The sequence below is a fragment of the Pipistrellus hanaki genome (genome assembly GCF_964339955.1).
Source record: "Pipistrellus hanaki genome assembly, chromosome: 3".
Lineage (NCBI taxonomy): Eukaryota > Metazoa > Chordata > Mammalia > Chiroptera > Vespertilionidae > Pipistrellus > Pipistrellus hanaki.
Genome location: NC_140505.1, coordinates 112,062,618 through 112,134,706, shown reverse-complemented (window position 1 = coordinate 112,134,706; position 72,089 = coordinate 112,062,618). Strand labels below are relative to the sequence as shown.

General features: G+C 36.6%; 1 protein-coding gene across 2 annotated transcripts; it reads right to left on the bottom strand.

Annotated features, from left to right (window-relative positions):
- Nucleotides 1-24,471: 24,471 nt before the first annotated feature.
- DCN (decorin) lies at nt 24,472-64,219 on the bottom strand. Of its 2 annotated transcripts, none has more exons than XM_084878840.1 (8): nt 63,875-64,219; nt 59,621-59,876; nt 48,101-48,213; nt 40,142-40,355; nt 39,222-39,335; nt 34,455-34,548; nt 31,811-31,949; nt 24,472-24,869 (listed from the first exon to the last, which is right to left on the bottom strand). In XM_084878840.1, the coding sequence occupies exons 2-8, from the start codon at nt 59,841-59,843 to the stop codon at nt 24,675-24,677; spliced, it is 1,092 nt and encodes a 363-aa protein (XP_084734966.1). In that variant the 5' UTR covers nt 59,844-59,876; nt 63,875-64,219; the 3' UTR covers nt 24,472-24,674. The 2 variants fall into 2 exon arrangements, with proteins under 2 accessions (XP_084734966.1, XP_084734965.1); XM_084878839.1 differs by lacking the exon at nt 63,875-64,219 and adding an exon at nt 60,642-60,825.
- Between the last annotated feature and the right edge of the window lie 7,870 nt (nt 64,220-72,089).

The window sequence follows — 72,089 nt, the reverse complement described above, 5'->3', positions numbered from 1 at the left end:
GCATGAAAATTCATGCACTGGAGAGGGGTCCCTCAGCCCAGCCTGCCCCCTCTCACAGTCAGGGAACCCTTTAGGGTAGGAGATGATCTGGCAATCAGGTGCAGGCAATGCCCTCATCACACCTTTGCTGCTGCCACTGCTGGCAGTGCAAGCCTTGACTGGCCCGGGTTATCTGAGCTTTGAACAGCCCTGGGCAGCTAGGCAGCTGTCATCTGAGGCTTGCCTGCACCTTGGGCTATCCCTAAGCAGTTGGGTGGCTGAGGGGACCAGGGGACTCCAGAGGCAGGTACCTGGGTAGGTGGTCCTTGCTGCAAGCCTGCTGCCTAGGCAGGGCTGAGGGGACTGGGCGTCGCCATATTGTGGCTGTGGGTGCTGCCATCTTTGAGGACAGGGCAGTCAATTAGCATATTCCATCCTTATTGGCTGTGGACACCACCATCTTTGTGAGGGTGTGATGGTCAATTATCATATTCACTCTTTTTTTAGATAGGATCAAGAATATATTGACTTGAAACTTTTATAGTTTTATTAACCAATATTACCCCAATAAATTTAATTTAAAAATTTTAAAGTAGCTTTTTGAACATTTTTCTTCAGGTCTAGTTTTCTCTAGATTATTTTGTCTCAGTCAATGAAAGCTAGAAGAAACATTTGAATGATGGGCAAGTCTGATGTGGGTTTTAATTATGTTGGCAGGATAAGCAAGAAAGAATAAAATTTCCTGTTATTTTTTTAAAGCAAGTGAAGCATAAGTAATGTTCCCAAGACAGCGTCGTTTTGTTTCAAAGTTCAAAATTCAAACCTTAAAATTTTCTCTAGCATTTCTTCTAAAGCTCTTATAATAGACATGTTTCACATCACATATGTGAAGCATGTCAACCAGATGTTAAGGCTTATATATATCTGGAATCATGCATAGCAAAGTTATACATATTTAATTGGATTTAAGTATTCTAGCACTTGAGTGCTCTATAACATATCTGCTGTGTTATCTTGGGCAATTCTCTTTCTCAGTTTGTTTTTCTTGAAGTGCCAGTAGGCATGATCATGGTGCCCATCTCATAAAGATTTATTAATGAACTTAAATGAGTTAATGTACTATGTAAAATCCTTAGAATAATCCACTGCATTCAGTAAATACTCAATAAATGTTAGTTATTGTACTGTTAAGTCTACCACTTTCAGCAAGTATGAAAGAGACGGACATTATAGGAGCAGAAAATGTCCAGAGATGTGAATTTTTGCTTTTGTCTCTTCTGTTGTCTTCTCTACTACTAACTTTATGTATATCAACCCTCTAAACCTCATTTCCACATTTGTAAATAGGGTCAATTATGTCCATATGGACATAATTGACCCTATTTACAAATGTGGAAGGTAAAAGCATTATGGTGAAGGTAAAAGCATTAAATAAGTTGATACATTGAAACACTTAGTACATTGTAAACATATAGTGATTTATTTTTGTATGCTCAAACATATGAAACTAGTTTAAAAGTTCATAAATGTTTAATATTTATACTACTATTTACATCAAACAACATGAAAAAAACAAATATAAAATACACTTTGCATATTAGCCACAAATATATGGCTAATATGCAAAGTGTCACCTCAGAAGTTCGACTGGGAGAATGGGAGTTCCATTGCTCACTATGACGTGCGCTGACCAGATGCTGCAGCAGGCTTTGAAGGAGTGAGGGAAGGAGAAGGCGAGGAGACAGGGAAGGGGGGAACCTGATTAACCCTGATTGCAGCCAGGCCTAGGGACCCTACCCGTGCACAAATTTCATGCACTGGGCCTCTAGTGATAAAGTAAAATAATTGATTGTAATGAAAGAGTGCATAAGCATAGGGAAAACTGAGAAAGCCTTTCTGTTGGATAAACTAATATTTAAACTGTGTTGGAAAGGGTGATGAAGTGGAAAAAATGTTCAAGGCAGAGATTTCAGAATTTTTGAATGAGTGATAGGTAGTAAAATTTTGGTGGATAAGTGGCATTCAAATTGTAATTGGGCGCATAATGATGATCAATGCAGGTAGGTCATAATAATCTATTCTATGCATTTTGATTTTCATTCGTGCGCTTTGGGATTCTAATGATTGTTAAGTAATAGAAGGACAAAAGGAAGTAGAAAGTCCAAAAAAGGTACAATAACATTAGTTCAGGCAAGAAACGAAGATGGTGCCTTGAACTAGAAAAGTAGCAATGGAAACAGATAATACTTGGTATGCACAATACTATATAATAAAAGGCTAATAGGCAAAAAGACCGAATGGTGGAACAACCAAACAACTGGTGTGCGCTGACCACCAGGGGACATGCATGGAACATGGTGGGCATCAGCAGCAGGTGGCAGAATGCAGAACATTGTGGGAATCAGCTGCAGTGGCATGGTGGAACAGGTGAGTGGGGATGCCAGACCAAGGTGGGGTGCCGATTGCTGTCATCTGGGCGGTTACTAAAAATTCTTTGCTCCCATGTGTCACAGTCCAGCCCAGCACTTGCACCTGCTGCTAGTGCTGGTCCTACTTGCACCCACTGCTGGCACCAGAGCCACTGCTTGAACCCGCTGCAGGGGCCCCACAGGAGTCCCGATTGCTCAGCACCATCAGCAGGTGTGAATAGGGATGCAGGCCCTGATTTCCCCTGAGGGATTCTCCACCTCCCCCTATTCCTGAGGGGCGATCAGGACAGCAGCTGTTGCTAGCACCCACTGATAGCGCAGAGCGATTGGGGCCAGCACCAACAGTGGGTGTGAGTGGAGGCAGCGCCATCAGCATGTGGGAGAGATGGTGGCAGAGGGTGCAAGGCTACCAGCAGACAGGGGACTGGGAGCTGTGGCGGGAGGGGCCAATTGGGGGCATGGAGGATGGGTTGAGACCTGTTCCTGTGCCCACTGCATCCTCAAGGCCCATAGTTCCTTTCAAGGCACACGAATTTGTGCACTGGGCCCCTGAATATAATATAACCAGGTAATACATTAACTGCATTAAAATACTTCCTCCTAACTTCTATAGCTAGGACCTAATAAGAACTTGAAAGATTGTAAGCACTGAAAAAAATTTTAAGGAGCTATTTCCCAACAGGCAATTCAAATGAAAATCAAGACAAAACTGTAAAATAAATATAGGACAGTTTCAAAAATTGTGATTTGCCCCTTAAAGAAAAAAACACATAATTCATCATCTGTCCACAGATAAATGTCTTTAAAAAGAGAATAGCCCCTGTCCTCAAGAAGCACAATGTTTAGGTGAAAAAGGTGAAAAGCAAAACAAAACAAAAAAAAGATGCAGTTCTGATTTTGTGTGGCAACTTCTAAAAGAGGAATGAGATATTGTTTCATGGGACAGCAGCATCAGATATACTGAAGAAGGTTTTACATTAAGAAGTGAAGGATGACCTGGTAAGCCAAGAATAGTTTACACAATTATGGGAAGAAGGAAAGCTTTTAAAAGGTACAGAGGAATGGAGGAGACTTTACAAGGGGAACCAACTAGCTCCCATGGCTAAACACACTTATAGATAGGCTTCAGAGATAGCCAAAGTTCAAAATAAATCTCGTTTCCTTCTGATTAACTCTATAATGGTTCAGAACACATTATTTTTCAAGGAGTTCATTTAATTGAAGCTTCAAAGTATGTATAAACAACATATAAGATTAAAAATATCTTGAGACTAACCTATTACAAATGAAATTTTTCCTAGGAGGCATATCCTCATCAAAATGATAAAGTTTTAAAGAATTATATAATCCTAAAGTGTTTTTAGTAGCAAAGTCATTTAGCATGTTTTACAAATGACATAATGTTGATTCATTATGAAATTGGTTCCACTAAAAATAAACTGACTCTACAGCAAATGGTCTGACTATTCATTATTTTAGTGTTGAAAACCTTGGTCCTGAAATTTAATACATATCTTTCAGTACAAATATCCTTCCTCAATTATATTTGCAAGGAAATAGTTGACCTGTAAGAAATGTAGTTAATTCACTTTCAGTTGATACACATTTTCCAAAGTTAAATAGTATTTTCTAAGCTTCAGAAGAAAATTTCAGAAAATAGCACTGGGGTTTTAAAATACAAGTTGTAGTTGATTTATTCATAAACAACAAAGATGTCTTATGATAATTACTTCAATATTGAAAACTATTATATAGTGTGTTTCTAAGTTTTCCTCCTGCTGAATATATGATATATGTTTAGATACTTACCCGAACCTATTATATTCCAACCCACACCCAATTTCTTCCTTTGCACAACAATGGAATTACCATGACATCAGTAGAAGTACTTCTAAGTTTTCAAGAAGAAAATGGGCAGGTACATTATAGCAATTTGGCAGTTAATTATTAGTTCAAATACTCATTTCAATGTTTTTTTTTTTAAAAAAAAGCCATGTCTTTTGTGTCCTCTAGTTAGAGTTGGCCAAACTCAAATCTTGGAAAGCATTACGCTAAGTGAAATAAGCCAGTCAGAAAGGCGCATACCATATGATCTCACTCATATGTGGAATCTAAGGAACAAAATAAACTAACAAATAAAATAGAAACAGACTCACAGATAGAGAACAGACTGACAGCTGCCAGAGGGAATGGGGGATTGTAGGGCTTGGTGAAAAAAGGTGAAGGAATTAAGGAAAAAAAAAAAAACACACACACAAAAACTTATCGATACAGACAACATTATGGTGATTACAAGAGGAAGAGGGGTGTGGGAAGAGATAGATGAGGGTATAATGGAGATAAATGATGATAGAAAGAGACTTGGCTTTATGTGAACACACCATATAATATGCAATGAGGTACCATAGAATTATACACCTGAAACCTATATAAATTTATTAACCAATATTACCCCAATAAAGTAAATAAAAAAGAAAATAAGTTAAAAAATTTTGAATAAGTCAATGATTTTCAAAGTTGCTTGTTGATAAAAGTCATTTAAGGGACTTTCAAGGAAGGCAGAGTTCCAAGAGATTTCCCTAAGACATCCTGACTGAAGTGTGTGACAAACACCAAAGGTGATTGGTTAATCAGATGGCAGTAGGTAAGTTATATTTTGTTTATTTTTCTAGCTTTGTCCCTTTAGTAGAAATAGGGATCACTCTTAAATTTGGAGGGCTCATGCTAATAACTGGAAGGGAATTCCCCCTGCATAACATGATCTTGTAATAATGATCGCATGTTCCAAATGCCTGATTTTTTATGGGCTCCTGCATTAATTGAAGAGCCTTATTTTAACTTGTATGCTAGTTCTCAGATCTTTTCAGGAGATGGTTTCTCTCTCCTTTTTATAAATGAAAAATGTGCAACTCCAATGGAGGAAATTCAAGGTTAAACAGAAGAATCTCACAAGGGAAGCAGAGATGTGTTCAGAAGGATCTGCTTCCTGCCTATCAATTTGGTCCACAGATAGTGCAAATTTGAGGAAGACATTAAAAATATCAGGCTGCCACACCCAGCTAGTCCAGTTGGATGGACTGTCATCCCCATGCAACAAAAAGGTTGCCAGTTCAATTCCCCGTCAGGGCACATATGGGAGGCAGCTGATCGATGTATCTCTCTGTATCTCCTTCCTATCCTCTCTTCCTAAAAACTTAATGCACACATCTGCTGGTGAGGATTTAAAAACAAAATCCTGTCTTCAGGAACATTTTTATTGGTCAGATATGGACTCAGACAAGTCTGGAAGTGAGCTAGGCCAGAGTATTTATTCATTTTAGATTGGCTGAAAATTAATAAACTATATTCAGATGTACAAGAAAAATTTGAATATTTATTTTTTAATTTTTAAAAATCTCACTTTCACCAACTGTGGATGGAAGGAATTTGAATTTACTAATTGTCATTTTTTTAACTTTCTCTATTTAAGCAGTCTCTTTCTTTCTTTTCTTTTTTTTTCTTTTTTTTTTTTTTAAAGTCTGCTGACTTTTTTTTTTTTTTAATATATTTTATTGATTTTTTTTTTTACAGAGAGGAAGGGAGAAATAGAGAGCTAGAAACGTCGATGAGAGAGAAACATCGACCGGCCGCCTCTTACACAACCCCCACCGGGGATGTGCCTGCAACCAACATACATGCCCTTGACCGGAATCGAACCCAGGACCTTTCAGTCCGCAGACCGACGCTCTACCACTGAGCCAAACTGGTTTCGGCTAAGCAGTCTCTTTCAATTCACATGATTCCTTTAGTTTCCAGAGTTTAATTCCCTCACCATTATCTTCTACAAGATGGTATCTGGGTTGGGGGACATATATCTTCCTGGTGTCAGGGGATTGAGGTAAGGAAGGAGTGGCTAGTAAGATCTGTAACTTGGTTCTTTTGTTCATTCTGATAACTTCTTGATTAATCCCTGTGGCTTCTGAGTTTCTGGCCTCTTATCTCTGGGGTGGTGATGTTAAATTCTCAATGATTTAACTCACACCATCTCTGGCTGGCTTTGTGTAACTCTGATATTTGGCAATGACTCCAAAACAAATCCCTGTTAGGGTGGTTGACTCTGGAGTAACAACACTAAGGTCAAATGCCTGGAGTATAGTCAGGAGGAGGAGAAGAGACCTAGATGAGTTTCAGTATTAGTCTCCTACCATTGCTGTAACAAATTGCTACAAATTGAGTGGCTTAAAACAGCAAAGCTTCATTATCTTTCCGTTCTGGAGCTCAGAAACCACAAAAGAGTTTCACTGGGTTGAAATCAAGGAGTCAGCAGAGCTTCATTCCTTCGTAAGCTCTAAGAGACAATTCATCCTCCTGCCTCTTTCAGGTTCTAGAGATGCCACGTCTCTTCAGCCCACCATCTTCAAAGCCGGCAGTGGCCAGCCTCATAGCACATCACTCTGACACTGACACCTATGCCTCCTTCTCCCACTTTTAAGAACCCTGTGATTACATTAGTTCCACCCAGATAAGCTAGGGTGTCTCCCTGTTTTAATGTCAGCTGTGGCACCCGTAAGTCCATCAGCTACCTTAACTCCTCATTGCCACCAAATCTAACATACTTACAACTTCTGGGATTGAAAAAGTCTACATCTTTGAAAAGCCATTATTCTGCCTACAACAGTTTACAAAACTGTTTTGTTGAACTAGAAGCTCATAGAAATAAAATCTCTAAATGCGTGTTTGATTAGAAGAAACTCTGCCTTTTAAATCTATGATTTCTAATATGTTTGACAGAAAGTTTTCAAAAATCAAGTATAGCCACGCCACATGGTATCTCTTAATTTATATCTAACATTAGAGACTTAGACTTTCTACTTTTAAGCTTTTAGGATCCAGTTAGGAAGGTGAATTGAGATACGATCATTAGTAGAATAATTAAGTTGTTACATCACCAAATTGTGAACTCAATGCTCCTTTGGAAGCCAGGGAAAATAAAGTTATAATGACTTTTTTCTGCGTCTGGTTAATGCTTTTTCTGGGAAAAGTCTTTGGAGTAACTTACAAAGTACACTGAGAAATTTGCTTGTGGCTATGTGGGTTGCTCTTCCCAGAAGTGATGTGAATGAGTCCGGGCAACCAAGAGAGGGAAGGCATGAGAGCTCAAAGTCTACATTATTTCTCTGAACACCATGATCATGACTCAGAGTGGAATCCTTAAATGATTCATAATCTCATTTTGCCACTTTGGAAATAAAAATTAAAAGATGAATATCTAAGTAGAAAAGCAGTTGTGCTGTTGTGCTGGATCATGGATCACAATCACTGACAACACTTCCCCAACTGTCTGATGTAATTTTGTCCATGAACATTATAAGGGTCCTTATTGATGCTGACTCCCCTCTGTCCACCTTTTCCTTCCTGCTTCTCAATTATATTTCCCTTTACTGGTCCTTCAATCACTTTGCAACAAATGCAAACATGTTATTTTTCTATTACTCATGTGCATGTGTGTCCATGTGTTTAGTGTTTAAAACATATGCTGTCCATACAGATGGTGACTGAAAAGAACAAGGAAGTAAACAAAAGAAGGCAATTTCTGTTATTTTTAAACTAGAGGCCCAGTGCGCAAAATTTGTGCAACGGGGGGGGGGGGGGGGGTCCTCAGCCCAGCCTGCACCCTCTCCAATCTGGGACCCCCCCTTCGAGGGAAGTCCGACTGCCTGTTTAGGCCCACAGAGATTGGGTCTAAATGAGAAGTCGGACATCCCTCTCATAATTCAGGACTGCTAGCTCCCAACTGCTCACTTGCCTGCCTTCCTGATTGCCCTAACAGCTTCTGCCTCCAGCCTGATCACCCCTAGCCACTCCCATGCCAGCCTGATTGATGTCTAACTGCTCCCCTGCCAGGCTGTTTGCCCCCAACTTTCCTCTTCTGCCAGCCTGATCACCCCTAACTGCTCTTCCCTACAGGGTTGATCACCTCCAACTGCCCTCCCTTGCAGACTTGGTCCCTCTCAACTGCCCTCCCCTACTTGCCTGATCACCCACAACTGCCCTCCCCTGCTGGCCATCTTGTGGTGGCCATCTTGTGTCCACATGGGAGCAGGATCTTTGGCCACATGGGGGAAGCCATCTTGTGTGTTGGAGTGATGGTCATCTGCATATTACTCTTTTATTAGATACAATAGAGGTCTGGTGCACCCATGGGGGCCAGCTGGTTTGCCCTGAAAGGTGTCCCAGATCAGAGTGAGGTTTCCCTTGGGGTGTGGGGTGGCCTGAGTGAGGGGCCTGTGGTGGTTTGAAGGCCAGCCACGTCCCCTAGTGACCCAAGAGGAGGCCCTGGAATCTGGGATTTATGTATCTTCTACAATTGAAATTTTGTAGCCTTGAGTGGAGGCCTGGGCCACCCAGGGCAAGTGGAAAGCTTTGCTTCCTTCATTGCTGGGGGCAACTCTAGCCTGCTCTTTCCAGCTCCGTGGCTGCCTCCATTTCTCTTGAGATTTATCTTCTATAATTGAAACTTTGTATCCTTGAGTGGAGGCTTAGGCCTGCTATGGAGAGGATACAAAGTTTCAATTATAGAAGCTTTGCTTCCTTCATTGTCAGGGAAACCCAAGCCTCTCAACTGTTCTCTGTGACTGCAGTCACCTTGGTTAGGGTTAATTTGCATACTTGCTCTGATTGGCTGGTGGGCATGGCTGGTGGGCGTAGTTTGAGCGAAGTGATGGTTAATTTGCATATTACTCTTTTATTAGTTAAGGGTCATAATTCAATTTATTAGGATTTTTGCTTACTTCCACTTTGGCATAAGGAATACTCTTATAGTACATATTTGGGAAACATTCCTTTGGAAAAAGGACAAAGTAAGTATTATTTAAATATAGTTAACATATGGTTTAATTTGAGCCCTATACCTCCCTTTCTCAATGCCAAATATCACTTTTGGTCTAAGAATATTACAAAATGTGGAAAGGAAAAGATAACACTGAGAAAAGAGTCAGAGTTCAAATATAAATGAAATTTCCTGATCTTCCTGTCCCATCAATACACAAACTTTTTTTATTGAATTGGTGAAAAATGTCCAAGATACTATTTTGTGTTTGAATTCTAATGTTCCAGGTCTAATCAGGTTTCTTTAAACGCATCCAATTGTATATGCAGGGCTCCATCAGTAGTTTATTTTAATGCCTTGTTTCTTAAAGGAGTCCTTTATGGTCATGATACCCAGATAAATTCACCAGTTTACCATTCTTGACAAATATAATAATGATTACTAACATTTTAGTGATTTACAATATAGAAGCCTTTTCAATTTGACCTGATGCTTATTAAAACTAAGTGAAATACAAACTATTAAACCTGTGTTAAAGATGAAGAAATTCTGGCTTCAGAAACAAAACCTCTGCTTCCATATTCCATGACTTCCCAGCTCTACCATTCTTGAATAATATTGTCACTCATGTTTTCCATATCCCTTTCCAGCACCCTCAACTCACCTCAGATTTTTCTCTTATGTAGCACCTATAAGTACTTGGGCTTTGCTCTCAGCATGTTACCTACCAGTCTTAGTAATTACTCTTTTTTTCCTCTCATAGCACCTATTTCAATTAGCCTTTTTAAATTTTATTTTGTTATTTTTTTTTTGTTTGTGTGTATATATATCCACCAACAATGACAACCATGCTTGCTATTTATGTTGTTGTTATCATTGTAGTGCCTCCAGACTCTATCACAATGTTCTTTACAGGGTAGGAGGTTTTAAAAATATATATATTTTATTGATTTCAGAGAGGAAGGGAGAGGGAAAGAGAGGGGAAAAAAAACATAAATGATGAGAGAGAATCATCAAGGCTGCCTCCTGCACATTCCCTACTAGGGATTGAGCCTACAACCTGAGCATGTGCCCCAACCGGATATTGAATCTCAACCTCCTGGTTTATAGGTCAATGTTCAACCATTGAGACACTCCAATCTGGCCAAAATTTCACAATTTATACTTGCATTGATATATTAGTATGAATTTTCATCAAGCTTAACTACCCAACAATGAAGCAAATTAAAATTAAATCATTAAACAATTATCTCCTTGAAATAAAGGTTCCTTTTAGTTTTGGTATCATAATTTTACACAGCTTACTATCAAAATAATTGTCTCAGAAAGAGATAATTTCTAATTATTAATAATAAATAATTCCTAAGTGCTAATGTAAGATTCATTATTGTATTGTATTGTATTGTATTGTATTGTATTGTATTGTATGATCTAATTCTCTCTCTTATTTATAACTCTTATCCCAATCAAAAATAAAGTGAAGAATTTGCCTGTTAAACTTATGTGAGCATTTTGGATGAAACTTTAAAAACTTTTAATTTTCACTTCATAGAAATTATAGTAGTTTTTTAAAATGACATTATACTTTTTGATTCAAATTTGAGAAAATATATTATACAAAATTAAAATTATATATTTTACAAATTCTAACACATTTCCAAACAATGTGATAAATATTATCATGTATTTTTCAAGCAAATCTCCCTTCATTTTCATGCCTAGACAGTATTTATTTTGAAGAAAATAATCTAGATACTCAGAAATCATTACTTCATTAAAAAAGTATATTGTTTTTCAGTAGATGGACAGTCTGATATGACCAAAGAAGGCTTTTAAGACATCATGCTTAGGGTAAACATAGCCAAACCCAAAACAAACCCTAGCTCAGTCTGCTAAAAGGAATTTTTTAAGTGACTGTTTTTAAACTTCATTAACTCTAATTTTCCATTTCACCAGTAACAATACTTTATAGTTCTGAAGACTGTCTGGCCTAAGATATCTGTGTAACCCACTAGCATTTACAGAACCCAGGACTACAGATGTGATTTTCCCTCATTTGCTTGCTAAAAATAATGTGGTGCTTACCACAACTGCAGTTTTCTGGGTTCAGAATCCAACCTAGAGAATGTCATTTGGTTTTCTAATTTGGTCCAGATGTAAAAATGAAACAATTTTTCTTTCTCTCTCTTCCTTTTCTTTCCCCCCATCCCCATACTCTCTCTTCCTCCATTCCTTCCTTTCTTCTTTTTTTGCTTGCTCTTTTCCTTCCTTCCTTCATTCCTCATTCGTATTCTTTCTCTCTTATCAATCATTCTTTGGACACACATAGCAAAATGAAATAACTTTGTTGTAAACTGATTTTAAATATCAGAATTTCTGCTAGCATACTCTGGTCTCATAATCAGATATCTGTGGAGATTTATAAGGAGTGATAAAGACTTTACTAAATGTACTAATATTGTGTCACCTTGAACATATTTTTTCCCCTTTTAATATCCAAGTTACTCCTTCAGATTCCTCTTGCAGAACACAAGTTACAAATCATCTCTATTAATTGGACCTTTCCCAAACACTCCAAATTAAGGAAAAGGAGATACACAAAAGCAACTAGTTTTCACAGTTTTGAACAATAATTCAGAACTTGAGTAGTTAGTTATGTAGGAAAGTATTGAGACTAACCAATTGTTCTTCTTTGATCAAGCATCCATTTATGCATTTAATCTATTGTTCAGTCAAATATGTATCTCGAATTAACCTATGTTCTTGGCATATAGGAACAAACAAGACTGACAAGGAGCTTATCTATTTGGAGTGGAAAAGATAAACAAGAAATTGAGATCATCTTAGAAAAATAATTTCAGTATTATGAGAAAGAAAAAAATTAACTGGGATGGAAAGTGAGGAAAATACACATTGATTCATAAATCATGGTCTTGGGAATGGCATTAGAGCATAGACTGAAGTGTCCCAGACAGTGGGAATAGAAAGTATAAGTGTCCTGAAGTAGGGCAAGCATGGCATGTTAGTGCTGAGCATTGGACAAGGAATTGTGCAGCCTTATAGATTATGTTATTGTAGAAGTGGGAACTGAATGGAAGTGGAGTAAAGAAAGGGAGAGGGTGGAAGTAGGAAAATCACTCTTAATATCTCACATCCTAGGTGAGATATGATGGTGTGGATTTGTTGCCACTGATGAAAAAGGGACAGATTGAGGATATGTTTTGGATGTTATGCTAGTGGTACTTGCTGATAGATTATGAAAATGCTTCCCAGATTTTTCATGAACAAATCAATGACTTTACTATATTGACTAGAAACAACCTTTGTTCATTTTATGATGAAGAGAATGGAAATAATATTGTTATCTCAGACAACAAAAGTACATTTGAAAACTTTACAATCTTTTAATCAATGTCACCCCAATAAACTTAATTTAAAAAAAACTTTTAAAAAAATCTAGACTTTTTTTTAAAAGCTTGCTCTACTCACTTGTCTTTATTCCTTCTTAATTAAATTAACAAATGTTTATTAACTACCTTTACACTCAGATATTAGGGAAATAAATAAGAGTGCACATAAATATTTCCCAAATTAATCAAAATTCTGAAAATTTTGTTTTGTTTCTTTTAAAGTTTAATTCTGTAGAGCAGTCCAAGGCAGGTATAATTGCTTTCTCTCTTTGACAGATTATTTGTTGTTGTTTGTGTCACATTATGCTTTTTTGTGTCACATTATGCTTTTATGTGTCTGTGCAGTGTTATTCTCATTTTTGAAATTCAAGTACTTCATCAGGCACCATTTATTTTCATTAACATTTCAATAATGTTAATGAAAATAAATGGATTTATTTTCATTAACATTATTTTTATTATTTATTGTTTTATGTATTACATATGTTTCCTTTTTTTCCCATTGACCTCTTCCCGGCCATTGCCTTCCTTTCCCCCTCTCCTCCCTTCATGCCTTCAGCACCCTACTGTCTGTGTCCAATGATTATGCTTATATGCATGCATACAAGTCCTTTGGTTGATCATTTATGCTCCCAACCCTCCCTTGCCTTCCCTCTGAGGTTTGACTGTCAATCTGGATCTATTTTTGTTCATCAGTTTATTTATTTATTACATTCCACAAATGAGTGAGATAGTGTTATATTTATCTTTCTCTGATTGGTTATTTCGCTTAGCATAATGCTCTCCAGGTCCATCCATGCTCTTGCAAATGGTAAGAGTTCTTTCTTTTTTATTACAACATAGTATTTCATTGTGTAGATGTACCACAGTTTTTTAATCCACTCATCTACTGATCATTAATATATTTTTAATTAATGTCAGAGTGGAAGGGAAAAGGAAAAAGAGAAAATCATTTATCAGCTGCTTCCTGCATGTCCCCTACTGGGGATCAAGCTCACAACTGGGCATGTGCCTTGACCAGGAATCAAACCATAACCTCCTGGTTCCTAGTTTGACATTCAACCACTGAGCACACTGGCTGGGCTTTTCATTAATTTTTGATACTCTATTGGCTTCCTTTTTAGCAGCAGATTCAAATCCTCAACTCAGAGAATGTTTCCCCTTCTTTGAGTATTACTCTGCACTATTTGAATTAGTTCTTTAAAAAAAAAATCAAGTACCCATGGGTTGGTTTTCTCATTCTGTTCTTATTTATCACCATAGCTCATTTCTTTGTCTTTTTCATTTTCCTTCTTTCTGCAGTGTTGATTTTTCTTTTCACTGTTTCTGAAATGTATTATTTTTCTCATGATGCGTTTCTATTTCTTTAAACTCTCCCTATTGTTTAGCTCTATATTTCCTTCTATCTTATATTGATACATATTATTTTTTCACTATTTATTTCAAGTATAAATATAATTTTTAAAAATTTGTTTTGTATATAAATGGTTTTCAAGTAGTGCCTCCCCACCACCCACAACTTTAATTCTCCTTTTTATTTTATGTTACAGGATATTTTATTATTTACATACAAGAGGCCAGATGCATAATATTTGTGCATTGGGGGGGGGGGTGTCCCCTCAGCCCCTTGGTGGATGTCCGACTATCATAGATTCAGTGGATGTCCTGTGGATCAAGCCTAAACTGGCAGTTGGACATCCCTCTCACATTCTGGGAACACTAGCTACTAACTGCTCACCTGCCTGCCTGATCTCACCTAACTTCCCCCTGTGCTGGCCTGGCCACCCCATTATCCCCTCTGCAGGTGTAGTCACCCCCAACAACCCCACCCCCACTGGCCTGGTTGCCCCCAACTGCCCCCCTCTGCAGTCTGATTTCCCCCAACTTCCCCCTGCAGGCTTGGTAGCTCCATGCAGCCTGCTGCTCAGTTGTTTGGTCGCCCCTCATTAACCCCCTGCTGGTCTGGTTGTCCCACACAGCCTGCTGCTTAGCCTTTTTTTTTTTTTGCCCTTCACTAACCCCCTGCCAGTCTGGTTGCCCCACACAGCTGTTCAGTCATTCATTCGGTTATTTCAGTTGTGAAATAATCTTTTATATATATAGCCTTTTATATGTATAGAATAGTATATCAGTTAATTGTCCTAAGTAGCTTTTATGGTAGATGTGTTTATTATTATTCCCAATTTTAAGCTTAAGGTGATAAACTGATATGCTTCATATCACACAACTTGTAAACAAGAAAGCAGAGACCACAGGTCACTCTGACCACAGGCTTTTCCTCTCTATGGTTGTTCTCCACTGCCTTGGAAGCTGATTTAGAGCCTGAGGCTACAGCCCAGGCTTCACCATGGGCTGTTTGGACCCCAGAGCACACTCTCCCTCAGCATTGAAACCTGAGCCTGCAGTAGCTCCACAGCTCTACCTCTGAAATGCTCTGTTCTGACCGATTCATGTAGCAAGAATGTGAAACTTTATGATGGTGAAAATAATCTTAGTCAATTCAGACTACTATAATAAAACTAGAGGCCAGGTGCACAAAATCGTGCACTGGTCGGGTCCCTTGGCCTGGCTGGTGATCAAAGCCTATTGAGGGGCCAGCTGGCCATGGGAAAGAGCTAGCCAGAGGGAGGGGCCCTAGGAGATTGGCCAGCTGCCGTCCCCACAATTGGGCTGATGAGGAGGCTGGCAGGGAGGGGGGAAGTGATGCAGGAGTTTAGCTGGCGGGGAGGATAGGGATGGTGGGAAGTTGGCTGGCTGTGGGAAGTTGGCTGTGGGAGCTCACTAACCACATAGAAGCAGCTCCTGCATTGAGTGTCTGCCCCCTGGTGGCCAGTGCATGTCATTGGGACTGGTTGACTGGTCCCTCTGGTTGTTCATTCATAATGGTCACTTAGGCTTTTATTATATAGATACCATAGACTGGGTGGTTATAAACAAAATACATTTATTTATTGTAGTTCTGGAGGCTGCAAATTCAAAACCAGGCCCCCAGCACAATTGGGTTATAATACAGACCCTCTTCGAGGTTGCAGATGGCCAATTTCCCATTGTGCCCTCACATTTCAGAGAACAGAGCAAAGCAAGATCTCTGGAGACTCTAATCCTACTCAAGGCTCTACCCTCATTACCATTATCTTATGGCAATTACCTCCCAAAGACCTCACCTCCTAATACTGTCCCATTGGGAATAAGGGTTTCAACATATGAATTTTGGGGTGTCACAAACATTCAGGCCATAATAAGGATGGAAGCCTATATAGTAAAGAGGTACTATGCAAATTGACCATCACCCCTACACACAAGATGGCCACACCCATGGGGTCACAAGATGGCCACCACAAGATGGCTGGCAGGGGAGGGCAGTTAGGGGTGACCAGGCCTGTGGGGAAAGGCACATGGGGGCAACCGGGTCTGCAGGGAAGAGAGAGCAATTGGAAATGACCAGGCTTGCAGGGAAGGGCAGTTGGAGGGGACCAGGTCTTCAGGGGAAGGCAGTTGGGGGCAATTGAGTTGGCAGGGGAGCAGTTAGGTGTCTATTAGGCTGGCAGGGGAGCAGTTAGGGGACAATCAGGCAGGCAGGCAAGTTGTTAAGAGCCAGCAGTCCCAGATTGTGAGAGGGATGTCCAACTGCCAGTTTAGGCCCAATCCCCTGAGGGGTCCCAGATTGGAGAGAGTGTAGGCTGGGCTTAGGGACCACCCCACCCCTGTGCACGAATTTTGTACACCAGGCCTCTAGTTGATAAATGAGAGAGTATGGGAATGAACGGGTAGAGGGGATGCCATTAAAAATCTGGAGCAGGAAAAGAGAATTTTTGCTTTCCCAACTCTTGTTAGAAACTCAATTCTTTGTCCCATGTTAATGGATTAAAGCCATTTTTAATCTCATGTGTCTATGAAGCCCTTTTACATTATTTATTTCTTGCCTTTTTTAAAAAAATCAGAATACAAACAATTGCACTGTTGGTTGTAAAACAGCAATGAGATTATATTAGTGAATATACTTGCCAACCAAAAGTTTTCATATCACTGCAAAATAGCATTGTTATTATTATTATTGCTAATGCAAGAAAAAACAGAGAAAGAATATTAACTAATGTATATTAACCCAATTTATTATGAAAATCATTTTGATATGTATTTCCAAGTCATTATGTTATGTATCTTAAATTTCTATAATGCTACATGTCAATTACACATTAATAAAACTGGGAAAAATAAACAACGACACCAAATTGGCTTGCTACTTTCTAGAGATAGAAAGTGTCAAAGTCAGGGAATTCTAGCAACCTATGAAAAGAGTAATGACATTATTTCCAACTTTTTCCAACTAGATCCTTAGGCATTGTTTCTGAGAAAAGAGTTGAAAAGCAGACACTGGAGGTCAGGAGTGAATGGAGGCTTTGTAAACATGACGGCTACTTTTAAACCCGGGGTCCATTGTACATCTCACTCCCAAGTAGCTGCAGTTTCCAGCACTAGCTTTGCCTTTCAGAGGTCTACTAACTCTATTTTAGGGAAATAGGTTTCTAATATATTTACAATTGAGAGTTGCTGAAGTTAGAAAAGAAATACCTTAGGGAAAAAAATCATTTATTAGTCCAGATGGCATGAGAAAGATCTTAAACACAATAACAGTGTCCAGAAACATCTGGTCTCCTAAGCTCTGTTTATCATTCCCTAGACCTCCGTAAAAGCTTTGCGATCTGTAGGTGGCCTGGTATTTCTTACAGTGTTCCAGATGTTCTTTTCTGAAGTCAAGGACAGCCACAGGAAATTTTTCTAACATTATAATTCTTAATTATGAACAGGTACACAATGCTTTTAACTTTCATTTCCTCTCAGAGCCATCTCAGATATTATCTTTTCATTCATTTTTAAAGTTTATTGAAATAATATCTCACTTTCACATCCTGCAGTTTTTTATTACAGGGAAGAAAATATACATTCCTTGATTTTAACTTTCTCCAGATCTAGCATAGTTCCTGTGACAATCCAAGTTCCCAATAAATATGTGAAATAAAGGAATAAATGAATTAATAATTATATTAATTAAATTTTATTTTCTCTCAAGAGCCTGTTAATATTGCAAGAGGATACCCACCTACCTTCATATCCCAACCCAGCTTGCACACATAGCTATTGTGTGAAAAGATAGGAAAAAGTCAATTATTTCAATAGAAATATTTTATATTTTTTACATATTAATGCCACATCAAGTGACCATATGGATTGTTTATAAATTTATGACCAATACAAGTTATTAGAGAATTGTCTATGTTAGGGTTCCATGGAATAGTGGCCTAGCTGTGAAATTCATATGTGTCCATGGTTTTCTAGTGAAATGTGCTAGTACAGTGCCTGAGGTCCACTGCGACTCTGCAGTTTCAGCGATATGCTTCCTACTAGTATTTGGAACAGGACTGTCTATTCATAACTGTCAAACCACCAGCAAGTTATCAACCCACATGTAAGGCAAGCTGCACTTTGGTTAATGTGAGCTCTTGTGGGAAACAGAAACTAGATTCTTTTATAAAATTTTAAACTCATAAGAGAAAACCAGAGATTTAAAAAACAATAAAATTCTTTCTCCTCAGGAGGTTTTTCTTTCTTCATGTTGCTCAAGAAAGAACTGTTTTGGAAATGCTGACAGGATCTCTGAAAAGGCTTTGGGGAGGGAGAACATATAATATGTTTATTTATCTTAGAAACCACAAGAACATTGCAAAGACCAGAACTGGCCCTGTAAAACTGTGTTGCTAACACTGTACAGTATGATTGCTTAGTTTGAGTTATGTTAAGTCATTTATGCGCTGATAAAGAAGGACTATCTATATTCTGGCATCTTCCAGATTTATCCCTACAACCCCACCCTCTCCCTGGAGCTACAGATGCCTAGATCCAAAAAGCCTCCTTCAAATGTCCAGATGGAGATTGAAGAGGCCTCTCAAAAAGAGCACATCCACAATTAAACTGTTGATTTCCATCCCCTCCACTTCAACCTCCTCACAGTCTTCCCATCTCAGTCACTGTATCCTTCCTGTGGCTCAGGCCAAAATGCTTGGAAGAAGAATCTCTGTCTTTATTGTTTCTCTCTCATGCCCCATTTGACTTCTCAGGCATCCTTGTCCACTTGTATCTTCAAAGTACTTCTACGTTGTGACTTTTTCTCACCACCTCCTCTGCTACCATCCAGGTCAAAACCATTATTATCTCTGCCTTGATTATTGTAGTGACATTTTAAATATCTCTCATGGGACCATCACTGTCCCTCCACAATCCATACAGCCAGAATATTATTTTATAGACAGTTCAAGCAAGTCATTCCTCTGCTGAGAACCCACCAATAGCTTCCTGCCATATTCAGAGGAAAAGGCCATCTTTAAAATGCCCTAAAATGCTCGCAAGATTTAGGTTCTCATCACCTCTCTGACCTCATGTTACATTTTGCCTCTCCTTCCTCAATTTACACTGTTTGCATTTACTCTTTCTGCTGTTTACTAGAATCTTCTGCACATCTTCCTCATTAGAGATCTTTCTTTTGGTTGTGCTCCCTTCAGTCTTAAATATCTCTGCTCAAATGTCACTTTATCTGAAGGATTTTCTTCTGAAGGTCCTATATAAAACCGCAGACCCCACCCTCTCACGTTCCTATTTCTCAGTCCTGCTTTACTTTCCTCCATTTTACTTGTCTGCCTTGGAAGGCTCCTCTCCTGTGACCGGGCGAGACATTGTTCTCTGTGCATTAAGGAGGGTCTTGAACCAGGCCGTTTTGGAACTTCGTATGATGGAGAGACTGTTGCCTACAGTGTTTTTAGCTTACTCAAGGGGTTTGGTGTTTTTTTGTTTGTGTGGAAGAAAAGGCCTAGAGATTCTATATCTGCAGCTGCAATGAACTGTGGAATGAAAGAGTTCCTTGGAATAGTATTACAGAAAAGGAGGGAGGAAAAAAGAAAAGAAAGATAATAGTCACAGCTCAGTACACTGACTGAACCAGAAGGCAAGTGGAGACCCACATTATGCATGATTTATGTGATGAGTACAACAGCAAGTTTCATTGCTGCATCAAGATCATTGAAGAGCAATGCATTCAAAGAGCATAAATACCATGTTCTGGAAAATTGGGGTCTGGTAAAATGACTGCCCTTCAGGCAGACATGATTACAGCCTAAGTTGCATGAATGTATGAAGGGGGCTTACCCAACCGCAAAGGGCCAGAAGTAAATTAACATTTTCTAACTTCTTTTTGCAAGCTACACAGGATCAAACAAAAGTGTTAGTAAAAATAAGAACAAAAATAAATACCCATTTTTATAAAGATAAAAAGTGTTCATGGCACATATAATACCTTAATAAAAAAAATTTTTTTTTAATAAAGTGTTCATGGTTGAATTGTGTCCCTCCAAAAGATATGTTGCAGATGTGACCCGTAGTGCCTGTGAATGAGACTTTATTTTAAAAAAGATCAAGTTAAGATGATCTATTTAAGATGATGATCAAGTTAGGATACAGTCTTACTGAAGTCAGGTGGAGACTAACCCCAAAATAGGTATGGTCCTTATAAGAAGAGGAGAATAGACACAGACACACAAGATGAGAAGAGAGAAGGCCATGTGGCGATAGAGGCAGAGGTAAGAGTGACATCACAAGCCTGGGACTGTCAGAAGCCAGAAGAAGCAAGGAAGGATTCTCCCCTAGAGACTTCCGAGGGAGCATTGTTCCATCTTGATTTTGAACTTTATGTCTCTAGAAATGTGAGAGTATAAACTTATATCATTTTAAGCCATTCCAGCTTGTGGTATTTTGTTATAATAGCTCTAGAAAAATGATAATGGTGGTAGTTTCTCACAGGGGCCAAGCAGTGGGGCACAAGAGACAGACAGGGAGCATTAAATAATGGGAGGGCTCCATTGCTTTGTTCCTCAAACAGCAGCAACATTCCTGGCAGCTTGTTTGAAATACACAATCTCAGATTCCATAGTCCTAACAACCTAATACCCTTTGAAATTATTGCAGCTCTAACTATGCATCCTGGGGAATAACAGCAACAGCACCACCATATTGGAATCTTTCCCAGGTGCCTGGCTCTGATAAAAGAATCGCACCGAATGTCAACAAACTTAATTCACACACCAACCTATAAGGAGTGCACTGTTATTAATCCCATTTTACTCAGAGGTGTGCCTGGAGCAGCCCCTTTCCCTGTTGAACTCTTACACTCATTAAAGACACCTCAACCATCCCCCCTCTCAGTGAAGTCTCCCATGTTTCTCTGTGTGTATTCTGTTCCCTTGGCAAAACTGATAACCCTTTCCATGAACTCTGCTGTAACTTGCTTATATTACTATGATAAAATGTATCCTTTCATATTTCTATTATTTGCTTACATGACTGTGTCCTTTAAGATCCCTTAAAGTCAAAAGGGGCATCTTATTTATAATTATATCCCCAATATGCAGCACAGGCTTAGTAAATATTTTTGTATGAATAGAAATCCACTCTGTATTATGAAAGTCATATTTAAACTCATTGTGAGTATTTATAATGTGATATTCAATGTGATATCAAGTAACTATACAAGGCTACTAACTTTAAATGCATTGAAATCAGATAAAATTTAAAATGTTATTTAGTTCTATCACATTATTAATGCTCCATAAACTTGTGCAGCTAGTGGATATAGGACACTTTTACATTGATACAGAACATTTTCAAAAGTAAACAGTGTTACTGTAGAATATTTTCTATTTGTTATGAATGAATTCACCATTTTTGAAATGTAATAGCACTAATTGCAGCTGGTGGGATTACCCATTATTTTACAGCTCTGTACAATATTTAAAAAAAATACTGTGAATGTTCATTGATGTACATTGTTAGACACAAGTACATTCTTTCTAAAGTAGCAGAAGGCAACACATTGAAGTGATGGAAGAGTTGTCTTTCTTACTTATAAGCTGTGTATCCATGGAAAAATCACTCTGGGGCTTCCTTTGCCTTTCTGTAAAAGGGACATTGAATAACTATACATAGCCCATAGGACTATTGTAAGTGTTAAATAAGTTAAGATGGTATTCAATGAAAGGACAGTTATTATATTGATGGCACCTGAATCTCAAGGCTATTAACACAATGCTAAAGAACTGCTAAGAACCATGAATATATTCCCTTCCTAGTGTTTTAAGACTTCTTCCTTTGGTTTTAACAATGCTATGAATTGTATAAACTATTCCAAAAGTTAAGGCCAAACCTAAATGGATTAGCACACATCAAGGTTACAATGCTGACTCTGTGCTTCCTATATATCTCAATTTCATCATCTGTGAAATGGGAATAGAATATTCTTATGGGATTTTTGTGATAAATAAATACCTGGTCCAAAAAGAGCCTAGCACAGAAGATGGCAGTTTGTATATCCTGAAAAAACTCTAGAAACAAATATCTATTGTTGTTTTCATTTTTCCACTAGGAGCTATGTATAGCTTATTGAATGAATGAATGAATAAATGAATGAATGAACAAATTATGCTAAATCAATAATTAGCCTTCCTTGTTACTGCCTGATACAAGGCTATGAATAAATATCACTAATAAAATAATTTCATGAAAGTCCAGCTAAGTTAAATAGCTAATACATAGCTCTGTACATTTGTGGCAGTAACTGGTAAAAAGAAAAATATGACTTTAAAAGCTTAGAGCTCTGTGCATCAATTCCCATGATTCTTATTATTCAAATATTATTTTTGTTTTCTGCCAAATTTTTACATAATACATAAATGACCATGTAGGTTTTCTGTTTATACTTTTTTAATATGAACAATTCTTATTTAAATGAGTAAACTCTGCTTTAGTCAAAGCCATTATAAAAATAACCTCGTGTTCAGAATGGAAAACCAGATTCAGCTAATCATCTGACAAAGTTTCATCAAATATATGCTTTTTTATTCATTAGGACCTCTGGTTAATACAGAAAAATCTAAAGTAACTGTGGTTCAGAAAATGTGCCTGGGATAACATATGATGTGAGTGTAACTCTTATCTTAGGCTGGTAGAATTTGTTCACTATCCCTACCATTATAATTAGAATGCTTGAGCTGGTTATTCCTCAAGTGCCTCAACCAGATCCATTTTCCTCTCTTCTCTGGCCTGCTCCAGGACAAGACTTTATCTACCTGGCTTTCTTCATGGTTATCTTTCCTTTAGGTTCGAACAGTGGGAGGATCTGTATTAGGAAAAGTAGATGTCCTGCTCAGTACCTCACCTCTGGCAGATGTTGTGTTCCTTCAGGGACGTGGCTCAGGAATGTCCTCCATAGCTGTCCTTTCACTTGGCTCCAGAAACATAATTTCTTCCCCTGTTCACTCGGCTATGTGGTGGGAATTGCTTTCCACCAGTGGCTAGTCTCTGGGTGCCTCACCATCCCTTGTTTGATGCAATAAACTCTGCACACCCTATAATAGTCCCTTCATAAAGTTATTTCCATGTGAATTCTCTGGCGGTAAATTCAGGTTTCTAGCAAATCCTGCCTTGTACAAAGAAACAGAGAAAAGGCTCTGTTGCCAGGTCTTTATCAGGTATTTAAATACAGGAAAGTTATTTCTACTAATTTAAGTTTACATTTCTACGAAATAGGAGTAAAAATATTTGCTCATTGACACTACAGTGTTGTGAAGTTTGTATGTAATAAGCAGAGAGAATCTCATGACTTTTCCTGGAAATATTGTGCTAATGTTCTTTCTGTCCCGAATGAAATAAATAATGGGGGAGATCTCTATTTTGCAACCATAAGAGAAGCCAGCGAGAAAATGCAGTGAAAGAACTGCTGAGACACTCAGATCAAACTGGAGCTAACGGTTCACCTAACAGCAGGACTATTTTGTATTGCTATTATTATTATTATTAATTATTATTTTTTAGTTTAGTTTAAAGCAGTTTGGATTCAGTTTTCAGTATATACAACCATAAAACATCCAACATTGTAGAAGAAACAAACTGTCTTCCCATGTTTACTTATTAGATGCTGATGGCATAAATACACTTTTTGATAAATATTTACTCTTGGTAAATCATCCCATTCCCTAGGCTTGTTGAATGGTCTGCTTTGATAGTTGTTTCTAAACTCTGCAGAAAAAATTCTAACATCAATAGAAGGTTTAACTAGATGCAATGAATATTTCTAATATGTCTAGTAATTATAGAAATATTCAGGTAAGTAGCCTAATTATATACATGGGAGTTTTAAAGCTGATTTAGTATCTTAGTAACTATAAAATATCAGTTTTCTAGACCACTCAGAAAAAGTCAGTTTTGTGTTTTATCAACGTGACATTGAATATAGATAACTTAAGTCACAAACACAAATGTTAAAGGGCAGGAGAAGAGTAAATATCTAAGAACTTGAAACAAGGTGCTATTTATATCAAGAAAGCAATGTCTACTTTTTAAGAAAATTAAGTTTAGGAAGGTTTACAATTACACTTTTATACCATAGTAATATTTTGAATGTGAACTTGTGAATTTATTTTTTTCAAAATAATGACAGCGAAAATTTTACATAGCCTATATTGAATTTACATATTCAAATGAGGCTTTTCCAGTAATAATGGGAATTAATACAAAGCTAGAGCTTTACTTTTGACTTTATGCCAAAGGTACTAATCATCCTATAAGTTACAGAAGATTGATTACTTTTAAAATTTAATTCCTTCTAAAAATTATTTTTTTTAAAAAAGACTTTACTAAATTTTGGACATACATATTTTCTTCAAATTCTATATTTAGTGAACTAATAATTATATGCAATAACTCAGTTAACATCAATAGAAAGCTTCAAAAAAGGATTCTGAAATGACAGGCAAAACTTTTTTTATTGTAGGCAGTCATTTTAACTGCACATTTGGCTTTATGCATGATAAGTCATGTGGGAAAAACATCCACATTGCAGTTAAAATTTCATTATATGGCTTTCATTTTCTTCTTTTTTTTTTCTTTTTTGAGCAATGGCATTAATGGGATTTTGTCAGGTTATAAAAATGAGGGCTTTGTTGGGAGTTACTTGTAGTTTCCTAGCTGAATGGCAGATCGCACATAGACACATCGGAAGGTGGCTGGCCGAATCTCCCAGTACTTAACTGGGTTGCTGAAAAGGCTCACTCCTGAATAAGAAGCCTTTTTGGTGTTGTATCCAGGTGGGCAGAAGTCATTAGTTCCAACTGCAGTGATGTTGTTGTTATGAAGATAGACAACCTGCAACATAAATAACAGAAAACAGTTATTTTCCTCTGAATATATTGAGGCTCTTCAAGTAAATACTTTTTTTTTTCCCTCTCAGTATTTTCATCCTTCAGTTTAAATACTGTAATACTTCTTAAACTAAAATTTTGATTTCTCTCTTTGTTTTAAAACTTGCTTTTCCCTTCCTTAGTCTCCTCATTTTGGTATATGGTATCTCAATCTTTTCAGATGCTCAGTCTAAAAACATTGTCATTATCCTATCTCTGTCCTTTCACTTATACTCTCTGCCCAACCATCAACCAATCCTTCTGCTTTACATGTAAAATATATCTATATCTATATCTATATCTATATCTATATCTATATCTATATCTATATAATCCAGTTCTTCTCCCCAAGTCTACTCCCAAATCCTTTTTTAAAGCTGCCTTATCTTCTGTGTTATTGAAGTTGCACAGATTGTTCTTCCTGCTTCCTCTTTTGCCTTCCTAAAGTCTGTTCTTTCTTTTCTTTTCTTTTTCTTTAGTTCACAAAGCAATTACTTTTAAAACAAAGCCAATTTATATCTTCTTTGTATTCATATCCCACTGGATTCTCATGTCATGCAGAATAAAATCCAAAGTTCTCACATTGGCATCCAAATCCTACATGATCTGATATCCTTATGCTCTGACCTCATCTCCCTTCAGGGTGGTTCAATTTAACCACCCTGGCCTACTTCCTTCTCTAATATAAAAGGCACTAGAGGCCCGGTGCATGAAATTGTGCATGGGAGAAGGAGTGTCCCTCAGCTCAGCCCGCACCCTCTCCAATCTGGGACCCCTTTAGGGATGTCTGACTGGCGGTGGGATAAGGCCTAAACAAGCAGTTGGACATTGCTCTCACAATCCAGGACTGCTGGCTCCAGACCACTTGCCTGCCTGACTGCCTGCCAGCCTGATCTCCCCTATCCACACCTTTGACAGCCTGAATGATGCCTAACTGCTCCCCTGAGAGCCCAATTGCCCCTAACTGCCCTCCCCTGCCGGCCTGGTCACCCTTAACTGCCCTTCCCTGCTGGTTGGATCATCCCCAACTGCCTTTCCCTGTAGACCTTGTCCCCCCAAACTGCCCTCCCCTGCAGGCCTGGCTCCCCCCAACTGCCTTCCCCTGCAGGTCTGGGTCCCCACTAACTGTCCTCCCTTGCAGGCCATCTAGTGGTGACCATCTTATGTCCGCGAGGGGGCAGCCATCTTTGACCACATTGGGATAGCCATGTTATGTGTTGGAGTGACGGTCAATTTGCATATTACTCTTTTATTAGATAAGATGGTTCCTCCTCCAAGCCAGCATGCATTGCTTCTTCCACCTGCAATAACCCTCTCCAAGCTGTCTGTCAGGCTTACTTCCTCATGTAATTAATTTCCCCTTAGCAGGAAAGTCTTCCCCAAACACCCCATTCTGCCATTTTCTATTGCTATTACACTTTTTTTTTTTTACTTTTCTTTATAGCAATTATCACTATAGAGAACTCTATGTATTTATTTTGATTTTTGTCTGTTTTCCTCATATAGAATAAAAGCTCCATTAAAAGAAAAACCTTTTCTATTTTGTTCATGACTTTTATAGGGATGGTGTGGAATTTTTAGATCAACTAATGGATAACTTTTATCTTGATAATATCGAGTCTCCTAATTAACAAGCATGTAATATCTCTATTTTATCTTCTTTAATTTTTTATAATTAAAGTCCTAATATACTATTTTAGTAGGAATGAATAAGTTGATTCTAAAATTACATGGAAATACAAAACACACACACACACACAAAAAAAAAAAAAAAAAAACAACAAACAAACAAACAAGCAAAAAAAACCAAAAGTAGCCAAAACAATTTTGGGAAACTAAAATAAAATTAGAGAACCTTCACTCCCAATTTCAAAACATAATGAAAAGCTAAAGTAATCAAAGGTGTATGCCTGAATGGTGTGGCTTAGACTTTGAGCATTAGACCCAGGAATTAATAGGTTGCCTGTTTGATTCCCGGCCAGGGTACATGCCCAGGTTGCTGGCTCAATCCCAGTAGGGGGCATGCAGGAGGCAGCCAGTTGATGATGTTCATCTCTCCTTGATGTTTCTATCTCTCTATCCCTTTATCTTCCTCTCTTTCTAAAAAAAATCAATGGCAACATACTTTTTAAAATAGGTGTACTAGCAAACAAAATGTATCATACCCATTTTGGAATGCTCTTTACCAGTGAACATGAAAGTGTAATAGATGCTATGAAGTGGATGTCCTAAAATCATTATGATACCTTAAAAAAGCCAGACACCACAGCCACACATTGTTATGATTACATTTACATAAAATGTCCATAAAAGGCAAATTCATAGAGACAGAAAGAAGATTAATGATTTCCTGTGTCTGAGGATGAGATTCAGAACTGACTAGATATTAAGAAAATATTTTGAGGTTAATAGAAATGTTCTGAAACTGGATTGTGTTGATGTTGATCAACTATATAATCCTCTATAATAAAGAGGTAATATGCAAATTGACCATCACACCCTAAAAGATGGCTGCCTACAACCAGGCCGGCAAGGGGGTTAGTGAGGGACAACCAAACTACCGAACAGCAGGCTATGTGGTGTGACCAGGCCGGCAGAGTGGGGCAGTGGGGAATGACCAGGCCTATAGGAATGGCAGGAGGAGTGACCAGGCCAGCATGGCAGGGGGAGCAGTTAGGAGTGAACAGGCAGGCAGGCAGGTGAATGATTAGGAGCCAGTGGTCCAGGATTGTGAGACGGATGTCTGACTGCTGATTTAGGCCTGATCCCGAGGAGTCCCAGATTGAAGAGGGTGCAGGCTGGGCTGAGGGAATCCCACCCCGCCCTTGCACAAATTTCATGTATTGGGCCTCTAGTTAAACTATAAACTTATAGAAAAAGAAGTAGGTTGGTTGAAATCACATGGTGCCTATAAGAAAAAAGATAAAATGAACATATGAACAAACTATTAGATATGGAAAACCAAAAGTGAGGGCAATTGAATGCGGGACCCTGTGTGAAAGTCTATGATAGTTGTTGATACTCAAAGACTTCAAACTACGTAGCATATTTTATATATTTTCCCCTGTGATCCACAATAGGAAACATTATATATTGAGGTTCAATACATATACCTCAGTATATATGAAACAATTTTTTAAATATTTAGCATGACAGTGATTTTTATATTAGATTTATTCTATTCTATCCCATCTCATCCCATCACATTTCATAAATGTTCTTAAAAAAACCATGAAACTGAATATATGAATGTATTTAGACTAACATTTAAAATAGAGCAATCAAGAAGCTGAGAATGATTATAAAAATCAAAACAAAACAAAACAAAACCCACCACCAACTAAAATCCTAATATTAACAATGGTATCTATTCTTATTAGGTCTTCCAAAAGACCTGGTTTTACTTGTGGTTTCAAACCTGCTTACTCACTTCTCTACCATCACCAAGCACCCACTGAAAAAGATTAGCATAAAATTATAGAAATTGTTATATATTAATTTAATATGAAGTTTTTGTCACAACTCATTTGAAAATATCAGTAAATTATTGATATAATTGATAACAGAGTAAAAGTTAAATCTATTTTGAATCCCCAAGTAATAAAGTTGAGATACTAGATTATCTAAAGGGCAACTTTGTAAAATTGTTTTACCATAACATAGTGTCAGTATCAAGTTTTAGTTTCTGAATCACCAAAGTTGGATGAAGTACCTATGTAAATCTCTGAAACAATTTAATGCTCTATTACCACAGCGGGTGATTGAACCATGTCCTCTTATCCTTTTGAGGATTAACTTGATAATTTATATAAAGTTAATTCAATCACATTGCTACATAGACATTCCCTTTTGACCTATATGATATACGCTGAAGCTAAAAGTTAAAAATAATATTTTATTTCATATCTGTGCATCATAGATTATATCATCTTCTCTAACCAATATATGTTATCACATTTATCAGTGACTTGAAAGTATCTACCTCAGAAAAAATATTACTTTCTGGAATCAAGCATTATAGTAAGTTCAAGGCAATAGCCTTAATTAAAAAAAAAAATAATCATTTGAAGCAATCTATCTATCTATATATATATATATATATATAAAGGCTAAGGGTCCAACTGACCAGTAGCTATGAAACACACTGATCAATGCAGGAGCTGGCATGACACACCCTGGCCATTTAAAAATAAATAGCACCACAGACCAGGCACCAAGAAACCAGCACTCGGCTTCCTCCAAGTGAGACACAGGCCCCGCCACCCCCACAGAGTGACACCCCACCAAATCGCAACCAATGCTGCCAAGATGCCATGGTGCAGAATGCAGCCCACAGGTCAGCCTAGTTCAGAAACAGTGGCTGTGGGTAATGACGTCATGTAGCAAAACCTGGCTTCCTCTCCCTAGGGACTAGCCTCCTTGGAGTTTCTTCTTTCCAGAAACATGACTTGCTTTATAGCCAGTTGCAAACATTTTACACTTTAACCAAATATCCATGAAGCATTTTCCTGTTCCTCATATCATTTGATCCTCACAAAACTCCTGGAGTAGATAGGAGACTCAGTAGAATCCTTTTTTTTTTTTTTTTTTTTTTTAATATTTTTATTGATTTTTTTTACAGAGAGGAAGAGAGAGGGACAGAGAGTTAGAAACATCAATGAGAGAGAATCATTGATCAGCTGCCTCTTGCACACCCTCTACCAGGGATGCGCCCCCGACCAAGATACATGCCCTTGACTGAAATCGAACCTGGGACTTTTCAGTCCACAGGCCGACGCTCTGTCAACTGAGCCAAACTGGTTTCGGCTAGAATCCTTTTTTTTTTTTTTTTTTTTTTTCCATTAACTGGAAAATGGAGTTTTAGAAAGTTTAGAAACTTGACCCAACTGAAAAGAAGTAAGAAATAGCAGATCTTTAAAGTGAGTTCACGTTTTCTCACTGTATAGATTATAGGGAAACGCTGCTACAGTTCAATATTTTACCCTTTGTTATTCTTGCATGAGCTACAATAATAATCCACTTCATGTTGATATTTACTGCTGTGTTGCTGACAATTACTTGAAAGAGAAGTTGAGGTGCTTCAACTGGGCTGAAAAATCTTTAGCTAAAGCAGAAAGCAGGCCTAATCACCCAAGTTTATTCTATATACTAGAAGCCTGATGCATGAAATTCATGTGGGGGTAAGGGGGTGTCCTTCAGCCCAGCCTGCACCCTCTCCAATCTTGGACCCCTCGAGGGATGTCCGACTACCCATTTAGACCCGATCCTGGTGGGAACTGGCCTAAATGAGCAGTCAGACATCCCTCTCACAATCCAGGACTGCTGGCTCCCAACTGCTCTCATGCCTTCCTTTCTGATTGCCCCTAACTGCTTTTGCCTGCCAGCCTGATCAACCCCTAACCACTAAGGGTCCAACTGACCAGTAGCTATGAAACACACTGATCAACACACTGATCATCACTCAATGCAGGAGCTGGCATGACACACCCTGGCCATTAAAAAATAAATGGCACCACGGACCAGGCACCAAGAAACCAGCACTCGGCTTCCTCCAAGTGAGACACAGTCCCCACCACCCCCGCAGAGTGACAGCCCACCATGCTGCCAAGATGCCATGGTGCAGAATGCAGCCCACAGGCCCCCACCCATGCCAGCCTGATTGATGTCTAATTGCTCCTCTGCCAGCCTGTTTGCCCCAAATTCCCTCCTCTGTCAGCCTGGTCACCCCTATCTGCCCTCCCTTTCAGGCCTGGTCCCTCCCAACTTTCCTCCCCTGCTGGACATCTTGTGGTGGCCATCTTGTATCCACATAGGGACAGGATCTTTGACCACATGGGGGCAGCCATCTTGTATATTGGAGTGATGGTCAATCTGCATATTATTCTTTTATTAGATAGGACAGAGGCCTGTGCATGGGTGGGAGCCAGCTGGTTTGCCCTGAAGGATATCCTGGATCAGGGTTGGGGTTCCATTGGGGCATGGGGCGGCCTGGGCAAGGAGCCTGTGGTGGTTTGCAAGGCTGGCCATGCCCCCTGGCGACCCAAGCAGAGGCCCTGGTATCTGGGGTTTATTTATCTTCTATAATTAAAACGTGTAGCCTTAAGAGGAGGCGGGGGCCAACCAGCTTGTACAGAAAGCTTGGCTTCTTCCATCGCCAGGGAAACCCAAGTTTCCCTCCTGTCCTCTCTGTGGCTACAGCCATCTTGTTTGGGTTAATTTGCAAACTCACTCCTGACTGACTAGTCTGCGTGGCTTGTGGGTGTAGGGGAGTGATGGCTAATTTGCATATTACTCTTTTATTAGATAGGATACTAGAGACCTTGTGCATAAAATGTGTGCATGGCTAGTCTGGGCCAATTGGAGCCTTCTGACCGCCAGCCAGGGCCTTCCTTCCCCAGCTGCCAGCGTCCAGCCAGGGCCTTCCTCCCCCAGCTTCCAGCTGCTGGCTAGGGCTTTCCTTCATTCCCCTGATGGTCAGCGCACATCATAGTAAGCGATCAAACTTCTGGTCTCCGGGTTGAACTTCTGGGGGACACTTTGCATATTAACCTTTTATACATATAGATAAAAGGCTAAGTTGACTGGCACATGCATGGTACCTATAAAGCTCCAACTGGTGCCAATCGCACACATGTGTTTTAATCTATCATTGTTGATTATGCATTTGTTTGACACTTCCATTATAGAGAAAGGGTGAATAGAAATATTAAAATATTTCTTCTAATTAATTGCCTTTCAATGTCCATGTATCCATTCACTGGGACTAGTATTTTATAAAACTAGAATGACTATTTATGTGGAAACTTAGCAAAATAATTTCTAAGCAGAGCTTCCCACCTCTGGCATCCCAGTGAAGAAGCTTTGCTTACTAGATGTTATTTGCAATAGTTAGTGGCACTGCATTACCTGGATGTACTTATGTTCACCCAGCCCACCAGGCACTTTGATAAGCTTGTTGTTGTTTAAGTGAAGTTCTCTCAAGTGAGGAGTGTTGGCCAGAGAGCCATTGTCAACAGCAGAGATGCTGTTGAAGCTCAGTCCCAACCTGCAACAGAAAAGAGAAAACAAGGGCATTGACCACACATGGATGCCTTCTCACAGGCATGTGATTAACTGAGTCACATAAAAGGGCATTTTTCAGTTTTGCATTTACTCTTCCCTCTGTTTAGAGTGTGTTTTTTTCCCCCTCAAATTTCCTTAACTTGGACAAAGCCCAGTTTTTCTGAAGATTTCAGGTTAGAGTTACCCTCTTTAAAATTCCTCTGACAGTTACAGACTGAATTGGTACCTCAGTGAAAAATGCTCAAATGCTGTCACCTTCTTGTAAAACTCAAAGGATTGTGTATTTGTATGTCTTTCTTTAGCAAAGGGACTGTTTTGTATATTCAGTACTAGCATAGAGCTTGAAATAATCAATAAATAGCCATTAAGGTGATTCCTCCATATAATGAACATAGTGGATTCATTTGAGAAAAAAATAAAATAAATACTATTATCATTTTGGTTATGATGGAAATTAAGCAATTGTAAATTTAGCACATAAATTTATTTGTTGGAAATAAAATATACAGGGTTCTAATGAGTCAATGAACCTACCTTCCAGAAAGATTAGCATAATTTGTATCTTATACTATTTAGGAAGAATACTTCAATGACCATCTGTTTCTGTCAGAATGTGCCTGGTCCCAACATCCCTGGTTTCTGACTTTGATCTCTGGCCTAAATCTCTAGAGATTAGACAATAAGATATTGGAATAAATCCAGAAAGCTCCAAGGGAGAGAAAGAGGAAGAATATACTGGGTTTCTTTAAATGCCATGAAGGAGACGTGGGCACATTTTATAGGATAGTTTCTGCTTGCCTTTAGCTAGTTCTGACTTTTGAGCCCATTTAAGATTTAGATGCTGGCTTAGGTAACCAAAGTCTCTCAATTTGAACCATGATTTGGTAGTTGAAATAACTGAGATTAAAATATACTGATTTTAGGCAATTGATAGCAGAGATGGTTTATTTTAGCTATAGAGCCTTAACATGGAATATTGACTCAGAATATTTTTGTTCTCCATTAGTCTTAGGCATTTGTCTCTTATTTCTAGCTTTTTTCTTTTTTTTATTTCAAAATCTTATCTCCTATTTCTTATAATATTCTAAATCCCATGTCCATTTTGGGATAACATATTTCTTAGAATGTGCTATCCCTAATAAGTTATTCAAGGAAACGTCAGTTTTTAAATAATTTACTTACGTATTTGAGAACCTAATATGTTCAAGATATTATCCTAGTTTGTGAGGGCAGGGGACACATAAGTAAAAAAATCCATGATTCTTTTTATTGAAGATTATCATACTTTGTAAGGGAGAGATGATGATGTAATAATACATATTGATATATATGATGACATGTGTGTGTGTGTGTGTGTGTGTGTGTGTGTAATAAAGGGAAATCTGTCTGAAAAAAAATCTTTTTTTTTTTACACACTATTTTCTCTCCCATTGTTCACAATATCTCATTGGAATACTTTTCCTGCAGCATGTTCCAATGTGTTTTGCAGCTGAAGAGATCAAATCAACAAAGAAAGGTGGATGATGCATACTATTTTGAAAAATACTTTCTACATTAGAAGTTGTATTTAAAATGGTTTTGATTAAAGGATTTCTTAGCATGTGCTCATCTTCAGCCCTCCATCCACTGGGTCATTGAAAAATATCCACAGAGATAGGAAAAGTTGCATTATATATCCACCCCATAGTAGATAGTTCTCAAAGATGAACTGAACATCCCACTGAATTCTATTTATTTATCTTCATAAAATTTACATACAAAAAGAGGAGCCAATTTGGCATATACCATGCTTCTCTGTAAGAACATCCAGCAATACATGTGGATCAAGAACAGAGTGCTCTTTGAAGACAACTGAAAGTTTTCCAGCACTCTTCTCTGTTTATTACTTAACCAGGTTGCAAATATATGAATGATTAAAATCAGGTTAAAAAGCAAGACAGGCATTAGTGATCATTTTATGGGGGTGGGAAGTAAAAAAGGGCCAGACATTTAAAAAATATTTTATACTACATTAATGGTTCAGAGACATTTTAAACCCTTCAGAATAAGCATTAGGGAATCTCATCATAACTAGTAGTATTCTAACTCTATAATGTAGTGTAAGATGTCCAATATTTATATATCCTGGTAGCTTTAATTTTAATGCATTTTTAAATTCTAACACTGTGTTATAATGTACTTAACCTTAAGAACATATTGAATGAACATACTGATTTAATTGAATGCCTTATAATAAGATATATCTTAATTTTTCAACAATAGGGTATTCATAAACTAAGAGGTTGATCTTGATTACACTAAGTATATGATTTCATTAGTGTTTATTTAACAGCAATGATTGGGATAGCTGAAGTCTGAGGTTGTTGTAAACAACAACAAAAATGTGGTACAGTAAAAAATCAATCATGTTTCTAAATCTGAGCCTGTGGGCACTAATATACCTAGCCATTATACTGAAAGAATGCTGTGAAAAAATATAAAGTATTACTTGGCCAAGTTATTCAGTCCTTTCAGGCTAGCTGCATCAACTTTGATGATTTTGTTGCCATCAAGATGTAATTCAGTAAGGGAGGGAGGAAGACCTGGAATATGGATACAAAATGTTAAATTAGCAGATAAGCATAATTTCTAAAAGACTTAACAGTTCCAAACAATTTGCTTTTCATCGTGTTCATTAGTTCTGTGTTTCCTTATGTTTCTTCATCCCTTTTAAAATAATACATGCTCTTGCAAGTAGTATGAGATGTCTTCACATTTCTCCTAGATTGATTTTATCAAAAACATGGACTGTGCTTATCATGTAGGAGATGTTTCCCTCTTATGAATTGCTAGGATATAATTGTGGAACTGCAGTGAAGCCCCGAATCTCATTAAGTGTTTACACCTTTGTTAATGGGCTAACACTATCATTGATAAACTGTAATTACTCTAACATGAAGTGATGAGTAGTTGAACTATTAAATGAAATTATATACTATACCAGAGCACCGGTGCACAAATTTGTGCATGGGTGGGGTCCCTCTGGGTGGCCTGCAGGGATTGGGCTGAAACTGTAGTCTAACTCTACTTGCAGCTCCTACTTGCCACTCCCATTCATCCTAGCCCCACTGTGCCTGCTGTGGGCTTGGGCCCAATCAGTCCTGATCGCCTTGGGCCCTGCATCTGGCCCCCTACTAAGGGGAGTGGCCGATGAGATAGGGCTGAAACCTGCTCTCCAACATACCCCAAGGGGTCTCAAATTGTGAGAGGACACAGACCAGGCTGAGGGACCTCACCAGAGCATGTTTGGCCCATCTCACTCAGTCCCAATTGGCAGGACCCCAGCAGCAAGCTAACCTAGCACTCAGAGCATCTACCCCCTGGTGGTCAGTGCATGTCATAGCAACTGGTTGACCAGTGACTGTCTGACCCCTGGTGGTCAGTGCATGTCATAGTGAGTGGTTGAGCTGCTTTAGCATATCATTAGCATATTATGCTTTGATTGATTGTTCAGTTTTGCCATTCAGCCTATTTGCATATTACCCTTTTAGTATATAGGATAAGTTAACTAATTATTTCATTAATGAGCATCATTATAAACTAACATTGATATCCTGGCTGCTGTTTCTCGGTTGAGCATTGTCCCATGCACTGAAGGGTCTCTGGTCCAATTCCCAGTCAGGGCACATGCCCATATGTGGGTTCTGTTCCCAATCACAGTACATACAGGACACAGCTAATCAACATTTCTCTTGCACATTGATGTTTCTCTCTCTCCCTCTAAAAAAAAAATCAGTAGCACATATTTATTTTAAAAATAAACACTAATTGATATATTGGCCTAATCTTAGTCAACTTTTCCATAGAAATATCAAATGCCTCAGGCAACATGGGTGTACAGAAAGAGCTAAAGCTTCCTTGAATTTTAAAAATCAGGACTGTTTCTATGTAGAAATGGAATGCAGAGGCCTCTAATCAAGTCATCTGCCATATGTTGCGCACCTGGGAAATCATTTTAGATCCAAAATATGTACTAAATCTCTAGTCAGAACTTCTTGAATGACTAGGAATTATAAAAATTTAATAATATAAATATAAAAGTTTAAATAATTTATTTTCATTTCCTTCAGCCATCTGAGGAGGTATTATGTTTTTATACAGCTTTTTAAAGAGCATATTGTCCCACTTACAACTACAAAGAAAACTGAAAATTGGTTGCATGTAGAACTAATGTCTGCTGATTTGAAAGTATTAGTTATTTGCCTAAGAACAGAAATGGAAAAATCACAGGTTATGTCTGGTCCAAAATTTTCATTGCATCCCACTGAATTTTATAAAGATTTGTCTATTTAATGTAAAAGTTTAGTCCATATTTGATTGAAAACAACTTAGTTTCTCTATATATGTGGAAGATGCTAAGGAAAGATTTTACTTACTGAATGTCTGTTGTGTACCAAACACTGACATTGGCACTTTTTCTAATTTAGCTCATTTAATTTTTTTCAATATTTATATTATTTTTCATTAGACCCATTTCATAGAGGAGGAAACAGAGATGCAAAGTTACAAGTGCTGTAGGCTATCTAGCAGCTAGGTAGGAATGTAATAAGTTCCCAGATAGCCCAAGGGAGTTAAAATAGCATGCTCTTAACTGAAAGAAATGAAATCACAATTGCATTATTCTGATCAATATGCATCAGGAAATCACAGTCACTCTTGAAATAAAGGATTTGAAACACCTGAATCTGCACAGAATAAATACATGTGGGTTTTTAAACAATTTCTATAAATAAAAAAGCAATGAATGCAAGTTTTTTCTTCCCTTTTACGGTGAAAAGATGTTTTTAAAATGTAGCCTCTCTAGAACACTAATTATCATCACATCTAAGTGTCTCCCTTTGGGGATGTCAGGTTCCCAAAAGGAAAGTTATAGCCAGGAAGAAGTATGACTGTGGAAGAAAACTTTGCTCAGGATAGAGATGTCAAATTCATAAAGAACATCATAGCCTTGGCATTGTAGCATTGAGCCAAAGAACCTATACTATAGTTACTTTATTTTTCCTTTCTATTTTCATTTTAAGACAAAACATACTGACATCTTCCTTTGAGCCAAATACTATGTGTGCCCATTACAAGTCTTGCATCTATTAATCCTCACAAATATTCATTCTCGGGATAGATGTCACCAATTTTATAGATAACAAAACTGGGGCTGTAGAGATGTACAATAATTAGCCTAAAGTCAGAGAGCAATTAAAAGGCTGAGTCAGGCCTCTCACTCAGGTTGGTCTAACTCAAGAGTAAATTTACAATCTCTCCATTCCACCCAACTGCCTGTGTCCATTAGTGATAAAAAAAAATAACATGTAGAAATTAAGACTTCCTGAAGGTTGGCGATATTCAGGCTGAAGAGTCTCAGCCTAAGAAAGACAGACTCATATGTTAGATACATACAATATATAAATATGCATGGAGACAGGGCTTAATATGACAGCAGAGTGAAATAGTCAAACACCAGAGCTCTGACAACCCCAGTTCTGATACTTCCCAGCTCCAAGACATTGATCACAATTTGCTTCATCTCTTTATGACTCATTTTCCTCATTTATACAACAGGTGTGAAAATAGTATTTACAGAGGATTGTTTTGAAATTCATCTAACAGAACCCATGATAGGCATTTGGATCAAGTGCTGAATAAAATGTAGTTACTATAATTGTAATGTTATTAAGTATTCTCAAATAAAAGCAAGATGAGAAAAGAGCACCTAGAATAGGGAAAGGACATAAGAAAGTCAAGAAAAATAGATGACTCAGTGATAAAAGTGTTACTGAGGGATATTTAGGAAGTTACATCAAGGACAGCAAAATCAAAGATTGTTCTTAAAGCAAACCATCTGATAGCATGAAGTAGTGGAATTTAAAGACCTGCACTTTAAATTCCAGCTACTCTACTTCACCTTCTACAGCTCTAAGGCTTTATACAAAATATAGATAGATAGATGATAGATAGGTAGATAGATAGATAGAGATATGGATAGATAAATTTATATGTATATAATAAAATATAACTACATAAATATAAATAAAATATATTAAATGTATATAATCCCTACACTGGGATAAAGATCACTATTACATGCAAAAAACCAGATACTCAACAGGAATGTGCTTTATGAACTGTAAATCAATCTCCCTTATCTATCTATGTATCTATCTACCCATCTATGCTAGTCGTTGTTATTATGAGTCAAAAACATCCTCTATAGTGAAAAGACTGTGGAGAGGGCAAGGGGTGGTATATGGAATATGCACTCTCAAGAGATGAAGTTTCCATGGAAGCAAAATAAAGGGTTATTGTTTCTGTGAGCAAGAAGCTACATTTTCTACCCAGTCAAAGAAAACGACATCTACATTGAGGAGGGACAGATTGAAAGGAAAATTTGAGACTCTAAAGGGGTTTTTGTGAGACTAAAGAATCTAAGACAGGGAAACTTATTTTTGATGACCTGATGCCTTTTCTGATTCACAAAGACTGGCTGATGCATCTCTCCTGGGTAGCCCTTCACAAAATGAGCTTATCCTATGACTGTGTGGTGACTGCTGTGTAACTGGCTTTGCTTCAGGCAATAAGCTCCTTGAAGGCAGGTAGTATATCCTATTCACTGGGTTGGAACTTTGACTAAGCAAAATGAGTGTTCAAATATTTTAAACTAAAACAACATAAAGTAATGAATTCACTCCTTATCTACATGCCAGATATTCTTCTATTTATTTAATGTTGAAACAATCCAATGAGGTGGATATTATTATTATTTTCACTTCACTAATAAATAAATTGAGGCACAGATTTTAATAACTTGCCCAAAGTCCCAGATATCCCTCTCTCGCCCTCTTCTCTCTTTTTGTTTGATTTCTTTGTTGATTAAGGAATGTTTCCTCATCCCCCCATTTCCTCTCTCTTTTTAAATAAAGTACTACTAAGGTGCTCTATTTCTTAAAATAGGTGTTCTTTTTTTCTTTGTGAAATCACAATTCTATCATGTAAAACCATGGTACATACATTAAGATACATCTTAGGAAAGACTTCACCTCTACAATGAGTCTAGATGGCCCAGTAGTCAGCCAAGCTCAGCAGAAACACTTCCAGGGATAGAAAATTTACTAGAAATAAGTTGTCCACTTGAGTAACCATTCAAATTTCTAAAATGCTCTCTTTTATGTATACAAGCTTTTGGATTTGGATGTTCAAATTGCTTTGGGGAATTTTCTATCACCTTGCGGGATGGCGGTTATGTTGGTGTCAGCAATGCGGATGTAGGAGAGCTTCTTCATTCCCTGGAAGGCTCCATTTTCAATCCCTGAGCTCTTCAGCGGGTTGCTGCCCAGTTCTATGAATGCAGTAAGCACAGAGCTTTTAGAGGACAATTTAAGACAGTTGCAAGTCTGAGTAGTGTCTGTTATAACAAAGAATTTACCAGAAATCTGATTCAATAACATCGTGACTGAAAAACAAAAGAGAAATGAAAACAATGCTCCTCAAAGGGATTGTAAAATCTGGTTAAAAAAAAAAAAATGGCCCTTACTAAAAGAAACAACAAATAACAACAACAAAAAACAAATATTTATGAAAGAGTAACAGTAAGAAAAACATTATTTAAGTTGCATACATAGCTTTGCCCAGAAGTCAACAAAAGCAAGTATTTACAAATTATGAGGCTATTACTTTCCTAAAATACATTAAAGATGTTGTTAAATAATTTAATCTAACATTTTGTAAGCCAATTATAAATAATAATTTTATAATTCTAGTGTTTTAATGCAAAACATTAGAACACATATTTTAAAGCAAATGATTTATATATGTTCAGAATAGCATTAATCCCCAAAATACAATAAATATGTATCACCAAATATCTCTAATGAAGTACTATTGAATTACATCCTGCATCTCAAATACAGTAGGGTAACTTCAGCTCTAGAGCTTTCTTTACATTTTAAGATCCCTAAGGACAAGAAATATAAAGATTGTAAGGCACAGATTCAAAATCCCATTTCTTCTGACCCTACTCCTGCCATTCCAATAAGTTTAAGACATGTACATTCTAACTATTTTACCTTCCTGCAACTAGGTTTACTTGAAATCTCTTAAGGTGAAGCGTGAATCCTGGTCTTAGAGTTATAAGAATACCCGTACCTATGACAATCATCTCGTTCAGTCCATTGAATACAGATTTTCGCACTTTGGCGATCTCGTTATCATGGGCACGAAGCTCCTGAAGAGTTTTGGGCATTTTTTCTGGCAATTCCTTCAGCTGATTCTTGGACAGATAGAGTCGTTCCAATTTCACCAAAGGTGTAAATGCTCCAGGGCTGATTTTGCTAATTTTGTTGTTGACAAGAATCAATGTCTATAGATAGGGGACAAAAACAACCTTTTCTTAATTCCAAAACTTTCCACACACATATATAAAACAAGTGTGTAGTCTATTCATTCCATTCATGGAACGAGCAGAGAAACCTGAAAAGCTGCAAGAAATCAGTAAAGATCAAGCAGATGTGATTCCTTTAAGAAGTGCATGAAGGTTTTCCCTGGCCTGTGTGGCTCAGGGTCGTAGGTTCAATTGAGTTGCAGGTTCACTCACCACCCCCATTTGGGATATGTGTGGGAGGCAACCACTCCATGTGTCTCTCTCACATCACATCAATATTTCTCTCTTTTCTCCTCCCCTTTCCTTCTACTCTCTCTGAAAAGCAATGGAAAGAATAACCTTAGGCGAGGATTAACAGCAACAAAAAAGTGTATGAAGACCTGAACATATATATATATATTTTTCTACATATAATATTTCTAAAGATTGAAGTTACTAGAATGATATAAGATACCCGAAAAGGCATCCATTCTTCAGTTTTCAACCTCTACATCCATCTTCATTAACTGTTGTAATAGATTCCACTACAAATCGTCATCAATCTATACTATCACCAGCAGTGCAAAACAGTAAAATTTTCTTGAAAATTCAAAATTTTAGATATAATCTGTTTCAAAAGTTTTTAAAATTAGTTCATTATATTATAGCTTGTTACTTTACTCTGAATTTTCTTGTCACTTGAAAACCTAAAAAATTTTCCATTCATTTACTATCATTTACTGTATTTGGGGGGAAGGGAAGGAATTGCCTGATCACAATGCTTCTCACTTTTAAAAAAATATATATTTTATTGATTTTTTACAGAGAAGAAGAGAGAGGGATAGACAGTTAGAAACATTGATGAGAGAGAATCATGGATCAGCTGCCTCTTGCACACCCCCTACTGGGGATGTGCCCGCAACCAAGGTACATGCCCTTGACCGGAATCAAACCCGGGACCCTTCAGTCGCAGGCTGATGCTCTATCCACCGAGCCAAACGGGTTTTGGCTGCTTCTCACTTTTATTAAATTTTAATAAATTTTAATAGCCAGTTAAGAGAATAAAGGTGTAGTTGATATGATATGCAGAGCATAAATATACTTTTCTTCTATTTTTTGCCCTTTTTAAATAAAACATTATATATGGCCAAGTATATTATTGATTTTGACAAATTTTTAAATTTCTGTTTCTGAGTTCTCCTAATATATGAAATTACTTCTTATTCATATACTTATAGCTATTTCCAAACCTATTTCTGGATTACCTAATTTTCTTTCAACAGTCTGTATGTCTAAGGATCCACCATTCTTATTTTAAGTCTCTTTATCAACTAATCCTAATTAAGAGGGTAATTTTATCAAGTTCTTTTTAACTCTTTCTTGTTGAGAGAATTACAGATGTCCCCTTTCTTTTGTCCTTGTCCCCCAACCCCTTGCTCCTGCCCCTTCATTTACAATTGTAGTACACTTTAAAAAAAAAAACAAAAAAAAAACACATGTTTTTATTGTTTTCAGAAAGGAAGGGAGAGGGAGAGAGGAGATAGAAACATTAATGATGAAAATCGTTGATTGGCTGCCTCCTGCACACCCCCTCCTAGAGACTGAACCTGCAACCCGGGCCTGTGCCCCTGACTGGAATCAAACCTGGAACCCTTCAGTACGCAGGCCAATGCTCTATCCACTGAGCCAAATGAGCTAGGGTTTGTAGGGACACAAAGGGAATTTGAGGAACAGAAAAGCAGTAACTTTCATTTTCAGAAATGCAAGAATATTTTCTCCTACTAACAGCTGGTTAATTAAACCAGGCACATCTTCGTGTAGTTCACATTATTTGACTAGTTAAAACTTATTACAATTACTATAATTGTTATCAAATCCTAAATGATGCATTGATGATTGAAACAAAATCCTAAGAAATTCTAATGAATATTAGAGAAAGTTCAAAAACTTATAAAAGTTTACATAATAGTAAATTTATATTAACAAGCAAAATGTCCAGGAAATCAATAAAAACCAGAGCTAGAGAAAGACTGAGAGGACTTGTGCCATTAAAATACACCCAAAATGGTAGATGCTTACTTCTAAGTGCAAAGGAAATCTTCAGTTGCCATCTGTGGAGGAAAATTCTGAAAGCTTAATTATAATTAAATGCATTAAATATGGTTTGAAAATATGTTTTAAAAAGTCAACCTGATGATGTATTACCTGCTATTTCAGGTAATAGAATATTATGCCTTTGACTAGATGATAACTAAATAATGCTTCTACCTGTGAATGCAATGCAGCAATAACTGCTGCTAAATTTTGTGAGCATGTGACATTTGTCCCCAATTATTTCTTCAGTAAAGTGGGAATAATAATAGCACCTAGAGCAAGCATGTCAAATTCATGGGCCAATTATTTGCTCCGTGTTAGCCTTTAAGTTTGACATGCTTGATCTAGAGGGATTGTTATGAGGATTAAAAATGACAATGTGTACAGACTGCTTCTTTGCAAAGTTATACTTTCAAATATTATTGTTTTTGTAAGTTATAGTCCAGTGAAAAGCATCTCTAGTTTCAGAATAAAACAAATTTGAAAAAAATAAACTAAAAATTTTAGTCATAATAAGGTAAAATTTAAAGGTCTATGTAAATTAAAACTTCAGCTAAACAGATCCACTCATGAAAAAGTTATTCGTGTATATACAGTATTGCTAAAGACAGTTAATGTGAGTTCCATCCAAAGGGATATGTATTTATGAAAGCATAGTTATTAAGGAACAGGCAAAGGCTAAATGTTGAGATGGGGAAAAGCTGACTAAGTACACCGGCTAATGACAAAGTCCAGCTGCCAGAGAAAAAGTCGAAGGTGAACCCTAGGTTTTCTTCAGATCAACTGATGAAAAGAAAAACAAGCAGAAATGGGTTATCATTAGCTAATTTAAGCCAAGAGAAGTGAGTTAGAAGAGAATGTGTGGTTTGGGGTAAGAAATGCCTTGAGTACTACTCAATTTAAACTTGAACCATGCATTTCGTTGGTAACTAAAGATAAAAGTGATAGCCTGGGAGGCAGGGAGAGGCAATAAAAAAGGTGGTGAGCAATAGAAATTGGGTAGAAATAGGAGCAAAAGTATTTCACCACCTTCATCCAAGAAAGTCATACAAATATACAAATTTTGTTTATAAGATACATAACTATTGTGGATGTAATGTATAACATGATGATTATAGTTAACACTATGGTATACTTGAAAGCTGCTAAGAGAGCAAATCCTAAAATTTTCCATAATGAAAAAAAGTTAATGTTTATATGAGATGATAGATGTTTACTAACCTTACAGTGGTAACCTTACTGTGGTAATCATTTTGTAAACTGATCAAATTAAGGAGGGAAAAAGGAATTTTTCTGTTAAATCATTTTTATTTTAGCTTAATCCTTGCTAAATTTTCATTTATTTCTTCCCTTCTCATTCAAGTGTGGCTTTCCTATCTGAAATTATAGTGTTTATTTGCATAATAACAAGGATAGAAATTATCATGAATGGAAGAGTAAGAGAAAAACAGCTGTTTAACATTCTCTGAGTGGTTAAAGTTCTAATAAACTCTCTCTCTTCTTCCAATGTGTACTTTGAAGTAGAAAGATTGCCAAGATGATAATTGCCTAAAAGCATCCTTAGAAGGAAATATGGAAAAGAAAGACTCATTATTACAAATGCCAGATTTAATGAGAACATCCAGAAACTTGATATCTCTTATTTCAGGTTATGAGAAGTTTAAACAAATTATTCAGATTATAGTTAAACACACAGGAAGTAAGAATTAGAGAAAGAGCATTTTCTTTCCTTAATAAAATGTAGCTTGTCTAGCCAGTGTGGCTCAGTGATTATCAACTTATGCATTAGGAGGTCACCGGTTTGATTTCCAGTCAGGGTCAATTTCTAGGATGTGGGTTTGATCCCAGTAGAGAGCATGCAGAAGGCTGCAAATTGATATTTCTCTCTCATTGATAGTTTTATCTCTCTCCCTCTCCCTTCCCTTTTCTCTAAAATCAATAAAAATATTTTTTTAAAGAAAAGTAGCTTGAGGGTAAACGTATGAAAATAAAAATATTTTTAAAATATTTTAGTTTCTTGAAACTAATGATATTCTTTTTTATTAACACCCCTTTTAGTTTAGTCCAGTAACAAATGAAATAGTCATTGACAAGCTTGTTGGCAACATAATTGGCTCACTCTCAGTGAAACCATAACATGAAAGGCAGAGAGAGTGTGAGTGGGGGCTCAAGGCCCAATAACCTGTCAGTGGAGATGGATCCTGTTAGCCATGGTTTGAGCCCTCTAGCTCCTCTGCTATTTTGGAGTGTGGATCTTTCATTCTAGCCAGTTTCTATTTTTATTTTTTAAAATTTTTATTTTCATCTATTTTATTGATTTTTTCACAGAGAGGAAGCAAGAGGGATAGAGAGTTAGAAACATCGATGAGAGAGAATCATCGACCAGCTGCCTCTTGCACACCCCTTACTGGGGATATGCCCGCAACCAAGGTACATGCCCTTGACCAGAATCAAACCTGGGACCCTTGAGTCCGCAGGCAGATGCCCTATCCACTGAGCCAATCCGGTCTTGGCTCTATTTTTATTTGTCTGCTTCTTATTTTTTTTTTTACATTTCTTTCTTCTTACACACACATACACACACACACACACACACTCAATAAAAAAAAAAAAAAAAAAAAAAAAAAAAAAAAAAAACCTCATCTTTTTTTTTTAATTCTGTTAATATTATAAGATCTCTTTGTTCCATATTTTTTCAATACACTAACTGGTAACCCGATATTTTTCTCATATTTGGTGCTCATATCATTCACTGATATTATATTGTGCTTATATTGCTGGACACTTCAATAGATTGACTATGTAACTTTATATGTGCTAATATTTTAATTAACTATTTCAAATAGAATCTTTAAATTTTGTTTTCAGTATATTTTTATTGATTTGAGAGAGAGATAGAAACATCAGTGATGAGAAAGAATCATCAATGGCTGTCTCCAGCAAACCCCACACTGGGGATCAAGCCCTCAACCTGGGCATGTGCCCTGACTGGGAGTCAAACCATGATCTCCTGGTTCATAGTTTGACATTTAACTACTGAGCTATACCAGTGGGGTGAGAATCATTAAACCTTAAGGAAAAAAAAAATCTATGCTTTCTTTTAAAGTACTGTATCTTTTCTCCTAATGGATAAATGGTTATTGCCTTTCTCATCTTGGCTGTCACAAAGTTGATAACTACATTTTTTTCTTCATTATATGAATTGTATAGTATATTATGATCAGTTCATTTTACTTTAAATTACATCATTTCCCTTGAAGATATATTAAAAATATATCTTCAAGGGAAATGATGTAATTTTTACTAGAAGCCCAATGCATGAAATTCATGCAAGGGGCTCAGGGCCCTGCCACCACAGCAGCCTCATCTGCATCTGCCCTTGCAGCCCTGGCTTCTGGAGAAGGTCATCTGGTCTACTTAGCATATTGCACTTTTATTATTATAGATACAGCCAGACTATTCTTTTATTTTACTGTGTATTACTTATTCTTACAACCCCTCGATTATTTTTTATAACAGTTAAGAGAAATAAGTATACTTCAGTAGACAAGAGGACAAAAAAACTGTGGTACATTTACACAGTGGAATACTACAGGGCTGTAAAAGAAGGAACACTTACCATTTGCAATATCATGAATGGACTTGGAGATTATTAGGCTAAGCAGAATAAGCCAGACAGAGAAAGACAAATATTATAAGATCTCATTTATATGTGGAATATAATGAACAAAATAAACTGATTATCAAAATAAAACCAGCCAAAACTGGTTTGGCTCAGTGGTAGAGTGTCGGTCTGTGGACTGAAAGGTCCCAGGTTCGATTCTGGTTAAGGGCATGTATATCAGTTGCGGGCACATCCCCGGTGGGGGGTGTGCAAGAGGCAGCTGGTCGATGTTTCTCTCTCATCGACGTTTCTAGCTCTCTATCTCTCTCCATTCCTCTTTGTAAAAAATCAATAAAATATATTTTAAAATAATTTAAAAAATATAATAAAACCAGAGGCATGGATACATGGCAAAGAATGACAGAGGTCAGAGGGGAAAGGGGTTGGGGGGACTGGATAAATGAATGTGTAGAGATTAGCCAAAGAACATATATGCATAGTCCATGGACACAGACAGCAGTGTGGGGATAGTCAAAGGCAGGGGTGAAAGGGGTTGAGTAGAGGTGGGTAAAGGGTGGGAGGGAAATAGGGGACATGTACAATAGTGTCAACAATTTTTAAAAAAAAGAGAGAGGAAAAAATGAATGTTAAATTAGAGTGTTCTATCTTTACATTAAAAGGTTAAGAATGTATTTCTATGGTATTTATTGCCACAGATAAGTAACTGATCACTAGGCAATCCTCTACATTATTTAAAAATTCTAACTCTTTACATTGTAATGTTAATGTTGAACAAAAATCTGCATCCCTAAAATTCCATTCAATTGTCAATAAGACAATTTTGGCATCTTGTAGTTGAAGGAAGAATTTCAACTTATCTTCTCCAGCATGGTCCTTCAAATGTATCACTCAGGACCTTTTTGCATGCAGTTTAGATATCCACATCTCCATCAACTGCCATCTAAACATAATTTCCAGATTCTTTATCCTCATAATGATTATTCTTCAGATGCTTTATGGTTAATGCCCTTCTAAAAATGTCCACAACTAGACTCAATATTTTAAGAGTGGCTTAGCACAGTAGAGTACAGAGACAATAAGACTTTTAGTCTCTCTTTGGACATTAAAATCTAGCTTATTAACACTAACTATGCAATGATATTTTGATGGGAAACCACAGGTGGAAAGCTGGACTACATAATACATTTTATGGGGATTCTGATGCCCTATGTGGACAGTACATATACTCTTACAGAAGGCTACCTGAGCAAGGCTTAAACCTACTTGATTAGGTTGGCATGTCTCATTTTTTAATGCAATTTCTCCCAAATACAGTTATATTCATTCTTTGTCCTTCTTGACCCTTCTCGATGTCCTGGGAGGCTGTCCTCTGATGACTTCATTAACTATATGTCTTTGTCCTCTGACCTCCAGTTAGGTTTAACCACAGAATACACTAGCAAGGAATCAGGAGATAGGACTATAGCTCCCCACCTTTCTCATGACTTTGGGACTCCCTAGTTCTGTGAGGCCTTGTGTGTGTGTGTGTGTGTGTGTGTGTGTGTGTGTGTGTGTGTTAATGGAATTATGGAATTTAGATGAAATTATAATTAATAAAATATACATGTTTACTCCTTTTTCTCTTGGTGCCAATCTGCAACCTTACAAAGTTATTTGCACCTCTTATACTATGAACAAAAGAAATAAAATAATACTGAGATTAGTCTATTTTATTTCACTATTGAAGTACAATATAAGGGAAGATGAATACTTTTATTCATGAAACATGAGAGAGATTAAGATTTAAGGTAGTCTTGAGAAGAAAATACTAAGTATGGTATATATGCTGTATACTATAAAAAAAATTGGCTGGTTTTTAGGGGTTAATGATTATTATGATATGGTCTTCTATCACCTAAGAGAATTGGATAAACACTTAGGTGCTTATTTATTACCACATAGTACTCTTGGCCTTACCTAAGTTTTATTTTGAAAAATACTTTGAGTCAGATCTTGTTACAACTAAAAAATTTTAAAACATTCTTACATGAAGGTCCTTCAGGTTCTTAAAGTCCCCATCTTTGATTTCAGTTATTTTGTTGTTTTGCAGGTCCAGCAGCGTAGTGTCAGGTGGAAGATCTGTTGGCACTTTATCCAGATCTAGTATGAGAATAAAAGCCATTTCAGTCAGCAAAATGCGACACATCACTACAGAGTCACAAAGGATGTGTTTATAAGGAAATTAATGTTGCAATGATAATTTTGCAAGTATCATGTTTTTCTTTTCTACGTATTATATCTATTCTAGTTTAAAATATCAGCTTTACCTTTTCCAACCAAGTCTGATTTTCTCAGTAAAATGTTATTTTTATTAATTACTCTTCTTCATAAGAGCAAAAATAATATTTTGTAAGAGTATGGCTCAAATAATTAGTATACAGTATATTATACCTCATTGTTCTTATTTTAGAAAGTTATCATTTTGATAAGTGTTAAGTGCAAGCTATTTGTAAATCTGTACCCTTTAATACATATCCTGTCAGTAAAGAAGAGCTTTAGCCAAATCATCATGTAAAGATCCTTTTGATAAACCTAACATCGTCACAGATCTACATTTAAAATTATATAAATATGCAACCATGTTGTTGCATCAACAACTTAAAAATTTATCCAAACTTTGGAAGTTCTTTCCATTTTAATTGGAATCCCAAAACCATATCAATGTATTTGATGTTTTATGACTGATGGAATTACAATAAAATGAATTAAAATTGTTAGTGTGGCTTGTCCAAAATTTACTATATGAAGCACTCCTTTTACACTTTAAATTTTTATCTAAGTAACTGAGTTATTATAGTTTATAAATGTAAACACATTAACCAAACAAATGTTCTATGGTATTAAAACATATTTACTCAACTAGATGTATAAGGATGAACTGTTTTTATTTAAAATGAATTGCATTTAAAATAAATCATCATTTTGAATGTTAATGGAGAAAGATATTAAATTACATATATATTTGCCTTTCTTTATTCCATTGACTTTGTTTCATATTGATAAAGGATGTCACTCAACATTTGAGTTTCTATTAACTTAAATTATGTAATTGTTTCTGAATTTTAAAGTGTATAGCATAAATCAGAAATATTTTTCAAACTTTCCACCATATCTGAAATATGAAGTACTGCAAATCATTATTTTATTCATTCAATAACACTTTATTGAATATCTCCTAGACACCATCAACTTATTAGGCACTGGAGAGAGAGTAGGAACAAGACAAAAATTATCCACATCATCATGGAAAATATAATTCAATGTACAGTTTTCAATTTTTAAAAAGTTACAACAAGGCATACAATGACTGCTATGTTGGGAAGAAGATATCCTTCCAATTTTGAATGTAATGTAAGCGCATATCAAGGTAGCCATGAAAATTACAGAAAATATATCTGAAATCACCTGCTCTAAAAACAAAGTCTAACTCCCATTTCAGTGATCAACAATTATTTTAAATCAGAGGCCTGGGGCATGCATTCATGCACCAATGGTGGTCCCTCTGCCTGGCCTGCAGGATTCAGTTGAAACCAGTTCTCTGACATCCCCTGAGGGGTCCTGGATGGTGAGAGGGTACAGGCCAGGCTGAGGGACCCCACCAGTGCACAATCGGCTGGAGAGGAAAGCAGGAGGTTGGCCAGCTGGGGAGGAACTATGTGAGGGCTCCAGGATGTGTCTGGCCCTTCTAGCTCACTCCAGATCAGCTGGACCCCAGCAGCAAGCTAACCTACCAGTCAAAGCGTCTGCCTCCTAGTGGTCAGTGCACATATTAGCAACTGGAAACTGGTAGACTGTCTGCCCCCTGGTGGTCAGTGCACATCATAGCGAGCAGTTGAGTGGCCTTAGCATATCATTAGCATATTATGCATTGATTAGTTGATTGGCCTACCAGTCGACCAGACACTTAGCATATTATGCTTTTATCATATAGGATGTGAATATTAAAATGCAGGGGAGATGTGATCAGGTGCATTCACCTTCTGCAACAGCATGGAAGGGCCTGGAGAGTATTATGCTAAATGAAATAAGACAGTCAGAGAAAGATAAGTACCATATTCTTTCACTCATACATGAAATCTAATGAACAGAATAAACTAGCAAACAAAGGGGAAACAGACTCATGGGTACAGATAACAGACTGACAGCTATCAGAAGGTAGGGTGTTTGGGACTGAGTGAGAAGGGTGAAGGGATTAAGCAAAGGAAAAAACAAAAAAACAAAAAAAAAAAAACTCGTGGGCACAGACAACAGTGTAGTGATTACCAAAGGACAAGGTGGGTGGCGGGAGGCAGTAGAAGAGAAAGCAGGGATAAATAGTGATAAAAGAAGACCTGACTTGAGGTGGTAACACATCTTGAGGTGGTAACACATAATGCAATAAACAGATAATGCATTATAGAATTGTAAACCTGAAACCTGTATAATTTTATTAACCAATGTCACCCCAATAAATTCAGTAAAACTTTAATTTAAAAAATAAAAATGCACTGATTTTAAACATGCATAAATTATATTCCAATAGCGCACAGAAACAGTTATTTCACAGAGAAATAATAAGAATAAAATGTTTTCAGGGACAATCAGCAAACCAACTACCAGAACAGCTGCCTTGTAGAAGGCTTATTCAACTACACTATATTGTGATCAGTGCCATTTTCAGAAATGTCAGTTTGCTGATTTCATGCAATTAGGAGTGGTAGTCTTCTGCCAAATCTTTGATAATTAGTATTCTCTAACCAAGAAGAGGCACATTCCCTTTAATTTGAAAAGAAGTTACTGCTTACATTTCATCATTACTTTGCCAAAGTCCCTTAATTTCCAGTTTGCTTACTTTTATATTTGTTGGACTTAAATTCTAGTGGTCCTATTAACGTTTGTTCAATGCTAAATGCTAATAAATTTCAGATGTGAAGAGAAAGAAATGATATATTTGGATAGCTGACAATGATTATACTGTTATCTAGATTTCATAAGAAAAGAAAATGCTTGGGGTAAATTAAATACCATTTTTGTCTGAAGAATTTGCATACAAACATCTTTTTAAAACATATCTATTTTTATTGATTTCAGAGAGGAAGGGAGAGAAAAAGAGAGATAGAAACACAAATGAGAATCATCTATCCGCTGCCTCCTGCCTACCCCGCTACTAGGGATCAAGCCCACAACCCAGGTATGAGTCCTTGACTGGAATCGAACTGGGGACCCTTCAGTTCACAGGCATAAAAGGGGACCCTTCAGTTCACAGGCATAAAAAATGAAGAAATGTAGATGAAACTATAATTTAAAAGACACATAAGAGATATTTAAATAATTGCAATATATGTTTACAGTTGGACTCCAACTTGCACAAATAAACTGTAAAATAAAGCATATAGTATTTATAAGGTGATTGAAAATCTGCACTTTGAATAAATATTTGATGATGTTAAGAAATTTTACTTTTAGATATGAGCTGGTTGTTTTTATTGTGCTATATACAATTTTTAATATTTCATAGAAATATACTGATATATTTGTTGTTTAAAATGAAATGATGGCCTTGCCAGCATGGCTCAGTGGTTGAACATTGACCTATGAACCAGGAGTATGTTGTTCAATGCCTGGGTTGTGGGCTCAATCCTCAGTGTGAAGTGTGTAGGAGGCAGCTGATCAATGATTCTCTCTCATCATTGATGATTCTATTTCTCTCTACCTACTCCTTCTTCTCTGAAATCAATGAAAACATATTTTTAAAAAATAAATTATGTCTGCTTCAAAATAATATGGGAGGGGGAAAAGTCTTGAGGATATATCGGAAAATGTTGGCATTAGTTGATAATTCCTGAGGCTTGGTGATGGGCAGATAATATCTCTTATTTTGTATATTTAAATTTACATCTTTTTATAAAACTTATTTGAATTTTTGTCTTCTTGATTCTTAGGATCATTGGGCAAGTTGCTTAGGCTCTCTAGGCCTCAGTTTTCTTGTATCTTCCATAAAATTTTACTGATAACTCAATAAAATATCCTGCAAAATAATATCCTACCGCAGTGTTTAGCTGAATCCCAATTATTGGTATCTATACTTATCGTCAATAAGAAGCTATCTTGCTGATTACGAGTCTGCTTGTCTGTGACAAGTGGTGTGGTTTTTTTTTTTCTTTTTCTGCACAATACAATTAAAATGTATATTCTCCTGGAAGTTGAAATCTCTTTAAAATGTATGTCACACACAAATATTTTACCTAGGGCTCTTGATCCTGGGTGGAGTTTTGGTTTGGTTTGGTTTGGTCTGGTCGGTTCCTGATCTTGCTGCACTCATCATTGTTCCCATGAAGTTAAAGCCTTTGACAGCTTATCTACTAAGCTCCATCTGTGGATGCTGGCCTCTCAGTTTAGTAAGCACATGTTCCCAACAAATATATTCCTAAAAGCTATTCATGGTCAATATAACCCTAACTTAATGGTAGCAAAGCTGCACTCTTTTGCAAATCTTAAAAATATCAGTCTTTGTTTATATTAGGCTATTCTTTTTGTCGAGAAATGCATATAAATCTAGACATTTGCATTTTTCAAAGATGACATTAAGCATATCTCCAATTCAATGTGCTCTTATTCAATACACACTTGTTCCAACCCCATTAAAAAATGGAGTCAAATTCCTCTCCCTTTTAATCTGGTCTGGCCTCATAATGCCTCTGTGAACTAAAGCAATGTGGTGGATGGAAGTGACACATCATGACTTTTGCAGCTGGATCAGAAGCAGTTACACAGCTGCTATCCAATTCTTCTGGGATGCTTGCTCTGGGGGCAGCCAGAGGCTATGTAAGAAAGAATCCTGTCTATGCTGAGATCACATGCTGGAGACGCCACCTGAGACCCTCCAGATGTCAGGAAGCAGAGCTCTCAGGCCACAGCAACACCAACTGCTATCATGAGAGTGAGCCATCTTACTTGGGCATTTAGCCTAGGCTAGCAACCCCACAACTATGGCACAACTGATGCCTGACAACAAATGGATGAGAGACCCCAAGTGAGAAGTCTTTCTGAGCTCTACTCAGATCTCCCATCGTAAAATCATAAACTAAATTATAATTTTAAGTTGCCAAGTTTTGAGGTAATACTTTTTCAGCAACAATAATAGGAACAGACTGGTTCCCTATATTTAATTATTTTTCAATGAGCATACTTTAATATAATTCTAAATTTTCCATTAAAATGCAGTTATTCATAAGGCTATCCTCAATTATGCATTTAAAATATTTTTATTGATTTTTATTGAGGAAGGAAGAGAGGGGAGAAAGAGAGATAGGAACATCAATGATGAAAGAGAATCATTGATTGGCTGCCATACTGGGAATCTAGCCACAAGCCAAGCATGTGCCCTGACCTGGAACAGAACCATGACCTCCTGGTTCATAGGTCAACCCTCACCCACTGAGCCATGCTGGCCAGGCTCAATTATGTATTTGCTCTCCCATATTCCATCAAAGGAACTTCATCTTCTTGAAAATATGAATATTAATAAAAGTAAATAAAATTCTACCCATGATCTTAACAGAAAATTATCTCTGAAGTAAAGATTTATTAGTGAAAAGAATTGTACTTTTTCCCCTAGCTGCTGCAGTGATGGATAGCGTTGTTCTGTTAGCCAATGTCAGCAATCTGCTAAACATCATGTTGGACAAAGGCCAGGTTGTCCTAAAACATGTTTTTATTTTTCCCCTGCCCTGAGGCAGGGATCCAAAATCCATGATTTGTTCTTGTTGATTTGCACCATTTTTTTTTAATAATTCTGTCTTCAATTTAATAAGTAGGATAATGGTGCTGCATTTCAGTTTGGGGCATATAACCAAAACAATATGTACACGTCCAGCCCCATCAAAATGCCTTTCTGCTCAAGCCATGTAACTTTCTCTCTTTCCCTCTTAAAAACAACTATTAGATGTAATGGTAGTTGGATCAGTTTTGAGAAATAGAAGATTCCCTCTTCAATTAGATTGTTTTTCAAATTAAACTCAAGGAAGGTTTGTTTCCTTCTAAGATCATCCCCAAAAAGAATAAGAAAGGGTGAACCATAATCCTATGTCCACAATTCTATGTCAACTGATTCTCAGTCAGACATGTTCATCCTGTTTCCAGTTGGACAGAATCAAGAGTATTATAGGATTATGCACTCATCCATGTACTAAGCCATGTGTTTGTTTATGTATTCATTCGTCAAGTGTTTATTAATGCATGAGAGCCTATCAAGTATAAGGCATTTAGCTAAGTAGAGGGCCTATAAAGATAAATTATTGTGATGCTTTCCTTCTGGTAGAGAATATAGATGTTAAAACAGGTAATAAAAAGGTAGTGAATAATAATTATTATATATAATTTATTCTTAAAGAATTATAGTGTAGCTGCTACACAGCTTTCTCCTCTTATTAAGACTAAAGTGAAAATTTGTTTAATTCTTCTTTATCCTTATTTTCAAGAAAATATGTAATTTTATTGCTACTCTTTTGAAGGAGAAAAGTTAAAATTAAAGGGCCTCTGCATTTCCCCTTCTAACCAGATTGTCCCCTGGAGCCAATGACGGTCTTACAGGGGAGGATGTATCACAGCTGTTGTCTCACAAAAAGCCTTGATCCCACACAGCTGCCTCTTTTTCCCTCCTGGGACTGAGAAGGAAATGTGTCAGTTCTCCTTCAGATCTGGGAGATGGAAGCTTCCTTTGGCCTTCTCTCTTCCCCCTGCCCATTTAACCATTTGCATCTGGAGACTTGGTTATATGAGTTGCTCCTGGATGTTATTCTTGCTTCATCTGAGGATCTGTTATCTCTCTAACCAATCCTAATTTAAGGAACCTACTGGGCATGCTCTGTGCATAGTACTTTTCCTATACCATGTTTTGGAGTTGCCTTTCTAATACATCTAAACTCCTAATAATGCATCAAAACTCCACATCCCAGTTGCTACAGAGCCAGACATACAGCCAGAAAGCAACTGAGCTTCCAGCATTCACTCTACCCCTCTACAAAATAGCCCTCATTTATTCTTCTGTGTTGATTTCATGGATACATAAGGTTTGTTAACTTCATGGTAAACTAACTTCCCCGTCAAGAGACAAGCTGGATTACAGTAGGTGCTATGTTGTGACCCCCTAACAGTTGAGACAATGATTTAAATAAGGTAAGAAAACAAACTTTTTATGGGTTATACAGTTTTCCCAATTTTTTGTTTTGTTTTTGTTTTTAATTAAAATCTCTTTTGTGGTATGAAGTACATTGTAGGAATGGTATTTATTTGTAATGATTTTACATGGCAAAATAAAACCTTCCATCTTTTGGCATTATTTATACAGGGCTTAGTATGCAGATGTGAATCATTTATGAGTATAAAATAGCTTAGTGCTTTACTTTGCTTAATGCTTCACTCAGCCAAACTCATTTTTCTCAAAGGAATAGTGTTGGAGAACACTAAATTGTTTAATAATTGCATAATTATTAACTCTTCTAACTCTTGTCTATTTACATTGGAGGTGATATGGCCCTCTTTTGGAGGGATAGAAAAGAAGACAATTTTGTATCCTACTTGACAAGACATATACTTTTAGAGATTCTTAATTTCAAAGAAAAATAAAATAACATATCAGTAATAGCCTCGTATTATTAGACAACTTTGAATGGTAAACGGAATGTAACAGTTATTATGGTAGACATTTACAAATATTTTTATTCTTATCTAATGAAAATATGTTCTCATTTATCAAATGAGAAAACAGATTTTGAAAGTTTTTAAATTACAAGCAATAAATAGTAAAGCAGGAGTTGAGCAGAATGGCTAAACTGCACAACCCGAGTTCTTTCCATCATTAAATAATTTTAAAACAGTATTTCAATTCTTTTGAATCTTGTTTATAGAAAATATATCAATAGCTATTACTTTAATTTAGATAAATGGTCAAAAATCAATGCTAATGATTATTTAATCTGTCAGGGCTAACCTGCCTTTTAGTGATAAAATGAACATCATTATCAAATGATCAGTTGGACAGTTGATCCAAAGATGAAGGGCTAATCTAAAGAGAACACAAGTGAGGGGATTGGTTTTTCTTCAAGGCACAAAATACATAAAACACAGCATCCAGTCACAGGACCAATATTTGGACTTTTTTTTTAAAGGATCTGACAAGAATGAGTTGCATTGTGAGTTTATTATTTTAAAGTAATGCAGTTTCTGAATTTGCTATTCCTACATTTAGTTTTATATTATTAATTTTTATAAATGCTATACTTAGGAATGAGTTGTTTTATGTTTTAAGAGGATAAAATAAGGAATATGATATAGACCTCATAAAAGTCTGGTTCAAATTACAAACAAAACTGCAACACTTAGAGCCAAACCAATTTGGCCAATATCTATGGAGAACTCATCACTTTCTCCAATAGTTTAAGGCATATGTTTGGGTTCTCAATATGCTATGTCCTAGGAAAACATAATGTAATACTATTCTGATAAGATAGAACTAGGATCACAGTCAGTGTATCACCTGAAGGCCTCAAGTTTCCCATGGAGTAATTATTCTTATAATTTCACTTCTTAACTTTAAAAGAATTGTTTAAAACTTTGATCGTAGTGGTAAAAATAGTCAAACATTTTAATTAAAAAGTGCTTGTTTATATTAAACATTATTTAGGTAGTAAGTTGTCAAAAGATTTTGCCTTTTAACACTGTAGCTTCTCCCTGCTAATTAAAAGCTTTGCCAATTATAATTCTGAAAAAACAAACAAACAAACAAAAAACATTAGCCTCTGCTACAGATACACATTTACATTTCTTATCCCAATGTGCCCAGCAGTTTCTTTACTCTAATAACACACACTTTGTGTTCAGATCAAAAGAGAACTTAAAACTAATAATAAAATAAATGGCATTGCCTTTACTATAAGTGAGTTTGCTCATTCCCTTGCCTTTTTTCTTCTTTTTTTTATTTTTTCATCTTTTACTCCACAAAATCATCTCATAGGAAAAAAAATTGTTTTGAATCTCTACTGTGAATCAGGCATCTCACACTTATAATGAGCTTTCTAAGACTCACTATGATTTTTCTAATAAAGATGTTAAGGCTCTGAACAATTTTCCAAAGTCATGAAGTGAGCAGGAGTGAGATAGCAGTTGAAAATGTGAATAGAGTGTCTTTTTTAAAGCAAGTGGGTTGCTCTTCCTTTTAAAAAATGCATTTTCTTCACTTTGTAAGTTATATAAATGTCATAGCACTGTGCTATATATATGAAACTAATATAATATTAAATATCAATTGTGATTGAAAAATAAAAACAATTTATAAAAAGGAAATATATTTTCTGTCTTAGAAATATCTGACCATCATTTTTAACAATATATTTAAATATGCATCTGTGAATTAATAAAGACTAAAAGACTTAGATGAGCCCATTGCTCACTGGAACTCAGCTCTTGTCATTAAACATGGCTCCCCTAAAACAAATCATTATTAGAATTTTAGCCACTTCTTTTTTATGAGTCAGTAAGACTATAATAAAAGAATGCTGTACACTCCGGCCTTTAGAAAGAAGAACAAAAAAATTTTCATTTAAAAACAACACAAAATTAACAAAACAAAACAAAAAAGAAATTATCAAATCAACTATCCTTGGCGTTATTCTTATAACACTACACTTTTCTCCTTAGTGTTACGCAATAGGCTTGGGCCTTTTTCATGATAGACAATTGGAGCACTGTCCCAATATGTTATCAGAATCAAACTTTATGCACCATTTCTTGTACAAGCAAAGTAAAACTATATTTAAGGAAAAATAAAACTTAAGTGAAGTGCCTGGCAAGTCTTCCTTCCTTAAAAACATCAATCCTTCCCTGTTGATAATGTGTGCTGGAGTAAACATGAAGTCTTTTAGCCTTGTTCAGAGACAAGGTGAGATTTAACTTGCATGACATTTCTTGGTAACTTAGCCATTATAGTAACTTCAGAAAAAGTTTTCCACTAGTATATCCATCATATGGTGATTCCTTTGTTCAGATAGTTTCAACCCCTTTGTTTTTCTGCCTACACCCATACTTCATGTAATCTCTAGAGATTTATGGAAGTTTTTTTTTTTTTTTTTTTTTTTTTTTTTTTTTAATTTGTTAGTAACTTAATCTCCAGGCAGCAATTACACAAGTCAAAAAAGCAATGATCACCACCAGTAGAATCTCAGACTCACAAGAACAGGAACTATATCTGTCCTTCTCATTCCTTTCTCCCCAGGGCTTAAAAAGATCTGGCCCATTGTGGGCTCTCAATATATTTAGTGAGTGAATGAATGAATGAATGAATGAATCCAGTGGAATTATCCTACAGGTGTTTTTTTTTACAGCCTTTCTATACATGTATTTGGGTTTCAAATGGTGATGTCAGTATTGAAAAAACTATTTCAAAGTATTTGTTTTTAAGTACTCTTAAACATGTCATGTTTTCCTGGGTCCTGTGTGTAGTTTATTCCAACTGTAGAAATTGGTGGCAATTTCCCCTGAAAAATTCTGCTAGAAAGCATGTTTTGAATAAATATAAGGCTTCTGGAAAAAAAGAGCCCTACTATGCTATGGGTTTCTTCTACAAAGAAATGCACCATGGTAGAATAATTTAATGAGGATTTTTTTTATTCTTTTTTTTCTTTCCAAAAGGGAAATGTACCAAAAGAAAAGAGGAATGTGAATCAGCTGCCATGTAAACTAAATTGATTCCCTTTTGGCTCATGTGTTGGGACTTTAACATTTCTGGCGATTTATCTTCTGAGTGTATTGGTCTTGAAATTCCCAGGCCAAATTTTTCTTGAAAGATGATAAATCAAATTGTATATACAGTGTTGGGCTAAAGATATGGGCTCTGTGATCACACTGGATATTTACAACATACCTTAGTTATAAATATTTACTTTGAAACATTCTAAAGAATATAAATAGCTAGATTAAAAAATACCAAAAATAAAGGCAAAACTAAGACCCAGAGAATAAGGGAGTATTTTGGCATTTGAAAGATAATCTTTTGTTCTCAAAGTTTCCTTGTTTTGTTTCTGATAACTCTGCATACTTTACAATTTAGCAATGTTTGAACTCTGTTTGTCTGTATTAAGCCAAGAATAAAGAGATTGCCCAGGCTTTTTTAATACCTAAAACTTCATGAGTAAAAGCATCATCTAATTAAAATAAACCATCACTCTGTAATCACAGAGTGTAAGACATTGTTTTGCTTAAAATTGTATTTTATAGAAGAGGGACCATGAAGTTCACAAAAGATTTCCTTTTAAAAATGATTTGTCCAAGACTGCAAAATGATGGAGCTGTGACTTAAGGAAAAAAAAAAAAATGATCTTAACCTTGAAGCTAGTTCTGTCTATCCTACTTTGCTTCCTTTACTTCTCATTAGGTGGCACTGTCTCTCTCATTTGGAAATGCAGAGCTTAAAATGGAAAGTGAACGGAATATAACAAACAAGTTAGGTAAAGAGAGCCTGCAGCCCACTCACCCAAATCTGAACACTGGACAACTCGAAGGTGGCATTGACAGCGGAAGGGACACACTGGCCCCAGAGGCTCTAGCTCATGGAAACCAGGAGAGGGATCTTCTGGGCTTAGCCCAGAAGCCTCATCTGCTTGCATGAGGTCATAAAAGTCAAATATGCTCCTCTGTTGAAACGGTCCAGCCCAGGAAACTTGAGCAAGCAGAAGAAAGATGATGGTGGCCTTCATGATTTATCTCATATGTTTTCACAACCAAAGAACCTGGGGAACAAACAAAAGGTTTAGAAGAATAGCCTTGCCTGGTTTGTAACACCCCACCGTGAAGTGAACATAAAGGAAAGTAAAATAAATATTCATGTGTTTTAACAGATTGTTAAGAAGCAGAGCATTCAAAATGTATTTAAAAGGTTATAAGGTAGATTTAGACTGATTTTTATGGCTATTTACTTATGAAAGAAAAACTGAATATTGTTTACATTGATTGTTTAGAATTTTGGGTCTCAATTAAGACAACATGTTATATAGACACATCATTTACAGAATTGTTAAGGATAAATTATGTTGAATTGTTCAGTGCTCACTCAAAGCAAGCCATACCACAGTCAAATGAAGTTTTGACTATACATCTGAGAGATCTCTAATTCCTGCTTCAAGATCTCTCTGAAAGCCAATCTTATCTTTACATCCCACCAATTATCTTAGTCCAGGCCCTTTTATCTCCTGAAACTGTGGTATGAGCTTCCAAAGGGTATCTGCATTGAATATTCCCTCTGTAACAAATCATCTTCCACTCTGCTGCCCAAGTCATCTGAAAATTCAATTTAATTGTATCACTCTTCTGCTAGAAACCCTTTGTTGACATCCATGGTTTAGCAATAAGGTCTACTTTTCTTGTGGTGCACACAAGACTGTTCATAGTTTGGTACCAACCGATAATCTAGCCACATGTCTTTATTTTCACTTCATTCCCATCCCCATCTCAACTCTGACCCTCAAAGATAATTGTCATTTAAAATACCTACCTACCTTGTAAGAATGTTGTAAAGATTAAAAGAGTTAATGGATTTCCCCTGTGTTTTTCTCTGGCTCATCCAGGCAGGATGCTGCTTTCTCTCTCTTCTGTGCTCCCAAAGCATGTTCCCTTAACATCTTTTAAAGAGCTTATCACATTATTTTGTAATTTGTTTTGCGTGCTTGTTCTGCCCCCCCCCCCGCCCCCCCCGAACCCCCTCCCAGTAGAAGTACTCCTTCAGGGCATGTCTTATTTTTGTTTTGTACCCAGTCTTGCACAATATTTTGCACGTAAATGACTCAATTGACCATCAATTTATTAATATCAGTTATTCAATTTGTGCTAAGCAACCAGTTAGTCTGATATTTTTTAAACGTAATTTTTTTTTAATTTCTTTATTGATTAAGGTATCACATATTTGTCCTCAACCCCCCATTCCAATCCCCTGCCCCTCCCCACTCATGCCACACACCCCTATTTTCCTTGACCACTGGTTAGGCTCATATGTATGCCCATAAGTCCTTTGGTTGATCTCAATATCAAATTTCTAGCACAAGAAAGAAATGGAACTGAAAACTTCAACTTGGTATAAGCAAGATTCACTTTTAATAGTAATTCTATTGGATGGTTTCTCAAACTGATCACTTTAAATGAACCAATCACACATATGGAAAATCCTAACTGAACTTTATATGACACATTATTTGGTTTTACCTATAGAATTATTTTGTAAACAAATTTTAAAAAGTACAGTTTTGACAAATTCATATATACAGTATGCATCCATTCATTCACTAAGCACTATATATATAGTGTTAAATTGATTGTGTAGTTAGCTTAAGAGAACTAAACAAAATTGATTAAATCTTAATAAATCCGAGTAACAAAATTTAGTTGATCATGTAGAGAGCAGTCTATTTTTGAGTTGATATATTTAAACTTCATTGAAACTGTTCTAAATATTCCCAAAACATATTGCATCTCTACTTTGAATTTTATAAGAATCCAAACTAAAGCTGCACATTTATAACTAGAACTAATACATACTTGTTTATAATAATCCAATTGTAGCATAAGAAAAAAAGTATTCATATACCCTATCCCTAATGTATCTTTGGGAAATTTTTGAATAGATCTACTAGAGAGGGAATAAATATTTTAAATTTTTTATACTTTTATTTCTTAATTTATATTTATTACTAAAGTATATCAAAGGCAGCACATATACAATATGGGCTTATGGATTTTTACTTTAAAATATTACTAAAATTAATTATTTGCGCTGCCCCTTTAAGTTCAGTATCCAGTTTCCTCTCTAGGAGCCCACTCCCACTCAATCACTGCATTGCCTTTTAACGGAGACTCTCTTGTTTTGGCAGTGTTCCCTTGGATTGGAACTAAGGGAAGGCTTGCAGTCTGTTTCACATTAAAATGCAAAATTTATGGCTTACCACAAGTTTGCTAGCTTTGCATATTTAATGTCTCACAATTTTAGAAGAGAAATTAAGCAAAGTAATTGCAGATTTAATAAACAGTAACTAGAATTAATGCAGATGTCACTTTTTGATCTTTTCTCCAGGACAGAGATCTTTTCTCCTGGTTGCTTCACTCACCCACAAAAGGAAACGTTGAGCCTTCGCTCAAGGAAATATTATCATTTACATGTGTTTACTCTTGTTAAAATGCCGTGAATTCTCCACACAAAATTATTTTTGGTTAAAGCTGCATGGAAACAGGCAGTTTATCGCTGCCTGTGTGTGTGTGTGTGTGTGTGTGTGTGTGTGTGTGTGTGTGAGCGCGCGCGCATGCATTTAACCCTGATTGTCCTGGGGAATAATACTAATATGTCCAGGAACTTTATGCAAATCCTTCATGAACTAACTTCCTTTAAATAGTGCCATGACACTTGAATACTCAGCATCTTTAAACAATTAATGTGGGCAGTTGGTGCTAATAACATCTTTAATCATTTCCTTAAGAAATCAGAAAAATAAACAAAAAACCAACAGTTATCCATGTGGAAACCAGGCAGGCTATTATTTTGATAATAGACTTTTTAAATTTCATTAAACTGTTGTAAATACTCTAAAATGTATGATTCTTTCCTAAATGTTAATTGCTAAGAATAATCTCACTACTTCACTAAAGCTCATTGCCAGAATTTGTATTTTATCAAAAATAACAATCTCTGGTCACTTAGACTACTTCAGCCCATTAAATTAACTATATCATTTCAGATCAACATTTGTATGATGTCATTTATGCCTTTGGAGTGACTTTCAAAGTAAAAATTTAACCCTCAGGAGATAAGTTCTAAATGCAGAGCAAAATTACACTCCACACCCCCCCCCCCCCCCCAGCACTAGGTGAATTAAAAACCTCAAAAAAATAGAAATAATTTAAAAATAAACAGTAAAACCACATTTATCCATTAATAAGAACTACTCTAGGAGGCATCTGGTTCTTTTTCTGGTCAAAACAGCCCTTGGAAGAAAAAAACCCACAGGTATTTACATTTCCAGAGCCCACTTAACAAGTGGTCATCATTTACCCTGTTTTGCAATTAGGATAAAAAATAACCTACACCCTCATTTCATAGTGAATGTATCTTATAAAATTTCATTTATGTTGAAAATACAGAGTTTCTCTTTACATTTAGGAAATTATGTAATTAAATGTGATATTACTTTAGTTAGATCTTTAATAAACAGCATAAATGTTTCCAATGTTTATTTTCACCTTTGGTGATAATTTATATTCTTTTATAGTTTGTAGAAATGTACACTCAACTTCTACAACTAATGACCAGAGTTCACTTCTCTTAGGTTTTAAAAGTTCTTAAAATATACAAGATTTCAGGAAGGAAATGAATGCTTAAAATGCAACTAAGAATAATAATACTTTTCTATCACTACATTCTAAAGAGCTAAACATTTCATTAGTATAAATACAAAAATATAAATATAGATGTCCATCGTGTTAGATCATAGATTTTTAAAAATAAATATTCCTCTTTTTTTTGCAAGAACAGAGAGAAAGAACTAAAACAATGCATGTAATCATTTAACCAAATATTTAACTTCTGTTTCCAAGCAATACTTTTTAAAATGCTGCATAAAGATTATTAAAAGTTCAGCACAATTACTTTTTCTTTTCTTTTTCTCGCCAAATAATCTCTATTTCTCTCAACTCGATCTAAGTTTTATTAGTCCGTAGCAGAGTTCAGGACAATTATTGAAAACCATACCTTTTAATCCGGGGATTTGCCACAGGAGCCCTCAAAGCTGAGATGTAATTACACTAAATATTCGGCCCAAGCAAAAGGGTTTGCAGGTGTGGGGAGGAGGAGGAGGGGTAGGTGCTTCTCTGTGCCTGTCACTAGGTTGAAAATCTCCTGCTTCTACTCCATAGCCCAGATAAAAAGTAAGGTTTCCCTCAATGAACACTACCCGGCTGACACCCACATTAGATCATATGGTAATGATATGTCTCTTGTATTGTAGCCAGAAACTTTATTGGCCTTTTTTTTTTTCCTCCCCATTTGCTTTATTTCTTTTACATCTGCTTAAGATTCTAAACTGCTTATGTGGTCGAGCAGAGGACCTTGACTGGAAATTTCTTTTATTATGTCGATTCATTTCCCTAAAATATTACAACTAAAGGGTTTGTTTCCCCACCCCCACCCCAAGTCCGCTATCCATGCTTTTCAGTCTTGTTTATAAGGAACATTTTTTATACTTCTGAAATGACAGTTTCTCTTGCTTTCTTGATGTATAAGACTGGCAAACGGAATGAAATGAATCTTGTAGTTATTTTAAATGTGGTCTGTGGAAATAAATGAGTAGCCTTATGTGGAAATACTCATTTGGATTCCTGCTTGCCTAGGGCTGTTTGTGCAAATTCAAGTGTAGGTTTTCTGTATATTTTGAATGTGTTTCTAAAGTGTCCTGGATGAAAGCCGTGGTTTTATATGAAAGGCATGCCATTGTTACTTTACTGCTCATAGTTAAAAAGCTTTCTTGTTGTCTCTGAGTTTTTCTGGGTTTTTTTTTGTTTGTTTGTTTGTTTTGTGTGTGTGTTTTTTTTTTTTAATAAAACACACAGAAACTAGAAGTTGGTCACAATTTAATGTAGCCTGGATAGGAAAAGTTTTATTTTCATAGACGACACTTTTATATCATCTAGAACTTTGAAGAGGCAATAGAGTCTATGGTTCTTTGCAAATTTCAGTAAATAGAAGAAGGAAAAAAAACACAGTGCAAATACAAGAAAAGTCATTTATTTAGCTAATGGGAGGCTTTTTTTTTGTAATTCCCTTGCTGAATGCTGTTAGTTCTCTCTGTCTCTCTGTTTTGACTTGTATCTTTATGCGCTCCCCCAGGCTATTACCAGGTGGAAACTTGAAATCAGCATCTGTGAAATATGAGAGGATCCCACTCCCTTCTCCACCCTCCCTTAGTCCCTCCACTGGCCATCTAGTAAGTATACTATTCCACAGCAAAGACTCTTTTGGTTTGATAAAATGTCAAGGAATTCAATTCTAGAATGGGTAATTAAAGGAGGGTGTTGCCAAATTATATTTTTACCTTATTTCCCAAGCCCTGCCTCCCTAGTTTTAACAACTTACCCCACTCCTCTTTCCCTTGGCATTTAATAATTATAATTCTAGTAATTCTGATGTTTTAGAAAAAGGCAAGTATTATCTCCTTACCTGGATTAATTTTCCCTCTAATATTCTCCTGTGTGGCATTTATCTCTTTCCTAAGACATACAGTCACTTCTTTTTTATATCATAGCTATTTATCTACATGTCTGACCCCCCTGAAGGAAGCACATTGTCTTCATATTTTTAGAGTCCCTTCGCTCAAGACAAACATGGCATACAGTAAACTTTCAGGAAACACTTGAATGACTCCATAAAAACATTGAGATTATTGGCTATGGACCACACCATGATTATTATTTTGCCCACTCCTGACTTATTCCTCATCAAAATGCATTCCTACCAAAGTATATCTGACAAATAACAGCAATAATTATTAAGAGACAGAGGCGGGGGGAGGGGCCGGGAAAACGAGGGGGGTGGAAATAAAGGAAGGGAGAAAGGGAAGAGAGGTATAAATGTATTAAAGAAAAAGTAGAATTAGGATAAAAGGAAAAAAAGACATGATGTGGATCATCTTGGTTAAGGTTTACATCTTGATCTTTCCCTCTGATAGCAATCGGTGTGAACTCAGACGATTCACGTAATCACCCCAAGTCCCAGTTTCCATATCTGTAAAGTAGGCAAAAATTATTACCTTATTCATAATGTTGGAGCGAAGATGCAAGGAGACAACATACATAAAGCGTGTTAACTCAAAGCATGATCCCAGTAAATTGAGTGCTTTTTTAATGAGCTAGAGAAATTGTATTTACTACTTCATTTACTACATGATTTACAGGTGAGAAAACTGAACTCCAGTGATCTGCCCAAGTTCACCTAGTTGGTAAGCACAGCAGAAACAAATACTGAGGTCTGCTAGTTTTCCATTACTATACACATTTTAAGAAAGACCAAACTCAGAAGACACAGAAATTTAACTATTTATCAAAATGTGTGGGTAACATGCCTTTGCAGACTATTTTAAAAACTGTGACCAAGTTATAACTCTCTTTTAATTTCATATTTGTATAAGAATGGATATTTCCATCTTTTAAATTTTAGTGAGAACTTCACCTCTAAACCCCAAGGATTTTATCAAACATGGTTTTAAAATCTGTACCGGCAATCAGATATTGTTAATATATTGCCACACTTGCTTTTAGATACAAGAAACTATGTCATGCCGAAACCAGTTTGGCTCAGTGGATAGAGCGTTGGCCTGCAGACTGAAAGGTCCTGGGTTCGATTCCGGTCAAGGGCATGCCCCTTAGTTGAGGGCACATCCCCAGTAGGGGGTGTGCAAGAGGCAGCAGGTCAATGATTCTCTCTCATTGATGTTTCTATCCCTCTATCCCTCTCTCTTCCTCTCTGTAAAACAAATCAATAAAATATATTAAAAAAAAAAAAAAAAAAAAACTATGTCAGTACAAAGTCATATACCATTAAGTCACCAAGAAGCCACAGGGCTGTTACCAGAATCCAGGTCTCTTGCAATCTAACGGGAAATGGGAACATGTTGAGGCTAGACGCAGGTCTCATAAGAAGATGACTGGAACTTACGTTGGTTTGGAATGTGTGGGGGTAGGGATCACAGAAACCTTGGCTGCTGTATAGATATCTGAAATATTCAAATTCAGACAGAGCGCATGCCACATCTGCTGTTTAAAGCACTTAAACTGTGATTTCTACTGACAACTCCCTAGTTAACAGGGTAAGGATATTCTGCATGCTGTCAAAGTTCATTCCAAGGCGAGTCACTCTTTCTCACTGACATCAAATGCAAGCGAGTTAAATTGTATCTGCAGATTAAGGATGTGAAGAATGCCAGAGCCCAGCAAGGTCTCTTTATGACACCCTTTTATTTTCTAAGAGGTCTGGAAGCGACTGAGTATCGCAAACCTGACGTGACTGCTTTATTCTTAGACGGACTCTTCCAAGTCAGGTCAGGGGCTGCAGTGGGTTGTCTGGCTTTTTCTTCTGCCCTAGACAGATTTTCTCCTTTAGCCAAGAAAAAAAAATGCTAGGGTGGAATTCAGGGCAGCTTTGAATGTGGGATGGCTTGAGACAAGATGTGGTGGTAGAAAACTATTACCTTGGGCATCTTCTTTCTTTCCCACATGACTCTATTCCCCGGCCCCTCACCACTGTGCCTTTCATAAGTCATTTAACCTCTCTGTTCCCCAGTTTTTTTAAATCCATAAAATGTGGGTAACCATAACACTACCCACTTCATAGGTCTGTGGTGACGTTTAAAAAAGATTAATATATAAAACATTTAGAATTGTGACTGACATATCTCAACACACAGTGCTGTCCCTTCTGCTGCTGCCACTCTTGTGGTAGTCATTGTAAAAACCTTTCCTTGGACACACCAATCCGTCAAACAGATTGCATCCTTTTCCTAGCCCAAGGTGTTTTCTACTGAGAAATCCCCATGGTGTAATTGGAAAAACAAGGACTTCATAGCTAGATGAGCTTGGATTTAAACTTATATTTGTACTTGTTAAATAATTGCTTGACTTTCTTCATACATAGCATTTTACCGGGTTTCAAGTAAATTCTGTTGAAATCCATTCATGGACTTCATAAAGATTTAGAGACCCCAAACTGAAAAACCTCTACTCTGAGCCATGAAGGATAAGTAATTACAGAGACAAGGGTAAGGGGATTTATAAATTAAGATAGGAAAAAGATATGGAGACATGTACCTCCCTTTAACCAGGAAGTATTAAAATTTCTTAATTATTTGACTCTTCTTGAATATTCAGGAGCACCTATTTTGTCAATTGCAGACAGATTTATTATTCTTTCTACAATATTGGTTAAACAGTTTGCATTGGGACAACAAGCCAACATTGAATATCTAGTAGTGTGTATAAGTCACACTCTCTTTTAAATACAAGGACATTTCTAGTAACGTATCAACAATCAGTCAATATTGACTGAGGAACCACTATGGGAGAAAAAGTTAATACTAAGCCCTGTGAAAGATCCCAAGAAACAAAAATTATAAAGTGAAAGGGTCCATGAAGCATTTAGACTGGAGTAAGAAGATAAGGCATATGCAATATATGTGGACATTTTAGAGTTATCATAATAGAAGATTTATAATGCATTATATAATTATAACTCCTGGCCAAAGTTAAGTTGTTGTATTTAATAATAACTATCTTAGCAAGTCAGAGAAGAGATAGGGAGAGATCACGATACACAAGGGGGGTTAGGTGAGTATTTATGGAGAACAAGATGCACTTTGAACTGAATCCTGAGGGACAAAAAGAATGTGAAAGGAGAGAGACAGCTCTTTAGGCTGGTGAAAAACCTCTCTCAAAACCTTGGCAATGGGAAAGCAAGATAATAAAGAAATGCAACTTAAGTGGATGTTTTCTTTTAAAGAAGCCATGAGCTCTTGTATCATCCATAAATACTCAAAACTGCCATGGTGCCTGATATGCTGCTTCACACTATGTATGAAGTTCCAAGTCTATGGGAATAACTAAAGGTAGACAAGGAAAGAAATGAGGGTAGAGCCTGACTATGGAAGGTCTTGAAAGTCTCCCAAGGATCACTTTCTTATTCACTCATTTATTCAGCAAATATTCATTTGGTGATTAATCTGCGGCAATTACTATGCTGGCAGCTGGATGTTATCAAGGTACTTGAATGAAGTAATAACAGGATAAAAGTTTTATTTTAGTAAATCAAATCTAGCAAGTATATGCAGGGTAGGGAAAGTAGAATCAAGAAAACTAGCAGGTTTATTTTTTCATTTTGATGTATTAATATCTTAGTAACAAGAAGATGAGCATGGTAAAAATTGGGTCACTGCTCAGGAAGCTGATGTGACATATTAAAGATAAATTACTAGAGGATCTATTTTGTGGTTTATTCTTAAGTGCATATCTCAGCTAAGACTCATAATTACCATAACAGTCAGGCACTATCATAATTTTAAAGGCACAGAACTAATGCTTAAAGAAGTCATGTACTCCACACTCTGCTTTCCTTGCCACAGCAACCAGCTCTTTTGCTGTGTAATCAATGGCCAGAAGGAGTTCACTTCTTTGCCTCTTTATTTCCAAGGAGAACATTCTTTAAGTGGGAAAAAGGCACCAAACAAAAGTGATCAAGTTAACTAAAGCTCTTGATATAGGTAAACATCCTAAGATATTAACCATTTTTTGTGAGTCCATCTGTTAGGGTAGTAAAAGGATTTGTGATCTTGATAGTGACTCTAGTGTGATTAATTATGGAGAAATGTGATCTGTATTATGGAATAAAAAAAGGAGGAAGGATTAACATAAGACTCTTTCCCTATGAACTCTCACATGGGAAAAGACCTTGTGTTTAATGAAGGCTTCTTACACCATGATGACAAAAATGTTGACATTTTACAGATGGGACCAGCTTTGGATATACATATTAGAAGTGAGTGGAAACTACAAAAGAGGGAGACAGAAGCCAGACCTTACCTGAAAGAACACCTCCTGGCTGTGCTCTTGTCGGTTTACCTATTAATTGTCTAGGGTTGCTAGAATTAAGGCCTGCTACCATAAACCCACCAAAGTAGACTGCATTGGAAGTGCTATACTTTCTTTCCAAAGGGAAAAAAAAGAGTGTGGCCAAGCACAGCAGATAGAATGGGATAATGAGTGACACCTGGCTTTTAGAAAGCAGAGGCCCCTGCAGTATTTCTCATTTCCTGCAACAAAGATTAGTTCTCTTCCCTCGCTTTTCAAAAAGGCAGTGCAGTATAACAGTTGAATACACAGACCCTGGGGTCAGGCTGCTCAGGTTTGATTCTTGGCTCTTCCATTAATTATGCCTGTGATCTTAAGCAGTTTTCCCTTTGGTGGCACTTTATTACCAAGGGGATGCCATGAGCCTATTTGCAAAGGGTATAGGACAGATTCTGTCACAAAGGATAAGCTATGTGAGTTCATGTCAAGTAACAAAAACTTCAGAACAGCTGAGACTTTCAAGAGGTTGTTTCTTCTTCTACTTCTTGCCTTTGATTCATACTCTAGCCTGAAAGTTGTGTCCTGTTTACTTTGGAGCTTTCAAATGGAGGTCATGTCTGTACAGTGTAATTACTGCATGGTATCTACTCGGTCTGTGAATAGTCTCCTCTCCCTTTGTCCTGTATCCTAGGAAAAGCAACTGCTTCTCCCCAGAATACAGCCACCCAGAATTTAAGTGGGCAAATTGACCAAAGGCTTTTATTCTAATGTCCCATGTAATATATCGCAAAATGGTGATACAGATTAGGAACTTTTTCTGAGATAGTTATAACACCTTGAAAATTGTTTGACTTGATTTGACTTGTACCTTAAATAGCAATGATTCATCCCTTGTAATTTGCCTTGTGGAGGTTATCTCTCTAATAATTCATGAGAAGAAATTTTTGTTACAGATATAGATTAATATGACAACAGAGTGGAACATGCTTTATCATTTAAATCATAAGAATGTCTATTTTTTTAAACAATCCTTCATTTTTAATAAATCCACTTCAAATACTTGAGGAAATATTACTGGTTAGAAATTACTTATGTGTGTGCACTTTAATAAAATGATGTCTGAACATATAATTTATAAAAACATTAACTCACACATATGTGAGCTTACTTTATAATGATGAGACCAAAAAGATAACAAAAAAATTCGAGGCATGATCACATTTCGTTTTGAAGCTTTCATCTTTTTTGAGTATTTTTCATCAAAAGGTTGACTTCTCAAGAAACATATTCATTCCTGGAGGCCAGTTTCAATAACTTCCCTAGCATCATTCATTGTCTAACAAAATCCAAAATCCAACTAGAAACAAAGTTTTTAATTCTTCACATAAACCTAGAACCATAGAAATTTGTGCTATCAAAACAGCTCTTAAATATAGGTGATTTGTTAACCTGCTAAATGATAAGAACATTATGTGCCTGTCTGGGAAAAGTAAAACCACTCAGTCAGCTGCTGAGAGATTACAGGACATATACTATGAAGATTTTTATATTATTTTATGTAGTTGTAAATCCTGACAGTTGCCAACACCCAATTAAAACATGGTGGCACCAATATAACCAGTATATAATGATGTCATTACAAATTTTGTAGTTTCAAGGGCATTGTTGTTTGTGTGTATTGTAGTCAAAACATTCATATCATAAAGTTTATCATTTTACTTTTTAAGTGTTCAATTTAGTGGCATTGAGAACATTTCCAATGCTGAGAAACCATCACCAATATCCATTTCCAGAACTTTTTTATCAGCTCAAACAAAAACTCTCTACCCATCCTAATATATAAAAACCCATAAGGACCGACCAAAGGCTTGACTGAAAACCAAAAGTCCATCCTGCAGTCAGTGCTGGGTTGCCATGGTGACCCAGCACTGACTGCCGAGGCAGATCAAGCCTGGAGAGAGGCCCAAATAGAAAGGCAGTATCTGATCTGCAGCCTTCATGGCAACTGTTGATCAGCTGTTGCTTCTCCAGGCTTCACAAGCAACTGAGCTTCTATTTCTCTTTGGGACTGCTGATCAGCCCTGCCTCCCTGATCAGGCCTGGAGATAGGCCCAGAGATGCTGACTGGCATAGAAACTGACTAATCAGAACCAAATCTGGGTGAACTGTGAGGAGCTTTTGATGCTGACTGGCATAGAAACCAACTAATGAGAACCAAATTGGCTGGCAGGGGAGGACAGTTGGAGGCAAGATCAGGCCTGCAGGAGAGGACCATTGGGGATGATGCCAGGCCAGCAGGATAGGACAGTTGGGGTGATATCAGGCCACCAGGGGCGGGAACTTAGGGTGATCAGGTA

Coding starts and splice junctions, on each gene's coding strand:
- DCN (XM_084878840.1), bottom strand. CDS start 59,843: ATGAAGGCCACCATCATCTTTCTTCTGCTTGCTCAAGTTTCCTGGGCT. Junction 48,214..59,620: donor TGTCCAGTGTTCAGATTTGG/GTGAGTGGGCTG, acceptor TTCTCATACTAG/ATCTGGATAAAGTGCCAACA. Junction 31,950..34,454: donor GGACTGAATAACTTGGCCAA/GTAATACTTTAT, acceptor TTTCTGTTGCAG/GTTGGGACTGAGCTTCAACA.